Genomic DNA, 67,900 nt, shown 5'->3' with positions numbered 1-67,900 from the left:
CAAAAGGCCGTTGGCCCGGCAACATCGCATCGGGTTTAGTGCATCTCAGCCCTGTGGCGATTAATCACGTGCATAATTAGTGAGTCAAGGTAACATTCACGTGATCCACAGAGCCCTCGCTTCGACAAATTTCCTTGAACAATTCTCTCTAGAACCATCATCACCATTCAGCAGCGATTTGCACACGAAGGTTGAGGAAGACAATTTGTCGAGGTATGTGGAAACGAACCTTTCTCACTACCCTCCTTACTGCTGGTTTCTAAACCCACACATAACCCCCCCAAATCAACGTATAGAATGTCGTAACATACCAGAGCTCACAATTAACCACCCCTCCCACCACAGGCCTCCGTTAAAAATGCAGATCTTCGTAAAGACCCTTACGGGCAAGACCATCACCCTTGAGGTAGAGTCTTCCGACACCATCGACAATGTCAAGAGTAAAATTCAGGGTAAGGTCAAAACCGCAACAGCCCCACTTTATCACCTACTTTCTTCGTCAGCTTCTTCTAACACCTCTCCCCCGCAGACAAAGAAGGCATTCCCCCAGACCAGCAACGCCTGATCTTCGCTGGCAAACAGCTCGAGGACGGCCGCACCCTCTCCGACTACAACATCCAGAAGGAGTCGACCCTGCACCTCGTCCTGCGCCTCCGCGGCGGCGCCAAGAAGCGCAAGAAGAAGGTCTACACGACCCCGAAGAAGATCAAGCACAAGCGTAAGAAGACCAAGCTCGCCGTCCTCAAGTACTACAAGGTCGATGGCGATGGGAAGATCGAGCGGCTGCGCCGCGAGTGCCCTACTCCCGAGGTATGTTCTATGTTTGATGTTTTGTGTATCAGAATATACATATATGTATATATGCCCATCCTGCGTGGGCGCTACTCTGGCCGTCCCTCTCCGGTCCAGTGTCACGGAGTAATCATAAACTAATATTCGATGAATGTAGTGCGGTGCCGGTGTTTTCATGGCTGCCATGCAAAACCGCCAGTACTGCGGGAAGTGCCATCTCACCTACGTCTTTGACGAATCCAAATAAAAAAGTCGATAGGCGGAGCGGGGTGGAGGTTGGTTGGTTGGTCGGTTTGTCGGTTTGATTTTCGGTTCATCTGCTTCGGTACGAGACAAAAGGGGCAAAGTACATGTATTTTTTTTTTTTTTTTCTTAAAAAAAAAAAAAAAAAAAATATCTATATATTTTACTACCCGCGCTTGTACTTTAGAGCGTTAAATGAAATCAGATGACTTCCATATTTTAGTTCACCTTTTGTTTCTTTTTTCTTTTTTTTCTTTTTCTCCCTCGTTGGGGGGAATTTTATCCGAATTAGTTCTTGCTTCATCCCCTTCTTATACCAGCATCAAGCCGGTGTAAATCGAGCTCGATTGCCCCAGTGGCCCAGCCTGTTACGAGGCCCCGTGATAGTTGCAAATTCTGCGCCGCAGGGTGCGAGCATGCCACAGGCTCGAATCGCCGAAGGTCCAAAAAAGATCCTTACAACATAGGCACAGTCTCTTGACAGATGGGGACATATTTACGTGCTTAGTCACCCTCAGCATTGTCGGACCACCATTAATTATACCCGATCAATGGCAGGTCTGTGGGGGTGGGGGTTTGTTGGAGGGTTAGCTTGGATTGAATTCGTCGCCCTTATATTCTGTAAGTTACTAGCTAGCATGGTGCTGGTGTAATCGAGCTCCCTTTTTTTTTTTTTTTTTTTCTTTTTTTTTTTTTTTTTGCCTCAGTATATAAACTATTTTTTAACTTTCTCACTTAAGCCCAACAGATACGTAGTGCGAAGTGCAGATCGATAAATGTGAAGCATGTTGATGGTTGATGAACGTTTGTTTCATTGTCTAATATTTGTGTATGCTGCGGGTATTGTCTTCTCCCTAACTTATCATTATGGACAAAGCAAAGTGGGCAAAGAACGCGGCGTCATGACATTTCGTAAAATCGTGGTGAAAATATAGGGAGTAGAGGCAGAAAAGAAAGCTATACATACACCTGCGAAACATGGGGGCGTGCCGTGGGAAATACAAAACAAGTTCGTGGCGTATTCCTCCAGATATGCACTATAAACAGATAGATACCGCAATGGGGCCATCCTATAAGTTTCCTAGTGTTGTGTCGTACCATTGGGAAACCCGGCCCTCAGGTTGTCATACTTACTCTCCGGATAGCTCAGCGCATTCTCCGACGTCTCCAACTTTCCCCCAACCCCTTCAACAAAGGTGCCAATAAGACTGCCATTGGCTTTGTCTCCATTGCGGGGGTCTCTGTCACCACTCGACTCCCACCACATACCACCACCAAGGCCCTTTTGAATAATATATTTTGTCTTCTCCTCCACCATCGCCACATTGTCATACGAAATCATTGTGCGAGAGGATGAATCATAGCTCCATGATGCACCGCAACCACCTTTTTCAAGGCTATCTATGTACTCCACGGCTCCCACCTTGGGCAGGGATTTGTAATCCCAAATCCCTTTCTCAAAGCTGCCCTGGCCACCATCTCCATGGAAGGGAGTTCCGGGGCCGTCAGTGTCGGCGAAAGTGCGCCCATATAATGGCATGCCCAAAATAAGTTTGGAGGGTGGCACATTGCCGACGCCAAGGTAATAATCCACAGCTTCCTTGGTGGAGAAAGGAGTTGACTTTGGATTGGATTTTGAGGGCTCAATATTTGATTGATGGCCTGCTATCGTATCCCAGCTTCCGGAGTAGTCGTATGCCATTAAATTATAGAAGTCTAGATAGGGGGTCATTTCCGCGAGGCGGAGCTTCTCGAAATTTTGGCGACCTGGACCATATACGTCAGTACCTTGAAGTGAGCAATATGCAAACAGTGGGGCAATCTATGCATACCTGCCGGGCAAGCTACAGTTAGAAGGAATCTGCGATCTTTGCCACCTGCACGATCGAGCACCTGATGGAAAGGAGATCAGCTTGGCAAATTGAAGATCTGGGTTCATTGAGAGATAAAAATGTATCATACCTCTCTGGTTGTTTTAAGGAGCTCGACAAGGTTTTTTGCTTCCTCATCATCTGGTGATAATGGTATTAGCGAATGCAGCCCAATTTACACAAAACATGGAAACGTAATTACATACCTTTGGGATATTCCCAGTCAACGTCAAGTCCTGTCGGTCACAAAGAAGTCAGATAATTTAGTCACCGCACACCCGAGATCCACATGGACTTTCCTTCGCGGTCTCCTATAGGCAGTGATATCACATACCATCAAATCCCAAGTTAAGCAGCAACTGCGTGGCAGATTCAGCAAATTTAGTTCTGGCGGCTGGTGTGCTCACGGCAGCACCAAAATGGGGAGAATATGTCCATCCACCAATGGAAAGCAGGACCTTCAGGTGTCTATTCTGCTTTTTGAGCAGGAAAAGCTGCTTAACACAACCGTAGACATTGTTTCCAGTCTCACTCCACGAATCAGTTGGAAAATGCTTGTCGGTATCCGCCCAGGTATCGGTCAGAAAACTAAAATGGAACAAAGAGTGAGGCGGGATCCAATGTTAGGTAAAATGTAGCTTTTCAAGGAAACAAAATGGGAAAGGAAAACGGGCAATCATGATGAAGACAACGTACACTTCTCCACTTTCTGCGCGAACATTCGCGAACGCATACAGAACATGGGTCAGCTTTTTCACTGGCAGATCCTGTGGGTTGTAATTACGGGCGTAGATGGCCTGTACCATGGAATTAGCTAACAGCCAATAAGCCAAAGAAATGGAAATAAATATAACGCAGAACAAAACGGCCAGTCAACAAAGGGATATCAAAAGATAGCAAAGTGGGTGCTGTTGTTTTGAGGGTATAATAATTCTTGACATATAGCCTGCTAAAAACAAAACATGCTTTGAAGTTTAAAATCCCTGTCCTAAACGGTTACAGGGATTCCGCAACACAAAACCGACGTCATCTTTAATATAAGAGCAAACTAATCAACAGTTTCAAAACAATGAATCAACATACCCAATTGACGTAGTACACAATAGACTTATAGCCGTCAGGACTCGACATGTTATGTGATGGGCTGGGACTGGGGGGGCTCGGCCTGGTTGGATATACGCTGGGCAAACTGGGAATTGGCGAACTAGGGCTGGGAGGTTTGTGAGTGGGCCGAGTGGGACGAACCCGACACGAGCCTTCGTAGGGGCGCGGGGTTGTACTCTCAGATGTCTGCGAAATGACAGGATAATCGGCCGCGGGAGTGGAAGTAGCGGCAGAAAAAGAAGAAGCAGAAGCAGAAGAAGAAGCAGAAGGAAAAAGAAGAGTAATAGTTGTCGTGCTGGTTGCCCAAACCGTACTTCTCAAAACAGAAACGCAGTCGATTTTGTTATAGTCGTCAACGTCGTCCTTGAAGGGCAGCACATTTACTGACGGACGACATCCAGGGGCGGCAGATACAGAGCTTAAAGCAGTGAACCACAGCAGTGCTACAAAGCACCAGGCCAGCGAACGGCAGCAGGGGAGCTGTTTTATAAATAAACCCCGACGGTGGCTGGCGGCAGGATGGTTATGGTCATGGTCCCGGTCCCGTTTCCCTGCGCATGGTAGCTGGCACTGTATGGGTGGATGTGTCATTTTGCCATGCTCCCTGCATGCAGATTCCTGTTTTTCGTCCTGCTTGTCGGATCGGCAGGCCTCATGATGCTGCCCCATGATTGTGCAAATGCTGCAGATGGCTCCTACGGCAGATGCACGAAGTGAAAAAGTAAGCGTTGAGCGAATGTGTGGATAGTTCAATTGCCCAAGGAGCAAAGAAGATGATGAACGATCCGGATGGCAATGATTAAAGGAGCGACACAGCAAGATATGAAGATGAAGATGAGGACGAGGACGAGGATGGAGAGGGACTACATGGACACACAGCCCATACACGCCCTCTGCCATTCACCGGGTCTGAAACCCACTTCCTCCTTTGTATCGCGGACATGGTGTGGTCGTGAAGGGCAACAGCAACACATCCCCACCAGCACCCACTGGGGACGCAGTAGGTTTCCCCCTTTCCTTCTGTCCATGGCTGCTAGCTACAGGGCAAATGCTGCGAAGAGACAGCGGGAAAGGAATGGATGGATGGAGCCGTCCTCGCCACTCCAGATCGAGCGGATCCAAAATAGACTTCAGGACCTACGAACACTCGGGGGGGGGGGGGAATAACGTTCAATCACAAAAGTCGATTGAAACAGCTAAAAAACAAACAAAACGTTGAACTTCAACTCCTTCCCATCACAGTGCTGCTGGGCCCGGGGACAAACTGAGGTGTTTTTCCTGTAAATCGTCCTTTCATGTCCTCCTCCCATCCAAAATCTAACAAACTGTCCCAAGCCACGGCGATGGGTGGCTGCGGCTAAACGTCCCCCCAGCCGTACCACCAACCTTATGTGATCTAACTAGTTGAAAAAAAGAAAAAGCAAAAAGGAAAAAAAAAGAAAACAAGCCCGTCCTCTAATGATCCTCTCCTCATCCGCTGCCAGCTGACCATTTACTATCAACACAAGCAGTCATTTCGTTCCGCATTGCTGGAACTGCTGCCATGTTGGGCACTGGGCCGTTGTCCAGCATTTGATTATCCATGCGCTTCCCATTCTCCATCCAGCTTCAAGCTAAATAAACAAGCGGGTGATCCATGGTGATCAGTCTTCCGCCGCTGTGGGGCTGTGGGGGCTGACGGGGGCATCCCGGATCACGATCCACGAGTGTGCACTTTTAACCTGCAACAGGAAAGGCCGGTAAAGGGGGTGGTGTATGGCGTGGTTCAAGGAGCCTTTCGACCCTGGGCGAGAGGTTTGATACAAACCCCCTTATTCATAGAATTTCTGTTTTCCCGAGGTTCCCGTGCACACCGCGGGTGCGAAAAGTGAGTAGATAAAAACCAAAATAAAATAAAAATTGCGAGAGATAAATTTACTAACAACAACAACGATGATGATGATGATGATGATGATGATGATAATGGCAATAACAACAATACATAATATAAAACCAAGAAGAGTGACAATATAGCAATAACGTAATAAAAACAACAGTCGTGACGACAAGCTGATAATGATGATGATACGATGATGATGAGAATTAATCCTCCTCCCGAGGGGGCACGCGAACCACGGATCGCAGGCTCCAGACCCAATGCCCAAAACAACAACAACAACAACAACAAGAACAACAACAACAACTACTACTACTACTACTACTACTACTACTCAGAAAAAATGCAACACCCCCTTGGACCACCTGGACCCTCTGGAGCCACCAGCAACAACAACCAACAATAATAAACAATAGTAGCAAGCAACCAGGCAACCAACCAACCAGGCGACCAACCAACCAACCAACCAACCACTTCCGAATGTCCTTCCCCCGTCTTCTACCGAGGGCTGGGAATGGCCAAGTATGGTACTTGAGCGGATTAGCTTCGGCCAAGATGAAGCAGGAGGGGTTGTGAGGTCATTCCATCCATCCATCCAATCCATCCACCCATCCACAGACACTAATGGTGTCTGAGAAATATGTAAATGAAATCTCGCATCATCGCGTCTCCGCATCTCAAAAATCCTTGGGATAATTGATACGAACGGAGAGGGGGATGTGCATACATATTATTGTGCGATAAACACTGCGTAGTAAGCTAGGCGTAAATGTATACATACACGAAAAACTCATAAAAAGAGGTACCTTCCAGGGCTGCAAGAGAAAAATATATATAACTACCTAAAAGAGAAAAAAGAAGAAGAGAAAAATCAAATCATGCGTGCTCGTTTTCCCTGACAGCCACAGTCGCTCCGGCCTTCTCACCCGTCTCTACCTCCAAGCCCACCAGGTCCAGCGCATTCATCGCGTCCTCGCGGTCATTCAGCTTGTGGAACGTGAGCCAGAAAATGATACCGGCACTGAACGACGCGCAGCTCAGGCCCACAAACATCCACAAGATGGCGGGGTCGTACACGGCCGGGAGCAGGGCCTCGCCGAGCGCGGAGCCAAACGCGTTGGTCAGCAGGTACATCGACTGCACGAAGCTCTTCATGGAGGGCGGCGCCTTGGTGTACGCGTACTCGAGGCCGGAGACGCTGGCGAAGATCTCGGAGATGCCGATGAAGACGTATGCTGGCGTCTGGATGCCGATGTGTACGCGGTTGCCGCGCGCGACGCCGTCGACGATAGACAGATCGCAGTGCGGGTGCTCGTAGCATGGACCTGCGGAGTAGATGAGGTGCTGGACGATGGCGGCGTACATCATTGCCAATGAGCCGACGATGAAGCCGAGGGTGATGCGGCTGATGGGGCGGAATGGGATATGTAGCCGCTGCAGAATGGGGTATACGAGGCGGTCAAGGATCGGGATGAGGACGATGATGGAAATCGCGTCGAAGTTTTGCATGAGATCATTTGGAATGCCATGTCCTTCCATTTGGCCAGCTGCACAAGTTGGTTGTTAGATTTTTTTTCTTCTTCTTCTTCTTCTTCTTCATCTTCTTCTTTCTCCTCTCTATCCCGTCCGTTCTGAGTATCATTACGTACCTTGTGTAACAAAGTTGCCAGAGAATTGACCATACACAACCCAGTAGATGGGATAGAATGTGAACACCCGGCAAGCAACGAGGGCGCGCTTGAGTTCGTCGATAAAGTGGTCGTTCCAAGGGAACGTCTGACCGCCACCATGCTCCAACTGGAAGGAGTTTTTGGGCGCGTCCATGTTCCGGTTCTTAACCATGACCCACATAGCCCTGAACGCATCGGTGATGACCGATCCAGTTGGCGGGCGGACGACGTAGAATTTACGTCCGAGGATCAGGACAGAGGTTCCAACAAGGAAGACACAGAGTGTGAGAAGAAATGCGGACCAGAAGCCAACATCTCTTTCCATGTACGGAGTGGCCAGAAGGGAGAGCGAGCCGATGTTGATGCAAGCGTAGAAAATCATGTAGATCCGTTGGATGGTCAGGGCGGGATCAATGATGACACGCTGACCCTTTTTGGTGGTCTTGACGGCCATCTTCTTGCGCTTGTATTGGTCCGCGATTAAGGGGGCCACGTTCGATTTGATGCCACCAGTGCCGATGCCGATGATGATTATCGCAGTGACACAGCCGCCCAGGCCAGCACCATGTGCAAGTGAAGGCGGGAGCGATGTCAGAAGCAGGATGAGGAGACCGATGATATATACTATGCAGAACCAGAAGATGGCCATATATTTCCCCAGGTATTGATCCGCAACGATAGCACCAAAGATAGGAGTTACTAAACACACAACACACGGATCCCCTCAGCATACAAATGATCACCATCAATCACCTAAGCAGATCGTAGGGTCACTTACCGTAGCACCAGAATTGGAAAAAGGTGGTTAGACCAGTTGCACCCTGGTGACCCAGGCCTAGAGGTAAAATAAAATAAAAACGTCAATGACAACTCTTTCATCGCGTTTTTTTTTTTTTTTTCCAGACAAGACATATGTATGGAGGAGGAAAAAAGCATGTCAATCAATCATACCAAGAGCTCCTCGACCCAGACTGCCATCAAGAGGCCGCTGTATGTAATTCTGAAACAGGCCGTTCATTCCATAGTACGTGAAGCGCTCCGAGAGCTCAACTATGGCAACCAGCCATGCCGACAAGGGAAGATTCTCAGCAACATGCTGCAGGGTAGCTTTCTCGAGATCGGTCGGCTCCTCTCCATCTGGGGTCAAGATGTTCTCCGGATCAGAAGCGGAGTCACGGACAGCCAATTTGTTATTATCCTCAACACCAAAGCCTTTCTTTTCATCGAGGGTATGGGCAATGGGTTTTTGGGGAAGCCTTTATATCCAGATCTAATTAGTCCACCGGTCCGTCCACTCGTTCACTGCAAGCGCCATCCAAAACAGGAACAAACGCAGAGGGAACTCACACAACTGCGTCAATCTTTTGTTCGGCCATGATGCCTATGCCCCCTTTATTTGCAGGCAGTATTACTGTATCACTGTATCACCGTATTACAAGAAAGTAAAATAACTGTGGGGGCAGCGCACCTCTTAAAAGGAGACAAGACGCGAAGGGAAAGAATTTTCTCCACAGCGCGCAGGAGGAGGGTTATGTAAGGAGCCCTCGTCGTCAGGGTCTCGCAGTCGCAGCGCTGCTTAGCTCAAACCTTCGGCTGGTGGGGGATTCCCCACAAACGGCAACCCGAGAAACGTTCTGCGTGAGAGGGTAGCATGGTGCGCATCCCTACCTAGGTACTACTACATGCTTATTATCATCATGTAACTATATGCACCCACACACACACACACAAGGTGGGCCGTAATTAGCCGAAACCATTGGTTGAAATGGGATTGGGAGAAAAAAAAGCATAAAAAATCTATCGTGGCCGGCCCGAGTACGCCCGTTCCACGGGTGCGACCAGCGGATATGGCTAGATGCTCGAGTCCCAGATCTGGTAGGAATGCAAAACGAAGAAGCGAAGAATAGATAAAAGGAAAAAGTTAAAAAGTGAAAAGTAAAAAGGAAAAAGGACAGAAAAAGAACCTAATTTTGAGGGTCTCTTGCGGGACTACTTTCGGCTCCACTGGATGCTCTCCTTCGGCACCAATGGTATCCGTTGGAATTTTCCCTTCCCAAGAGTGAAAATATCATTCATTCATGGCACCAGCACGAGTCTGCTGCTGTCCCTCCATCGACCGCTGCAAACCCGGCTGATGGGTCCCCATCCCCCGATGCACGCACATCTCCTCTCCAACCACTGCACAGTAGGATGTACAGACTTCCATCGACGCATGTCAAGCACAATGGTCGATCAGAACAAGCAATTTTAGTGGCTTGGCCTCGATGCTTGTGTGCCTGCTCGCCCGACGCCACCGGCCCTGGGCGGGCGCTAACGTGACTCTCCACCCAACGAACTCATCCACCCAATGAACTCCAAAAAGCACTCTATAGAGCCGTTAATTTTCAACTGTAGCACAACAACGCAATAAGATATTAATATTATTTATTAAAGATTAAAACTATGTGTAGAATACATCATATAAATATATATGATTAATTCAGAGAATGATTGCTTGGCCTAATAATCCACTCAGAATGTGAAACTCGTGGTTTTGAAACAGTTGAATCGGATCGCGGTGGAGAAGATGTCAGAGAAGGAATATCATTTGATTCCACTGGGGGGGGCTGCGTGCAGCATTTATTACTGCTTTTAGAAGGTTGTATAGAGCTTCTATGGTGTTTTGAGCCCACTGTTGATCTTCTTGTAGGCCTCTTTGAGGCCTCCGCAAGCACCTGCTTTGCCAACTGTGCTTCATGATGTTTAGCAGCATGTTCTTCCTTCTCTTTTTGCAGTTGAAGCTTCTGTTCATCTTGCTGTTGCTTCTCTATAAGATGTTTAGCTGCAGCTGCAGCTTTGGCCTCTTTGTGATGTTGAGCAGTTTTTAAATGTTCCTTCTCACATTGTTTCTTTTGCTCCATGAGCTCTGCCTGCTTTTGCTCATGAAGAATTGCTCATTGAAACTTCATATCCTCCTCGTGTGCCTGGTCATTGATTTTTGCATTTTCACTAGCATCTGCTTGCTCCCTCGCGACCTGCATCTTAGTGGGAGAAAAGAATTGAGCAAGTGAGGGATTTGATGAATTAAGCAATCCCATATACTTACTCTATTTGTGTTGCTTTCTCTCATTATTTAGAGCAGTCTGAAGATTCTTATTCTCTATTAAGAGAACCTCTCTGTCCAGAGCAATATTCTCCCCAGTGTGGAGAATTTTTTTAATATCAACTGAAAGTTGGCGGTGATGTTGATTTGCCTGCTTTATCAGACCTTGCAAAGCTTGTATAGATGTAAGTGTATGCTGCTGAAGCAGTTCTGAGGGTGTAAATGAATGTGGTTGAATCTTTTTGAGAACGTGGGCAGGATCTATAGAATGTATGTCAGTGGCCATGAAAGCAGATTTGATATTTTCCATAGTTGTAGAGGTTTTCCATGCAGCATGAAATAATCATCAAAAATCTTGCTTTGTAGTCTGAATAAAGCCATAGTCAGAATGTGTATAGGAATCTAGTTGATCTGAATATGCCTTTGCAAGTGGGCCAAATATTCCAACATCTAGCAGCTGTAAATGGTGTGTAGAGTGGGGAGGAAGAATAGCAAGCAAAATTCAATTCCGATCCATGTAATCAATGAATGCCATATTTATATGAGATGAATGGCCATCTAATATAAGCAGATGGTAATGATTTCTTGCTTTTTGCTTTATATGAGGATCAAACATCTGTTTCAGCCAGGTTAACTCATATTCATCATTACTTCATCCATTTTCTGAAGCAGTGAAGTATGCCTGATTCTTTTTAGAGTCAAAATCTTCAAACCATGTATCTTGTATATTTCTTGATTCTCTGTGATAAATGAGTGCAGATGGAATTGTAGTTTCATCTGTGCAAATATCAACAAACAGAGAAATGAATTCTCTACTGTCATTCTGCACTGCTTCAATTGTATGCTTCTGTTTGAGAGCTTCTATAGAAACAATTCACTTGAGGGTACAAAGAAGGCCAAGAAGAAAGCTTTTTTCATTGAAATTGTAGATGTTCTGAGGAAGGATATTATACTGCTTGATCTTCTCCTGCAACTATTCAATAGAAGTCAGCAAAAAGCTCATGAAATTGCATATGAAAAGAAGCAAAAAAACTGCAATTACAAGGGTAAAGAATTGTTTAAAATAGTAGCTATTATCTGCCTGCTTTCTCTTTTGATTCAGAGTGTGAAGATAGACACTCTTGATCTTTGCTTTATGCTGCTCACAAAAGTGAGACACCCAATTGATTCCTACTTGTATTTTGATGATCTCAATCGGATAACTGATTAATATGAAATAGGAGGTGTTGTTCTTCAGTATTTGTGAGATTCTGACAGTAGGTTGATGTTGCCTTTGTTCTGGAGACCTGTTGACCTTTGAACCGCTGCATCAAGGTAATGCGATTGATTCCGAATTCCTTTGCAACCTCGGCATATTTAGGAATCAATTGTCGATTAATTGAGCGATCGCTTGCTCTATAATCACTTCGTTGGGTGGCATGGTGGGTGGTTGAAGTTGAAGAGTTGCAGGGATTCATGGAAAAAATAGGAGCGAGCGGGAAGCGAAGAATTTTTTTGCCTTCCACTGGCAGCAGGTTTTTCCAGCCGATGATCTCTCACCTGAAGTTGGCGCGGTGCGCTGGTGCTTACCAAGCGCTGAGGAGAGAGAAAGAGAAGAGGAAGGCCTGCTAATCCCACCTAGCGAGGTGACATTCGATCCATAGTAAGTTGCAGGGATGCTAGTTACTCCAACATTCGCCTTGGAAGTTGGAGAACCCACGTCCGGCCTGCGGGAGCTCGGTATCAGAAGCTAGGGTTCTAGCATTGCATTCCCATTATCTGCCACATGTCTGCCGACTCCGGCACGACGGGAGAGACACAGAAGTTGCAGCAGTGCTCACTGCTCGCTGCTCAGTACGGAGTACCGTCGACCACGCTCTCCAAAAAGGGAGGAAAAGGAACAAAAAGAAAAGGAAAAGGAAAAGGTTCAAAAACAAACTTGCTCTGTGGTGGCCATCCCTGTGTGCAATGTGCGTGCTGTGGCATATTCGGTGAAGCTTCTGCGCAGCACGATAATCCCTTCGATGTCACCTCGCGGATCGTCGGGCGTCGGGTGATGGTTCAGCTCGTTGGAATCTAGGTCTCACGCCTGTCCATGAAAGGAATTGCCCAGCAGCATCATGATACCGGGTTGACGGGGGTCACAGAACTCTCCTAACTTTGGGATAGAGCTTTAAATGGAGCTTTGAATGGAGCCTTTTTCTTTTTCCTTTTCCCCCCAAATCGTAGCCAGAGACAATTAGTAGCCAGACAATTCACTCACACGCAGCAAACCTGCTGGAAACAACAACTTGATGTAGGTATCCCTGTAACCCCCCTCTTGATTTCGCCCTCTCCGCTCTATCATCGCAGTGGATGCCTTGACTCATCGTGTGTCTCACGGTACGGATTAGCTTATTCAGGATCCCGACGCTCAAAATCCGTTATATCCCTTGTGTTTCCAATGGTCCGTACAGATAGCGAACGACTTTATCATTCCCTATGGACCAGAGGAAGAGACGGGAATCCTTCCCAGATCGCAGGGAATGCATGTAAGCCAGCTAAACCGATGTGTGCCAATTGATTTGCCTGGGGATTCGGGGTGCATCAGAGCTAACAGGGGCGGGGGAGGGGTGAAATTTATTTTTCAGAGGATTATGCCTGACATGGAAAAAGGTCGTACGCAGTATAGCTTGAAACAAAACCCCTGGGTTTCTCAAAAATCTCCACTGTTTGGAAACTTGACTCGAATAGCTCTTCTTATTCAGCTATTCTCTCCGAGCTGAATAGTGCTACGTACTCCGTACACGGCAGCTTGTTCACTCCGCAGAAATGCCGGCGTCATATTGTGGGTTACCTCGGAGCCCTACCTGCTGGAATGTCATCATATCCCCACACCAAGCGCTGTCGGCGTCCTTTCATGGATAGGTGTGGAGTGCCAGGTCTCATACATATATACGGAGTACGCAATCTGTACATAACCCGCAGTTGAACCGTGGAATCATTGGAAGTCACTGAAAAAGTCGATTGAACGGAGAGTATCCTTTTTTTTGTTATTTTTTTTTTTTTTTAAGATACAATGCAAAGCAGCAAGTTACCGGGAATTCATACGACAAACCTGGGCTCCATAACTCGACAAGTTACATATGCGGGTAGTTACCGGCCAACTTCCTCGGTCCCTCGTGACTGTGGAATGAATATCACAAGTAACTACCCAGCACAACCCCGGATACATCCCTGGGTTTCTGCCGTATGTTATCCTTTGGAAACCCAGTTTGAGGGAGAAGGAACAAACAAACCCCCACCATATCCCACCCCCTCCCTTGATGATAATGAGCTTAACTCAGCCATATCGTGCCGCGATATGTGCCGACCCCAACGGCGAGGCCGAGGCCGTTTGCAGAGGTGGTTGTTTTTCTTTTCTTTTCTTTTCTTTTTCTTTTTTTTTTTTTTTTTTTTTTTTTTTTTTTTTTTTTTTTTTTTTTTTGGAAACCGCCAACAATGTCGATAATGATGATTTTCATCATCGGTACTCAGCGTCTAAGGGACGGCTGGCCCTCATCCGAAACTGCTCTTTGAGCAACCTGTTGAGCAAACATGGGATTCCTCGTTGAGCCCAGCTCGTGCTCGGCCAATGAGTGGATAATCGCCAACTCCTGATCGCAAAGGAGGGAACAGGGGCTGCTCGTATTTATATGCAAACAGGGGGATTGGTCTTTTCTTTTTCGTTCCCCAAGCCAACCCGCGATTCCTGACGGGTGGGGGATTCGCTTGCCAACTGCTCTCTGCACGAGGCAGGAATGTGGAGTCATGGAAAGCAGGTGACAAACAAGGCTCCAGTCAGCCCATTGCCTCCACACACATTTTGATTTGGAATCGATTCTCTTCAAGTTCATCCGGGTCCCTGCGGAGTAGTTGTCTGTCGAGCTGGATCTCGCGGCGGCAGCCAGCATCCCGAGAGGGTGCTAGACGGCTGGAGAGCGAGGGAGTGCCGACCCAGTGAGTTACCGGCTTCTCCATCGCCTTCTTCAACAGCGGCAGCAACATTCACAAACTGTTTGTTTATTCAATTTTTCCCCTTCGTGTTCACTATCCCCAACAGGGAAGATATATAAACATAAACATTGATATAACCCTAACCAGTGCATTGCCATTTTCATTCATCATTCTCCGGGGGGAAACAAACAGGAAAAAAGGATCAAGCCCATGAAAAACTGTCAAGTTTTTTTTCTTATATCCATTCCCTTTTACGCGCTCCGAATCTCGTCCATCACTACCTTAGATGGCTCATGGCGCGTACGGATTTTTGTCAAATAGCATAGTTCCCATCCTCCTCTTCATCCCGTTTGTCAATTGTCTGATTCTACAGCCGCCGCATCGGGATATTTACTCAGAAGCACATAGACGCGAGCTCCGAATATGCCTCAGGGGCCGCTTAGCATTGAACACTTGGGCGAGAAGGATGGACATAGCCCACGAATGCTAGCGAGTGTCAGGCTGCAGAAGCATGCACTAACTTTTTTTTTTTAAGCCAGCGAGAGGGGCTGGTGGTGATTGCATGAGTGACGTTGAGAGACACAGCCGTGGCCGGGATATGCTGGTCGAGAAGAGAAGATGGGGCTCTCCCCCAGGGAGGAACATACAGGGTGTCGGGGTCGAAGTGGGCTGGGGCTCTAGAGACAGACAGACAGACATATTTCACTGGAAGAATGACACGCTATTGCCGTTTCCCCCTCTTCGAGTTTCGGTCCAGCAACGACTTTCTGCGCGCAGGGTCTTCATATAAACATAGGCTGCTGCGCCACGAAAGGGATTGTTTTGCGTTTGTTCGTGTTGATAAGTGAGTGTGAGCCGTTCGTCCTCATCGACCAGCACCTGATGGCTAACTTGTGCTAACGGTAGCAGAGCATGGCGACACTGACATATCGAACAAACGTTCTTATCAAATGTCGGATATACTTACTTATCTGCCATGATATGTAACGGCATCTATTGATCGATTTTTCATCGATAGATAGATGTAGATGCAGCAGCATGCATGACTGTGTACGCGAATTTGTTTCTCATACCAAGCGCGCTCGTTTATGGACTCTTTCTTCCCCCTTTCTTTCCTCCCTATCGCTCCAGGCATGATTTCTCTTCATGCATTTTTTCAGAATCCAGACCAGATGCTCGTGATCACGATTCGATCTGAGAAAAGGGATGGCAGTAAAAGTCCAACTAGCACACTTGGTTGATGGAAAGTAAAGAAATAGATAAATACATTGGTGGGTACCTGCATGCCATGTCACACTTCCATTCCATCGAGCCAGCAATGGAATCAAAAGAACAATTTCCGTCCCTTTCGGTGGTACGAATATTACTTTATTTGGGGCTAGGAGATTTTGATACTTAGGTAAGTATAGCTAGCTACGTTGGCAGGCCCTCCGACGTCATCAGCCAAATTTACATCTCAGTGTGAAAATGAGACAGCAACCATGCAGTCGACTAAGAGGGAAAATGGAGGAAGCTTTTTCACTCAATTGATGAATTGATTTTGGCAGATCAACCACCTGCCAAGTTGAGGCAGTGATCAGATGAGGCATAGTGTCTGTCGTTATGACGAAGCAGAAAGGGGGGGAATATCTCAAAGGAAAAACAAGAGGAGGCGAAGGGGGGAAATCAAAAAATAGCGAGGGAGGAGCGCAAGGTTTCACATACATATAACCTTACAAACGACAAGACGATGGATAGATGGGTCTCGGGTCTGTCGCTAACAATCTTTTATCTAGTTGATGGGACAGCTTAACGAGTGACCACAACAATTAATGTTTTGGGCGGCCGCCTCAATGCCAACGGGGAAGTTTGCAGCCCGCAGATGCAGCGTCGCGGGCCTAAAAAATCCTCCTCGACATGTGGCGCGGAGGTGCAAGTGTGGTGAGAGAAAAAGAAAATGGAAAAGAAGGGGAGGAGGGGTGTTCAATCTCTCAATAGCTGCGCAGGATGAATCGCTGGCTACGGTGTGGAATGAATAATTTATATAAAGAAAGGAGAGGGAAAGAAGGGCAGGTTGGACAGAGAAGTACCCAGGGTGTTGGTATGTTTCAAGAACACAGGGCCTTCGTTCACTTAACCCTCTATACGGATCGAGCTATCATCGACACTATGTCAGGGACCAAATTGCCCTCAGTTAGCCCTCAGAACTACAGCCGCTGAGCCAGCTACAGCACGCCCACCCTCCCCCGGGCACTGAATTGGCAGGACAAGGTGTATATTTGCCCTCTAATGCTAATCCTTCTGGATCAATATCGAAGCTCGTGACACCTGCAATGGATCAGTGTGGAATTAGCTTCACCGGTCCGTCTTCTTCATCTTCTTATTACAAGCAATAACCCGCATGAGAATAACATGTTCATCCGAGCCCTATCTCGAATGTGGATATGAATTGAATCCGGACCGATATGTCACCAATTGAATGAAGATTGATTAAATCGTCTTATGCTTGAGCTAGCTATGAAAAACAATTGAAACAAACCTGGACCCATCAAGGGAAAAAAAGAGCTCAAAGGATCGAATCAATCCTTTTCATGGAATGTTTTTGGAAAGAATTCCTGCACAATTTATGACCTTCAAGGATGTCTGGAATTGAGGTGTTGTAGCTGCCATTCGGTTTTGAAAACTTTGTGAAAGCGACAGCCAGGCCAATCAATCAGTTAGAAAGTTACAAAGCAGTTTCCAGCTTTTGAATGCAGTAACTAATTCTTTATCAAGCTGCTTTTATCAGTAATCCTATCAACGGACTGAAACAAATTGTCTGTGCTAGTGGGGAAGGGATAATGGTAAGCAAGGCAACCTCTCGAAGACTCATTACTGTAGAACGGCAAAGCCAATTGACCACTTGGTCAGATGTTGTGAATAATTAATGCCGGATAAAACCACGATGATTTGCCAGGCCAGACCTATTTCTGATGGGACTCTATCTAAAGGCCATTATATATATATATATCTTTATATATATATATATACAATAATAAATCCGAGGATGGATGTCCGTTTATTGGGAATAAAAACATGACAACCAATATTCCATTGATTGACCCTTCCACACAAAAGTGAAAACAAAACGCTTGTTGCTTGCGAACAAGTTCTCCGCCTGGTGCCTATCTTCCGCAGATTTATTTCAGGCGGATGTTGTCAAAAGGGGACGGAAAGCAAGCTATGGATGTAAGCAAACTGGCCCCCAGCCCAGCCGCAAGCGGGCTGCATCGTGACGTCCAATTCTTTTTTAAAAAATGCGTTGATTGATAAGGAAAACGGCCCAGCGCCGTGGCCCGATATTGTAATTCTCACCCCAATTGGCCGGCGATTGAGTCATCATTCGAATCGCTGGTGATATCAAAACCAAAAACCGAAGTCAAATTTGAAGACCGGGAGCTTGTCATGATAAGGACGGACAGACCGATGAGTCGCGGACCCTGAGACATAAAATCAATGAGGTAAATATACGGCTTAGCGTTTGAAAATGAAACGCCGAAGGGGCGAAATGTAGGAAAGGGAGAAGAGGAAAAAGCCGTTACTTCATGCCGCGACTCTTCAAAAAAAAAAGTCCTTGTACACGCTAGAAATATAAATGGAAATCTCAATACCAGAGTTCAAATACACCCAGGCCACTCCCAGCAGAAGTTATGGAGCCATGATGCCTAACTTGACAACCAAGCTTTAGGGCATCCAGTCTCTAAACCCACACCAACTGGTCAGGGGGCCTGTCAACCGGGCTTGTGTAACATGCTTTTACCATATAAATTTCTAACCTGTGCAAGGATTTGTTTTCCCACGCGGCTCCGTATAGCTAACTGCGCTGTAACTACGGAATATGTCTGAGATATTTCGTTAATCGACAAGCAATCGGGTTCTGATTTCGTCCAATTATTTTCGCGATCCACGCCACCCTTTTCTTTGCCACGACTCTCTTGCAGACAGTCTGCGCAGTATTGAGCGAACGGGACAAGGCGCTAAAGTGTTAGACGGTCAATTTTCGCTCTTCGGATAGCTAGTTAGCTAACAATAGCACAGAAGCCCCGCTATCACATGTCAAATTGTGTCGGGGAGTCGGGGAGACAAGGGGCAAGCTGTCAGATCCTTGAGAGGGCCCGCGACATCGAAGACAAGAATCGCAAAGCACGGGTGTCGCATCTATGATTATTGATGACATTATTTCAGCTGCACGAGTCGCAATTAGTCCCAGACAAGCTCGGGGGGAAGATAATGAACGGAATGCCACATCTGCCCCAGGGTGACGTTTATCTGTTGAACTTTACGGGGATTTGTGGATGGTGTGATCCGTGCTGAGTTAGATTAGTGATTAGTTATTGATCCGAAGCCAATGAGCCAGCGATTGTGCTTATCGTCGAAAAAGAAACAGCAAAGGGAAAAGAGCCCTGCTAACACGCAATGCAAGATGTATCTGACAACTACGTTTGGTCCGAAGCACAATTATTCCGGAGAGCGGCACCGAACAATGAACATGGATTCAAACAGGAATTCGAGCTTCACCAGGGCGAGCATCCTGTTTGAGCCAGGAGGGTCTAGAATGAATTGGCGCTGGGCAATCTGAGTCTCTTAGCGTTGGATAGGCCAAAACTGATCCATTGGAGTGGGGATCCGCCACTATACATGCAATGCATGTCCATGTACTCCGTAGTTGCATCTCGAACGAGCTGGGCTCATTAGATGATATCACGTCTTGCCTATTCTGTTTGCGAGAATTCGTTATGATGGAGAAACAGATATCGATGTTCATCAATGGTGCTGGATGGGAGCCGGTGGGGAGACGCACCTCTGGAGGGAAGCTGGGAATAACAGTAATTAAAAAAAAAAAAAAAAAAAAAAAAAAAAAAAAAAAAAAAAAAACAAGCAACAAGAACCACGGCGGATCAACAATCGTAATTTATTCGAACATCACCGGTGATGAAGAAGCGGCAGACATGCACCGCACCGCCTGCGCAGACACTACTGGCACAGGAGAATGCGCCCTTGACGGCGATGCAGCGGAATATTATTTTTACTGCATCAAAGCTGCGGCCTGGCCACTTTCACATGCCTGCGATCCGGGCGATCAGTGGCTGGCAGCTCCGAACTCACGGACACGAACCAGCTGGGCCCTGAGGTGGAGAGCCCAGCAGAGTTTGAGAAACGACAAGGAAGATACAGATGAAGTCAACGGTGCGCGCAATCCTTGGTTCGGGAGAGTTAGTGCTGCTTCGGAAAGCTGGGAACGCAAGAGGGTTGGTTGTTCTGGGCACGTTTCCTTCTGCCTCTGTCTGGGCCTCGATTAGCTTCAAGCCGACAACGCACTACGAGAGCCTTGATCTTGCTGGATCTCTTTCCTTGTTCTTCTGTCGATATAATAATAACAGCCAGCTTCCCGCTTCCTGTCGCCTCTGCTGTTGTTTTCTTCTTCTTCCCGTCTACAGCTTACCTAGGAAACGCCCTCGTATCGAATAGTGTCCGATCTAATACCCTATAACATACATACTCCTTCATCGCCCTGACGTATTTCATCACTATCAATAGAGTCGGTATCTCTCTTTACATGTATTGCTTCATATGCCGTTGTGTAATTGTAACTGATTTCAGCAGGCGCCATCCCTCAACATGGGTGAACCCATCGTTAATGGCGAGAAGCCATCCTCCCAATTCCTTCATGTATGTCCCCTTTCTTTCCAAGATGTCCCCCTTCAACCTCTCTCCTCTCCAACCTAAACCTAACTAACCTCTTTCCGCCCGCAGCACCTTTCTACCTTGCCTGTAGGTTCCGACTCCCTCACTTATCTCAAGAACCACCCCTACGGCCAAAAATCCCTTCAACTCGCCGATCAAGGGTACGCCAACTACGCAAAGCCCGTCCTCCGTTTGTTCTCCAAGTCTTACAACTACGTCGCCCCCTTACGTCGCCAAAGCCGACTCCCTAAGCAATGAGGGCCTCAAGCGAGTCGAAAGATCGATTCCCCATCGTGAAGAAGGACACGGAGACGATCAAGGGTGCTCTCAAGGGCTACATCCATATGCCATTCCGTGTGGTCGAAGAGGGCAAGAAACATGTCCTTCAGGTTTATTCGGCGGAGTACAAGAACTGCGGCGGCGGCGAGGGCTACGTAGCTGCCGGCAAAGCAGTTATCACCACCGGCCTGACTATCACGTCTGAATCGCTGGAGTGGCTGCGAGCGTGCATCACCCGCGCTGAGCAGAAGGGGAGGGAAGGTGTCGAGGCTGTTTCGGAGAAGAAAGCCTCGAAGAAGTGACTGAGGAGAAGGAACCCCACAGAGGCTTGTCCCTATCCGCCTGCCGCCAGCCGCCAGCCGTCACATCTTAATGAACCTGGATGGCAAGGCGGGGGAAGTAGTTAACGAAAGAGGAAAAGAAAAAAGAAAAAGAAAAAAAGAAAATTTCTGCTTCCTCCTAGATTGAGAAAAAAAATGTCTGTGTTACCGCTCGTGCTACTTGCTACTTGCCGTATTGGATAGGTCAGTTTCTTTCTGTCATATGCAGGGTTTCTGGGACGTTTTTATTTCTGTTTAGGGTGACTTCTATATATATTTATATGCCCTCGACTCTATTCTTTCACTCATGCTGATGTTCCCAATTTTGGTCAGTTAAGGCGCACTACTGTTGATTGTCAATTTGTCGATCTGTTTGAAAATTTCTCCTTTCTCATACATTGTTCACGTCTGCCTGCTTCTTTCTTAGTTGTACCATAAAAAATGTGTCCTTGTTTGTTGGAGAATGCCGTCGCATTTATCTCGGCTTAATATATTGTTGACATACTCTCTTAGTTTATTTCATGTTATCAAATCTAACTTTCTGGGTATCGAATGGTATTTTTTTTTTGTCTCTTTCATGTTGAGCCTGTTTGCTTGTAAATTCATTTTTTCTTGAGACAATGTTCATAATCGATGATATCATCGAAACAAAAGGGATTGGATTGGGTTTTGTTTCATATTTGCATGTGAAATCTAAATATACATGTGAAAAAGGGGACAGATTTTAGACCTTAGTTAGACCTGGGAAGGAAACAAAAATTTGCCACTCATCGGAAAATGAAAAAAAAAAAAAAAAAAAGAAGATCTGGAAAAAATTTAGAAGGAAAAAGGAAAAAGGGAAAAATGGGTTTATTTACCTAGGTAGGAAGTTTTACCCTACTGTCAACAGAAGTTTATCCTAATTTTTTTTTTTTTTCTTTTTGCCCCCTCTCTCCTCTCCTACAAGAGAGAGGTAATGATACTAATTATAATTATACAGTTCCAACCTCCGCTTCCCATATGTAGTTTCCCGCCCCGCCCTTTTAATTAATCAAGCATTCCCGCGGTCCTGAGCGCTAACTTTGTTAAGCGAGCGGTTAAAAGACGTACTTTTAAGCTGGCGCGTCTAGTGATTGATTTGCTCTTGGCCTTGGGCCTTGGGGGGGAGTTGGGGGGAGCTCCCAGCAATCCACCACGCCCAACCTTCTAAACGGGGGGTTTCTACGCTGTGGTTTTTCTTCTTTAACGCTTTTGTTCTCACCTTGCCTTAAGTTAGGCTGTAGAGTACATGTACTGTATGTACTGTACATGTTACCGTGCAAGCTTCTTTTTTTTAATCAGTTTCACTGGTGTGAATGGCACATGCTATTTTTTGCTTGAGACCTCCTAGTGTAGCAGGCATGCTATCTTTACTCGCTCGGTCGATATTTTGTGTTGACGATCGTGCTGTAGCAAGAGGCCAAAAAGAAGAAGAAGAAGAAGAAGAAGAAGAAGAAGAAGAAGAAGAGGAAGAAGAAGAAGAAGAAGAAGAAGAAGAAGAAGAAGAAGAAGAGAGAAAGCAAAGGAAAAAAGAAGGGAGGAGGGGAGAGAAGATCATATCAAACCGAAAAGGGGGGGACAGGGAAAAATGGGGAAATAGAAAAACGAAGAATATACTACGCGAAATCTGCTACACATTTTCGGTATTCTACAATTGTGGAATGGGAGAAAAATTGTCGCCGGGGAAGGCTCAGTGAAACCAGAAACCAGAGCAGGGTTGAAGTAGCAAGATGTAACGCCTACGGTCTGCCTTGCCATCCTCAATCGGATGGCATGGATGTTGGCGTCAGCGAGAGGAAATGTAGATATCCAGCGGGGTGTAAGTCTGCTCCTCCGCGGACCATCTGCCACAACAGAGACTGGCTGTTCGGGGGTGAAATGCGGTGAATGGGACTCAGGGGAAAGCAGATTCGCTATCCATCCACATTCATGTCTGGAAATGATGATTCAATTTCATCATTCTGAAGAGGAGAGATACTTAAAAAGTTTCTTTCTCGTGGTTAGATGCTTGGGAGAAGTCTCATTGGGAACTGGCCGGCGAGATAATAATATCACACCGTTTGTTAGGCAAGGAATGATGTTATGGGAATCAACTTGTTCCCGAACATCGCCCCGCCCGCTAACTGACTTCAGAGCACAACTCATCATTATTAATTTATTGGCCCTGGACAGGCCGCGCGAAAATGGCCACAAGGCTAGGCTAGTCGTGAACAAACCACCCTGCGAGGGTGGAGTATCAAAAGGAGAGAAATTGCACCTTACGGCTTTTGATGGTGATAGGCGGCGTCCAAGTAGTGTATAACTATGTCACGGGTACTGTTCAGCATAGCAAAGGCGTAGACGATCGTACCGGTGGCGTGGAGGACAGGACCCCTACCTGCTCTGGAATTCCGCTCGGAGGGATTGAGGTGATATTGCGTCTGGAATCGGGCCAATCCATGGCTGCGTTGGATTGCCTCCGGTGAAGTATTTTGTCAATGACATAGCATCCGGGCACTGAACCGCCAGAAGATCACTGGCTTGCTCCGCCTTCTAGAACATCCTCCGAAAATTCCAGAACGATGCATGTCCGCAGAGCCGGTCGTATGTGGACCTCAGGATGCACATGAAGCTACCGACTATGTATGAACAAAAGGCCAATTTCAGCGCAAGGCGCAACGGTTTCCGCATTAACAAGACTGCTGGGCCTGGAAAAGGCTGACCCGGGCTGTTCGAACCGTTGGAAGAGTGGCAATGCTTGTTAGTTAGCAATAGTTCAACAACACACACTGCAAAGATTCGCTTTGAATCTCTTCGTGCCTGGCCCATGTTGATGTGTAAATTATGCGATTCCCCATTCAAATAATTGTGTCAGGCCACATCTTGACATACTCCACCATTGGCTTCCGCGCGGAAGCTTTGCAATACCGATGTTTCCCTGTAGTCAAGTGAGGAGGGTTATGTATGGTTTAGCCTGACCTTAGCTCCGGCTTATCCTATCCTGGGACAAGCACCAGTTGGGGGTCAGTCAGGGATTCAATTCTATCTTTCCATGAACCGATGTGGCTTAGACCTTTGGGAGATCAATTGAAGTCTGGTGTCATTGAAAAGGGAAGCAAGTCTTTACGTCAAGATATCTAATCGGCACGACACAATGAACACTGTAAGGAGACAAGCCAACCCCAGCAGTTAGTTAAGTAGAATAAGTTACGGAGTAGTCTTCTAGGTGCTCCAAGGACAAGGATAGCCATAAAACCTGTAGTAATAAAATCAACCTAACCCCTTTGGCTTGCGTCTCCTCAATTGGACCATTCACATCAAGCTAATCTCCAGGTAAGCGGAGCTACTGGCCTTCTATTCTTCACTGACCAAGGGCCGCTGAGACACGAAATGTTTATTGGCCATCTCGATTTACCACGCGCCTTGAAGTCAGCCCAGTAAACGAGGAATCTCCAGAATCGGCCGTTGCTGTGAGGGATGATCGCATGAGACTATGGCAGGAAAAGCTGCTCTCGTATTTCCTCAGGCTGGGGGCTTGAACGGTGCTGCTGTACATACAGAGGAGGCAAAGGCTACCAGAGAAACTTTTCCAACGGCTCCTGCAGCATGTGACGGCTTTCCAGATTAAATATAGAGCATTCATTGTTGTTATTCGACAGGATCCTCCAATTTTTTCCGGACCTCTTTGATCGAATTTCTCTGCTCGTTGGATGCGCATCCCTGACATGGGGCGGTTTTCGTAGTTTGCCTAAGAGGACCCATAAGCTATAAAAAGCTATAAAAAGCTGCCGCCGTCCCTCCAGGGCTCCGCATCAACGTTTGGCCCACCATCCACATCACTGCCAACGCTAGAACCCGGTGTGCCATCAACAAGAACAATTTACATCGAGATAATTGTTATTCGAATCAATACGCCCCCACAACGATCACAATGTCCTCGCAAAACTGGGATGAATCCGTCCCACTGGCGTCAAACCACAAAGCTCCATCAACAGGCCCACTTCCCAGCGACGTCGGCTTTCGACCTTCAAACAATGGGCTTGTGACTGTGCAGCCAGCCCGCCTCGAGGACCTGCAGCCAAGTTATGCTCAGGTCCTCAAGCATCCCGATGGCGACGCTAATGTCCACGGCTGGTATGCATCCATGAGTAAGTCAATATTACCACTTAACCGTCAGGCCGCCCTGCCCTCTTGAAAACATCAAGGTTGACGCCCAACCTTTCTTTTATCTAGTTCACACCTTGGGCGAAACCATTGGATTCATAGGCGCCATCCCTTGCTGCTTATGCTGCCCCAACCCCTTCAAGCCTATTGATCAGGGTGAAGTCGGCTTGGTGACGCGGTTCGGTCGCTTCGAACGTGCTGTTGACCCGGGTCTCGTGAAAGTCAATCCTCTCAGCGAGCATTTGACTACAGTCGACGTGAAGATCCAAATCGTTGAGGTTCCCCGCCAAGTTTGCATGACGAAGGATAACGTCACCTTGAATCTGACCTCCGTTATCTACTACCACATTACCTCTCCCCACAAAGCAGCCTTTGGCATCACAAATATTCGCCAGGCGCTTGTTGAACGGACACAAACCACCCTCCGCCACGTTGTCGGCGCCCGTGTGTTGCAGGACGTCATCGAACGCCGGGAGGAAGTCGCCCAATCGATCGGAGAGATCATTGAGGAAGTTGCTTCGGGCTGGGGTGTCCGAGTGGAGTCGATGTTGATTAAGGATATCATTTTCAGCAATGAGCTCCAAGAATCTTTGTCAATGGCTGCACAATCTAAGCGTATTGGAGAGAGTAAAGTTATCGCTGCTCGCGCAGAGGTGGAATCAGCCAAGGTTCGTAAAACCCATTCTGCTCGTACCTCTGCGTTTTACTTTGATAGTTTGTTTCATTCAACTAACGACGTTACACCCTATAGCTCATGAGGACCGCCGCCAACATCCTCTCTTCCGCTCCCGCTATGCAAATCCGATATCTCGAAACTATGCAGGCAATGGCTAAGACCGCCAACAGTAAAGTCATCTTCCTGCCGGCTATCAACCAGACCGTCCAGGAACAACTCCGAACCGCTGATGCCGCTGGAGAAGGCCCAAGTCAGTACGGTCAGAATTACGAAGGGGACGCTGACGGCTTTCAACAAGCAATGAAAGCCCGCGTGGTCGAGGATATTTAGAGGTTTGCACGATAATTATTGTCAATATCGTGATCACTCCGTGCCGATGTTGGCGGATGGAATGGAACGTTCTAAGGCCTAGCTCCATCCCTCTTCTCCCCCTTCCCCCATGCCCCCTCTCCGCCCCTATTCTTCCTCCGTAAACAGCTTCATTGATTTTATGCATTCTTAATTCTCAGCAACCCCCTTCTATTTCTCTTTTTCCTCTGGAACGGTCTATTCTCCAGCTCTTTTCAGATTGCAGCGATACCCTTTCATGATTTGAGTTCTTTACTGTCTACGCTCGTTTTTGGCTGCCTCCCTCTCTTCTGCTTTTTGTTTTGGTATGTGCATATGTATGAATGACTTTTCTCCGCCCAGTGTACACTTTGTATTTAGCTGCTCAATTTGGTTTTTTTTTATTTTTTTATTTTATTTTTTGAAACTTCGCTCCTAATTTGGATTATCCTCCTCTCCGCTCACAAGATTGGAAAAATTGCGGGGGGAGGCTGCATTAAACGCGAAGCCAATATATAAAAATACAGGCAAAATTCCTGAGAGAAAAAAGAAAAAAGAAAAAAAAAGAAAAAAGAAAAATCGGTCCGTCAAGCAAATTAATGTCTCAACATTTCTCCGGATTCTCCTTCTTTAAACCCCGCATATCGTACGTACTTAGTACTCATTGCACTGTCCATGTTTGTGCGACACTATATATAATAATCGTCATAACTCAAATCCGTCCAGTCGTTCTCAGCCCAATTGCTGCTGTTATGGTTGATTTGATTTAATTCGATTAGTTATTATTCTTTGATTGTTGCTTGCGTCGCTGAGGCCTCCCTCTAGGTATATACATACATACCTAAGTAAGTACATACATTACGGTACCTACTATCTATGTTTTTGAGGGGTGCAATTTGTAGTAGTTCTTTGCTTTTGGGCTTGATTTTCCGCCTTTGATGCAGGGCTGTTAAGATGGAGAGAGAGAGAGAGAGAGAGAGAGAGAGAGAGAGGCGGGAATGACACAGACATTTTTGATCGAAACGTCGTGATATACAACCAATCAATCGAGAATTTTAAAGACGTTTCAACGGGAGCTTGTACCAACTGGTGTATATAGGGATGCGCGATGCGACGACCTACCTAGCCCTTTAGTGGTCGGCAGCATGTGTTCCCAGTTCAGAGACAAGGGGCAAAGAAAAGGATGACGATGACAACCTCCGTTTAGATTGAGAGAGAACGCTTTTGCTTTTGGGGGAAGAGGAGAGACCAGGCGCCAGCGACTGCACTGGAGGTTGCGGGTTGGGTGAGCGGTTGCTATAAAACTTCTTTTGCTGCAGTCAAAGCAAAGGTTCCCATTCGTCAGCTCCACTTGGTCAACTATTTTTTACTCGTACTCATACAATATTGAGGAAAAAGGAATCAACTAAATAATGTATCTTTATAAGGAAAAAACACCCTTTTACCCCGTCCAAAAATGGAATTTCGCCTAGCCAAAAATCAAATACTCAGACGTGATACAGGAATGAAAGAGAATAAGAATAAGGGAATCAATCAACAGCTGGTAGGAGCAAAAAAAAAAAAAAAAAAAAAAAAAGTTGATCATAAAAGCAATCAATACAGACTCCATATATAAACTCTCCCTAATAAACCGCGACCTTATTTTGCTTCTAGAGCCGTGGCTGTCTGACCGCAATGTATTTGTTCCAAGTACATGAACTGAGGACATGCCTGGCCCAACACAATAAAAGGTCGTCCGTCTGTGGCAGAGAATTCCGTTTTGTCACTTTTTCTATAAAGCCCTCCTTCCTTCCGTGTCCCTGCATGGTCCTACCGCCCCGGTTTCGCAAGCATATACCTCACCGCTTCCGCAGCAACAGGCGTATCCCAAGCACTATTCGCTCCACCCCGTCTGAACTCCGGTCCGCTCCCATCTTCCCCGCCGCCGCGTGTCGCTTCACCCATGATAACTTCCAGATCGCGCTTCTGACTGCTCGTCCAGCGCCTGATGAAGTTGGCCGGATCCTGACTCAGCGATTGGAAGAACGCATGTCTAGCCTTGGAATGGGTGAGTGCCTGGACAACGACGGCGAGTTGGTCATCGAGCGCGGAGACTTGACGGAGCATGTTGGGGTAATCTGTGGCCGTTGTGATTGAAAGCATTTTGGCGCGCAGCGGATCGTCTACGGCCACTCGGATATCGTAGACTGTGGGCGTTGGGTTTTGGTGGAATTCCGGATCGACGCGAACTGTGTAGGGAAGTTTGATGGGGTCTAATGGGGAGGTGTGTGCGCTGGCACTGTCGGGGATGGCGGGGAAGAACATTTTGTCTCGGTTGAAGAGCTGTAGATGTCTTAGTTAGTCTGTTGATATTAAGGGGGAATAGAAGGTCCACAGAATCTGGAGTTATATGGAAAACAGTATAGATGCTTTTGACGTACAGCCTTCAAACGGTCATCGCATCGCACTGCCCTTTTATCTTCATTTTCTTGAAGATCCATTGCTTTTATATACTCCCATATGCCCACGACAATGCCGCCGCGTGCTTCTTCGTCCGTATCCAGGATGGATGCTAGCTGCTTGCTCAGTCTGAAGCGCTCTGGGTTTTCGTCTCTTACGAGGCTAATTGTGGCATTGAGGTTGACTTCCGCAGCCCGGGAAAACTCAAGAGAGTCAAAGTCGGCGCTGGGTGGTAATGACACAGCACCGGCCGGTATGAGAGGTTTGGTCCAATTGATAGTCGCTAGATCTGCGACGCCAGAGGACACATTTGTATCAAGTTCAACCGTGATTGACTTGAAAAAATGGGAAAGGCGCTTTCGTTGGGGTAGAGAGTGTTTCTTGGTCTGGTTTTTCTGTTTTTGCGCCGAGTCCTCCTCCATCACATCCGGATCATTCTGGCCATTCGTCTTGGTTTGTTCGTCGTCGCTATCACTTTCTGAATCAAAGGTATCGGATTGGTCATCAAGCAACTTCCCTTCGATCTTCACCTTGTAACGCCCGCTCCCAGATCCACAATTGCCATTCTGGCCCATTTCTCTCTGCCATGGCTGGTTTTCCACCGTATTCGAGATCCATATACGCAACGTTCGGAATCTTTTCACAGATCTATTGACGGAATCTTGAATATCCAATCTTTTCCTCACCATAGCTGCATCCAGGCGTTTTTCGACCTCCCGCAAACTTTTATATTGCGCGACACCATCACCTATGATTGACTCCTCCACGCCATCCGGAAGATTCTTGTCTGTTGGTTTCCGACTCCGTCGCAAGGCGGCATCAATAGGATTGGGGACATTGCGCTGGGTGAGTTGAGGGTTTGGAACTGGAGCTGCGTGTTGTTGGATGGGGACCGGCATCATGGCGCCTAGGATTGGGAGGCAAATTAATATATACAGGCTTGTAAGAAAAAAAAAAAAAAAATAACAAAAATAAAAGCAAGTGTCGCGTGTAAAATGGGATATTAGATTGAAATAAGCAAGAAACAACGAATCAAACGGATCAAGAAGCGAAACTCACCAGGGATGGGAACAGCTCTACGCGGAGTGGCAGGTGGACGATGCTGGGTGGCCTGGGGATAGCCACGGTAGTTGGGCTGCATCGCAGCGTTCATGACTCTTGGTCTAGTCGGTTGCTTGGGTTGAACTAAAGGCACCGAAAGAAGCGAGCGGACCAGCAAATAGGAGGGGCTAATTAAACGGAAATGTGGATGTTTTGCTTATCGACTATTATCCTTCAGGCGAGCCTTGACTTTGAGCTTGTTCAGGAGAAAAAAAGTGTTTGCTGTGTTTGACAGCCTCAGCACGTGAATGGCTTATTCATCAATCGGACCACCTGCCCAGGGCCACAGCAGATGAGGAGAATCAGGTCAACGACCTTGGGCACATTCATTCTTACTGTTATGTGCTTGCTCCTCTTCAAAGTAGAATAAAATACTCTGGGCCATGTACTAGTAGTTATCGCCTACCAACATACAGCGTACTCCGTACTCTTGGAGAGGTTAGCTAGCTAATTGCTTGGTCTTGCGCTGTTTATCCACTGCTTGGGAAAGATGTTGAGCAGGCTAGTTCTCCACATCGCATCGCTGCCTCCACTGATTGATGCACTGCCTCATTCTTGTCTATAAATGTCCTGTTTGTATGATGGATGGCAAACCCTTCAGCATCTTTCGACATACAAAAGCACTGCAATATATCCTTTTTGGCCCTCATATTCATGTTAAAGAAGGGATGCAATACCCAACCAATAAGTCAACTCAAGGCTCTCATATTCTTACCGATGCACCACGATGGACCTAGATCATAAAGGGCCGCCACCTGCCTTCTATGATAGCAGCTCACCACACCAGGCGGAGTCGTCTCCTCCAGATTATGAAACTCTTGTTTCCCGTACTCCTTTTCCCCTGAGCCAAACACCCAGCACCCTTGGTCCGGCAGCACCCACAATCCTCACCATCGATGGCAAGTACATTTTCTCGTCCAAGTGTCCTGACCGCCCACTCTATAGTCTCTCTCATGAGCTGGACGGTCATGAACTAGGGACTGGCATACTGGTAACGCGACTAGGAAAGAAGAAGCGGGACCTTGATAGTATATCTCAGAGATATCAAATCCCTGGGAGTGATGTCTCCAGGCAGGATGTATTTGCTCTCCTGAAAACAGCACAACTTTTTTCCTCCAATGGGGGGTTGCTCATAGATGGACGGAAATGCCCTTCCGACAAACTTGGAAAAATGAGCAAGTGCATGACAAGATACGGTTTCGGATGGACAGCTCGTGGAGACGGCTTGCCTTTCTTGGAAGCTCGGCCAACTCTCTTTGCGGAGAAAAAGCAACAAAGTGACCCGGATGCTAGTGGAGAGGCCAATGGGCGATATTATGAATGGAGACTAAAAGACAAGGTAATAAGGCTGAAAGACAAAGCAGAGGACAGAGAGGAGACGCTCCTTGCGATCGAGACCAGAAGACGCTGGGACACTGAGAATAAAGTGGAAATTACTAAACCAACACTGGAGCTAAAAACAGATGTTGATGCTCTGGAGTTGCAGGTCCTCGATTTTTTCGTTGCTGCGTGGTGCATGCACAATTGGCGGGAAGCAAGAGACATCACAAAGGAGTCTTTGACATGGAACGAGTGTAAGTATCGCGTTGGATTACTCATGCATCCAGTTTCTATTCTCCATTCCGTTTGTCCCATACAGTTTGAACTGACCTGGCTGTCGTGGACCAGTTATTGTGGCGGACGTAAAGCTTGCGAAAACAGAATTTTCTGCCACCCCCTGAAAAATAGTAGCAAAACACCGCAGAAATAACCAAAATATCCACGTATCTCTAAAATCATTCAAATATCATCCAATCCATTCAAATACGCACCTTTATCATCAAATCTGCCAATATGCCCCCCCAGCTCAGCGAATTTACCACCAATGAGATCGTACGCCTTCTAAATGATGGTTATATGCCTGCTCAGATTGCGCGGACCATTGAGTGCAGTCTGGCCACTGTATATCGAATCCAACGAAATATTCGCTGCTTTGGAACTGCTAGAAGTCCTCGTTCAACATGGGGTGTAAAGCCAAAGATCACACCGGATATCTTGTCAGGTTTGGAGGACTTTTTTGAGGCATATCCAACTGCATATCGCGATGAGGCTGTCTGCTTTGTGAAGGATGAATTTGATGTTGATATCCACCCTCGATCGATATCTAGATTGTTGAAGAAACTGAATTTGACATGGAAGAAGGTGATTAATTATTGCAATTGTCACTTATAGAACCTGCTAATCTGTCAGTTCTATTTGATATAGGTTGAACCTGTGGCCAGTCAACGCAACGAAGAACTTCGAGCTGAATGGCGTATTCAAGTTACTCAGTATCAACCTGATCAACTTATCTTTTTAGATGAGAGTGCTGCGAATGAACGTACTGCAGATCGACGATATGGATGGTCAAGCAGAGGATTCCCTTGTCGCATTAGAAGGCCCTGTAAACGATCTCGCAGATGGTCAATCTTACCTGCAATAAGTGTCGATGGATATCTTGATTATGATATATATCAGGGGTCCTATAATACAGAGAGGTTCAATGAGTTTGTACGTGTCCGGATACTGCCCAAATGCCAATGAGGTTATCACTACTTAGTGATGGATAATTGCTCTTCTCATCGTTCACAAGCACTGCGAGATCTCTGCAGAGAAGCTGGCATTGGACTTTTATTCTTACCTCCATATTCTCCTGATTATAATCCTATAGAGGAGTCATTTCACGCGTTGAAAGAATGGATTAGAAGATACAGATGTCAGTTAGAGAATCAGTTTGATGGAGATTTTGAAGCCTTCTTGCATCATGCAGTTGAGAATTTCATGGGAGAAGAAGATGCAAGAGGATATTTCAGATCGGCTCATATAGGATAGTATTGTAAAATTTAAAAAGATTCAGATTACAATTCAATTATGATGATATATAATATCTAAGTTTCAAATTCAGAAGCAGAAGCAGTATGAAGTCTGCTGTCATCATTACAAACAGCAGATAAAGACAATTTAATCTCCTTCAACTGTGACTGCCAGATAGAACTCTTTAACCCATTTCTTATTATCGAGAATATACCCATTCCAATATTCAACTGAACCACCTGCTCATTTGTCATTGTCCGTATATGATCCAGTTCAAATCCTTCATTCTGAATAATGCTCTTTGCAGTTAAAAGAGCTTCTGCTCTTCGAGGTCTCTCTGTCATCAACCAGTTGAAGAACTCATCAATAAACAGATCCGCGTGTTCACCAAACTGAGGGATTGGACTACTTCGAATAGGAGGCAGGTTCGGATTCGATGGCAGGTTCGGATTCAATGGCAGGTTCGGATTCGATGGCAGGTTCGGATTCGATGGCAGGTTCGGATTCGATGGCAAGTTTGAATTTGATGGCAAGTTTGAATTCGATGACAAGTTTGAATTCAGTCCTCCCATGCCTCCCATTCCTTCCATCATATATTTCATCACCATCACATTGATTATCTCACTTGGAGACACAATATTAGATGAAGAAGGAGTTGAGGGAGATATTGGATACGATAGAAGCTGACAGTCATATCATTTGTTGTGACATTCCGTAACTTGATCTTTATAGGCTCCTTTATCCCATTGATAATCACCCGTTCATACAGCTGAATGAGATCTCAGGCTCAGGGGTAGGTGTTCGCAGAAATCGAGGATCTTCTGACTGTGTCTCCTCCTCCTCCTCCTCCTCCTCCTCCTCCTCCTCCTTATCCTCCTTCTCATCATCAGTTGGATTCTCGTCATTATCCGGAACATCCGGAACAGGCGGTTTGGACAGACGAAGGCGCAGGGTAGTTGGAGTCCTTTTACGAGCTTGCGAGGCAGTAGAACGGTGGGTGTTGCGGGGCATATTGGCAGATTTGATGATAAAGGTGCAGATTTGATGATAAAGGTGCGTATTTGAATGAATTGGATGATATTTGAATGATTCTAGAGATACGTGGATATTTTGGTTATTTCTGCGGTGTTTTGCTACTATTTTTCAGGGGGTGGCAGAAAATTCTGTTTTCGCAAGCTTTACGTCCGCCACAATAAGGAGCAGGCTAAAGTGACGAGGAGGAAAAATGCGCGAATAAAAGGCACTGAGGAAGCAACTGTGATTCGACCTGTTTCGACAAGGGGGATTTATTACTCCAAGGGCCTTGGCCTTCAACTCATGGCACTCGCCATAATCACCTACAATGGACCGTCGGGTATCGTTACATGACATGGTTATTGTATCTATCAAGAAACTCGATTTTACGTTGAACTCTGTTAACCCAAGGTTTTTCATGTTAGCATCCGTTTCTCACTGTTTAAATAGGCCATATTGAATTTCCTAGTTTTCTACTTTTTCCATTTTATTTTCAAACGCCCTCACCTCTGTATGCACATTTTTGCAAATAATTGGCTGCACATCTTTATTGGTCTTGACAGTGCACTTATGTCTTGCTTTTATTTCTTTCTGGTCTTCCATTCTATGTGCTATTTGATGTAATGTTTGGGCCATGCAATTCCTGAGAGTGCAGTGAAACAGATATCTCCGACCGCGATGACGTTCAGGATAGTCAAATCCTACCACCCAGTGGAGCCTGCTAAAGGTTCCCCTAACATCTACCTATGTCTACCATTGGTCCTCCTAGGATTGTTTCGAAACAATGGAAGTCCTTAACAATTTTTGTCCGTTGTTTTTGGTTTCAGAATATTTTCTCATCCTTCCCTCCTCGGAATTTTTCACCAAGGAAGATTATATGATCATTTATTTAATCATCAACCATATTAAGCTTGTAGCTATCTAGGAGGGGTATACCGCGGGATGGGAAAAAAAAAAAAAAAAAAAAAAAAAAAACTCGGAGGAATTTTCCACCTCCCTTTCATACACAAAGGTAGCATGCAATGAGCAAAAACAATCTAAGTCAAAATTTAATTCACCTCCTTTTCCGTTCAATCAACCTCCATAGCTTCCACCACGACCCCTTTACCACCTCTTTTTGCCCGCACATACCCAACAAACTCATCAATAGCACCCGGCCACGCGCCATCCTCGCTCCACCAGTCGAACGTTTCATCCTCCTTTGTCTTTCTCATAAACACCTCGACCTGTTCCCATAAGTCTTTATTGACAGGTCTCTTCCAGCTTTCCTCAACGAACTCAATCCACCAGTCGAGCCAGGGCGTGCTGCGCGTGTTCCAGTTGATACCACCATTGGTAGTTGTAAAAAAGAGTCGCCACTGCTCCGTGGCTATATCGAGAGTGAGGTTGCGCTGACCCGCTAGACGGCAGATGATGAAGGTGTAGCGATATACGCGGCGGAAAAGGTCGGGTTCGTTTGGGATACGGGCGCGAAGCATGGATGCGTAGGAGGCTTGTTTCGAAATCGTGTCGCAGCTTTGTTTGGGTTAATAGCTAGATACATGGAATGGGGGATTTGAAAGAAAGAGCACAATGGACGAGAGAAACGAAGGAGACGATGATAACGAACAAAAACAAGAAAGGCAGAATGGGATATGACGCATTTTAGAGGACTAGGGCAACACACTTAATGTTTTTCCAACCGTCAACAAAATTTTCTCTTGTGAATTCGCCCATGGATGGAGACCGTAGGTGTTCTGCGATGGCGAGACAAACAACCTCGTCTAATTGTACTTGAATGTCCCCTAAGTACCTAACAGCACCTTCAATCCCAATGACATCTGGATTTCCTACAGGATCATCTATATAAAATTCTCAGAAGGCCATCATTTTGTTGTATGTGGAGACATCGGTTAAAGGAACAGACATACCGCGATAGCTATCAAATAGCTTGTTGAGTTCCGCAACCGCATTATTAGAACCGCTGTCTGCTGATTTCTGATAATACCTGTGGAAGGAAATTTCAGTAAGCAGTGGCAACATGATTTCAGGTCAAGGAACAAGAAACAATAAACGGAAGAACGAATAATTGACAAATAAGCAAAATATTGGAGTGAATGGAAATGAAAGAGATTCCGGATATCGACCAGACAGGAACAAAAATGGAAATGGGCATAAACCGAACGAGGCCAATATCCCATCCCAAGTCACCCAGGCGTGTAAACGATGTATGTAGATAGCGGGTAACGCCTAGAAGCCAGCGAAGTGAAGAATTACACTGTCAGCTCCATTCCCGCATTTTGCCCGGGGAATAAATATGGATTCAATAGGACTAGGAAATGGTGAAGGTGAAGATTCGTATAGCACGAATGGATTTTGGTTATTCATTTTCTCTCCGCTGCGTACTCTGAGGGTTATGGTAAAATGATTGGGAAGAACGTGTCGTAGCCAGGCGCGGTTCTTATAAGGCAACGCCCCAATCCATCGGCTCTGGTGGATGTACAATCCATCAAATATGGCTCAATGAAACGAAGAACCCCAGATGGTACGAGAGGAAGAAAGGGAACTGGCTGCTGACGAGGAGCTGATATATCAAAGGGTGAGACAATTTGTATGCAAGCACATGAAGTATTGATAAAGGATTGCAAAAGCGGCGAAACGACATGTACGGGAAATGTCATCTGTGATATGAATTGAAATAGCGATTTGCCGTGAAGCATGAGGTACATTCACTTGAACCAAGTTGGTGATGGAAGCCTAAAGCCTAGCACCGATATCTCCAAGAAATAACTTGAAGAACGACTTAGTAGAAGGACAATGCAACGCCTTCCAGCAGCTGACTCGCTAATCGTACTTTCGTTTTCGATTTGCCCCTACAAAGGGCTTTTGAGTGTTGTGTATTTAGAGAAACTTGCCTGCAGGAGGAATGCTTTATTCTATGGCATGCAACAGGATTGTTCTGACGAAAATGGAAAGGAGGAAAGGAAACCCAGAGAATGTCCGTCCAAAACAAACGAGAATATGGAGTAGGAGAAAAACCATGGATATCACCTACGCGTCTACAGCACGTTCAACATTCCATCCGTTTGATTTGAGAAACTGGAAATGAGTCAGTATGCCGACAAGGGAGCAATAGTAACATAATACATATTGACTGATAAATAACAAGGCTCATTATCGACACATCAAGGAGAAAAGTCAAAGATCCAAAAAGGAAATAAAAGAAAAGAAAGGAAAAGAAAAGAGAAGAAAAGAAAAGAAGATGAAAATGAAAAAAGGCAAGCCATATGACGTACCTTGCCAGCAACATCTCGGGCGCCAGTGATACCAATAAACTGTGATATCATTTGTTTCTGGCTTGGTGAATATAGCGATGGCATCTTGGGAGACTTCAAACCCGTATCTTCTTTAATCGATGTTAATCAACTAAGGGCAATCTCTGTCTGACCGAAAGAATCTCGAAAGGCGGGGGTGGGGTTGTAGGAACGCTCTAGATGTGTGAGGGAAATGGATGTTTACGAGGTGTCCGATATAAAAGCCGTCAAGCAGATACACAAGAATGGTGGTCAGTATATAAATAGTTCGAGTTGTTGACCAGCGGTTTCAGCCTTGTAGATCGCCTCTGTTGTTGTCTTTCTCTTTCCTGCGCCGCATCTCCGCGAACATTTGGACGGGATTACCCGAACGAAGCGCGCGGCTAATTCCCAGCTTAATTCGACCTCACGTGGACATAAGCCCTGAACAGGCAGAATGAAACCAAATATTCCGAATATATTTATTAGGCCCAATGCATCTAGAATATTTTCACTATCGATGATTACTCTAGGCTACCATTTAGATTTGGTGGTAGGCACCAGAAACCAATGTCTCTCTAGCAGTGAATCTGGGAACTTTCCGATTCTAGGCACGACATGAGCGTAGTGGGTTAATCAACACACATACGTAATTAAAATGAACTTGAAGCTATAGATTTGAGTAAAAGTGGACACAGAACAAAGACGGAAGCCTGGAAAGTAACAAATGCGACAATCAGAAGTAGACACAAGTAAACGCCAGGATTTTTCCACCGGACCAGGAAACGAATAAAAACAGAGAATAAATCTAAGAATTGTTACGTGGTAAAAAGTGTATCCTCCTGTTTATGATGTTAGAAAAATTCTCTCGCCCAATATAGTTGGCCAGGTGACCATAGATATGTCCCGAAATGTATTTATGCTTCTTACCTCTCTGAGATACTCTCCTATATCTGCCTGCCTAAATGTTGCAATGCTTGTGGAGTCAAGCCTTCGTGCTTCCGCTGTTGATCGAGCGGTGACTCCGAATCCCTATTGTACACGAAAGCGTAATGAGCAATCACCCAGCCAATAAACAAAAGACATGGTATATGTCCAAGACGATCATGGTTATAACGTACTAAAGGCGTGTCATCCATCGAATACACTACCACACCTGAGTGTTCCGGACAGTCTTCACTCCACCGCCCAACATGCGCTTTCACAATATTCCCTCCGTATAGGAATGGCATCTCCCCGTTCGGCTTGATCCAGACCTTGTATCTCGCATGCGGTGCAATCACGTCCAACGCAGTAATATGTAGTCTGAATTTGCCCGTCTTGGTGAATTTCCCGATGCAAGTACCTAGCGAAAGAAGATTTTCGCGAGGCACTGCCGTGGCCAGGTTGGCTATCGATAGGCGCACATAATATACTCGGGAGCCATGGAGGCGGAAGACATGGCGGTCATCTGCTGAAGACTGGTCGCCTTCTGTGGCAGAAGAGGCGGGAGGTGCGATTAAGTTATTCAGGGAACGGCCAGTGTAGTTTGCGAGCTTGGAGAAAAGGGTTTTGGTTTCTGTCTCCGTGAGGGCGCGCATGGCAGCGGGATAATCTCTCGGAAGTACACGCTCCAGAGATAAGGGACCCAAGGAATAACAAGCTCTGGTGTTGAAGGAGATCCTAGAGCTGTGGGAATCTTTTTCTGCAAATAAAATTTCCCCGCTAGCGTGAAGTCTTGGCATTTTCAGTCCTACGAAATTATTTTTTTCCTACCACAGCAATACTAGAAAAGATGATAAATGCTTGCGACGAACACAACTACCCATGGCAACCGGACATGCATTTAAACGAAAAAGGCTCAGTTTGTCTAAGGATGGTGATTCACATACACCATTTACGAATGGCTCCTCTATGAAGGATTTCTACAGCCGAGCTGCAGAGTGGAATCTCGAACAGGATTACGAGCGCCGGCCGCGTAAAACGAGCAAACGAGATAAAGAGAAAAACCGTCTTCCGATTAAAACTGCGGAAGGGACGATAGAACATGTTTCAGAACCTATTGTGGAAGATGACTCGGAAGATTTATTCGATTCGGACGAAGATGATGTGGAGGAACAGCCAGAGGCCGAAGTTGTTGAGCAGTCAAAACCACATGTGCCTGCTAAAGTCCAAATTCTAGAGGCAAAAGAAGAACTGGCAAGGATCGCAGAGCTTATCAATGAGGATCCAGAGGAGCATACCGGTTTATTTAAAAGGTTGGCAGATATGGTATCAGAGACCTCGCTTCCCGCAGTGAAAAAGCTAGCATTGGCGACCCAAGTGGCTATATATAGAGACGTGATTCCTGGCTATCGGATAAGGCCGTTAGGCGAGGACGACATGACGACCAATGTTTCGAAGGACGTACGGAAACTTCGTAATTTTGAGCAATCGCTTCTCGCTGGGTATCAGAACACTGTCAAGATGTTAGCTTCGTTCGCGAAACCACAGACAAAGGAAAGTGTTGATACAGAAGGCTTGAAAGCTGTTTCAATCAATTGCGCATGCAGTTTGCTTATTGCTGTATCCCATTTCAATTTTCGGGGTGAGCTGCTAAAGATTCTGGTTTCGCAACTTGGTCGGCGGAAGGTCGATGACAACTTCGTGAAGTGTCGCGAGACAATAGAGAAGCTCTTTGCCAATGACGAGGATGGGATCGTGTCCATGGAAGCGGTCAGCTTGTTGTCTAAAATGATGAAAGCTAGAGACTACCGTGTTCACGACAGCGTGTTGGATACCTTTTTACACCTGCGTCTACTTTCCGAATTCTCTTTAAAGGGCTCAAAGGATACCATTGATAGCCACAAGAGCGACCAAACAATTAAAGGGAAAAAGCCAAAGATGAAGCGTGAGTTTAGAACTAAAAAGGAGCGAAAGCTGTTGAAGGAGCGAAATGCAGTTGCAAAAGATATGAAAGAAGCAGACGCCCTCGTCAGCCATGAACAACGGGATAAGATGCAAGCAGAAACCCTAAAGCTGGTATTCGGCACGTATTTCCGCATTCTCAAACTCCGCAGCCCAAATTTAATGGGTGCTGTGCTCGAAGGCCTTGCGAAATACGCCCACTTAATCAACCAGGACTTCTTCGGAGACCTCCTTGAAGCCTTGAAAGAACTCCTAGCGCAAGCTGCCACCTCCGATTCTTCTGAAACCGCAGATCCCTCGGATACCATTAATGGACCTGATTCCCTCGAAGAAGTTGCTACAAGAAGTATAACCCGCGAAGCGCTCCTCTGTTGCATAACTGCCTTCGCTCTTCTAGAGGGTCAAGATGGCAGCAAAGCTGCCTCCACACTGCACCTCGACCTCAGCTACTTCATGACCCATCTCTATCAATCTCTTTATCCCCTTTCTTTACATCCAGAAATCGAATACAACCCCAACAAATCCCTACATCTCCCTGACCCATCCTCCTCGCTTCCCGAACATGCTCAAACTAAGACCAACAACAGAGTGAACTTCCAAACTCCTACAGTTCTTCTCCTGCGCTGCCTCCAATCAACCCTCCTTGCCAAAGGTACTAACGCGGCCCCTCCAGTCCGCGTAGCAGGCTTCACGAAACGGCTCATGACCGCCTCGCTACAGTTGCCGGAGAAGTCATCGCTGGCTTTGCTCTCGTTATTAACTCGTGTAGCGAAGCAGCATGGGCGGAAGATCGCGCCGTTGTGGAATACTGAGGAGCGTCGGGGGGATGGCGTCTTTAATCCGCTGGCTGAGACGGTCGAGGAGAGCAATGTGCTTGCAGGGAATGTGTGGGAGGGCGAGTTGTTGAGGTTGCATTATTGTCCGAAGGTTCGGGAGGCTGCGAAGGAGGTTGAGAATGTTGTTGCGTCGGTGAAGTAGCGGAGGCGTATTGGCGGGGTAAATAAGAGTTAAGTCTTAATATTGTGATTAGAATCATGGGTTATAGATTTCCCTCCATATTTACTACCAATCGAGTGGTGTTGCTTATCGTGTGCGTTATTTGAATAACTGGTCGTTGCTAACTTACCTTGCCGAGAGCCTAAAATGAAGTCGAGGGGGAGAAAACGATGGAGATAAAGAAGCCTGGAGAAGCTACAGTCGAAATATCGAATTCCATGCGAGTGCCAAATTAATCTTATTCAATTGAATTTCGAACAATTAATTCCAACACCATATCCACATAGGACCATTCCACGACCAGAGATAAACTCACAAGTTGAAAAAAGACAGAAAACCGGAAATAAACTACTGAAAGGGCTGAAGAAGCGAGTGCACATTCCGTGTTATTCACGACATGTTCGAAACAAAAAAGAGAAAGATTGAATATACGACCAGAGATGAAAAAGAAAAGCTGGAAACTTCACAAGCCGAATCCAGACTATCTTATCACACTGTCATGATCATTGTGTGCTTTAGTTTGGTGGGCCTTGCATATCGTTATTTCCCTGAGGATTCACCTGGTGGTACCAATTCGAAACGCCTGCCCATGGCCTATGCGCGTTGAACTCAGTGTTGGCAGCAGGCCATTGCCCGACCTCAGGACTGCTGCCGACGTTTTGGGTCCCATGAAAACGATGAAAGCCTACTTGGGAGTATCCCTGCCCCGGGTGTCCTGGAGGCGATCCGTAATTGGGGCTAAAATCGCGATGTGGCATGTAACTCCGGTTTGAAGGCACTGCCCCGTCACGCGTGGAGGTCTGGTTGTGCCTCATGCTAAATTGACGGTGAGGGTATCCTCTGTATTGCCCAGAAGCGTGCGCATGAACACCATGTGTTCCTGGATTGCGGGAGGAAGGTTGAATTTGGGATTGTGCTTCATAGCCGCCATGTGTATACACCTGCGAAGCAGCTGACACTGGCTGTTGCTGTCCGGTAGAGTTTGGGGTCGCAACTGTGTGGCAAAAAGTTAGCAACTTTTTGCGGAGTGCAAAACGAATGCCTTGGAGCTTCTCACATTTCCTGCTGCCACTCCCGCTCGCGCTGCCACGTCGACTCATTCCACCGTTGTGACGTTTCCAGAAACCCCTTTTCTGGCTCGTTGGTGGGCCGTGCCAATTACTAAATTGTTGTTGACCTTGGTCCTGCGCCGTATCCCCTCTCACCGAAGGGCTTGTCTGGGAACGTCTTCTTCCCATTGGTCCTCCAACATTCTCTTTGCCAACATCGTTTTCCCCCATTCTTTCTGTACCTTGTACAGTTGATGGTCTACCCTGATCAACAGGGGTTATGTATGTGGTAATCGGAATACCAGCAGGAGTATCGTGAAACCCTTGTTCCACAGCATCAGACCACTTTAGATCATCGCTTTCTCTGGATGCTGGATTTGCGGAGATGGTGTTTGCCGTATTGTCACTGATTTTCGCCAAGGTTATGGCAACCGATTCCACTGCTTCATTAAATTCTCCAGCTACCTGGGTGACGTGATTGGTGATACCTTCTTCGTACGATGCAAGGCTCCTAATGCCTGCCTCACTTTCCAGTTGCTGCGGCTTTCCCGAGAAAGCTTTTAGATAATTATTGGTGTCTTCGAGCTGCTTTTTGATTCTTATCTGTTCGATTTTAATAGCAGCAACGTCCCCGGCGAGGGCCTTGAGGTGCGAAAGGATTTCATTCTGAGCAGTTCCTTCGACTGGTAAGTCCTGTGGAACCTTTTTAGAAGAATCAGCTCTGGGCGCCGACTGTTCCACCACGTTGGAGTCTTCTCCAGGAGAAGTTTCTAGCTCCATGTAGTGGTCGTGATGCGAGTGAATGGAAGGCTGGACAAAAAAAGGCGGCCCCTGACCACGTGATTTATTACTTCTTGCTGAGCTTCTGCTGGAGATTTTCACAGCGCTGGATATGCTTGCGCTTCTGCCATCGGGGACGAAAGAACTATAGGAGCTAACGTCTCGAGAATGTGGGCGTTGTCTAAATCCCACTGGCGTCGGTGGGCGGAGGGGTAGCTGGGGCAAGGAGGCGTGCACGTTTTGGCCCGGCAACAAGACCTCAGTGTTGTTCTCGCTTGAAGTTCGCCTTGGAGTCACAGTGCTGCTACTCCCGCACACAAACTCAACATCCGCCATTTCGACTGAGCCCTGAGCACTTGGAATTCTCCTCTCTGGTATGACCAGTTTGCTGCTGCCTCTCGTGCCGCATGTCCCTTTGTTGGTTAGGCTTAAATCAGGGGATCCAAGAATAATTCCCTCCAACTTAGGTAAAGCCTGGCAGTAATCTTCTTGAGGTGTCTCTGCTGACCCTACGCTTGACTCAGGAGTGAAATTCGGCTGAGCGGCACTCCGATTTCCACCATACTCCTCGCCTTGAAGCCTAGGCGTGGAGCTTACCTTCCTCACTGCTCGAGAAGGTTCGCCTAGCACCTCAGAGAAGGAGTCCCATCTTGGCAGAAGCGGCGCTGAATCCGGTTCTCTGTCGGTGCCCTTCTTCTCCTTGGGGTAATATATTTTGGGCTCTTCGGACCCTTCAAAGATGTTGCTAGTTGTTGTAACAGTTGCTGGGTTAGTTGCTGGGGGTGGTGCGGGCTCGTAGTTTCCACGGCTTCTGGGAGGCGGCGAGTAAGTCAGGGGCTGGAGCAACTCAGCCATTGCTTCGCGTTCTTGGGCAGCAAGATCTTCTCCTTGTGCCGCCTTCTGTCCCTGTTCAAACCTTAACATGCAAACGTTCTTAGGTTTCGGGCCCGTCGTTGGCCAGCTGGTGTTTTCCCGCTTTATCTTGGATGATAATTCATGGTTAGCGCCGTTGTACACTACTGGTGGTTTTCCCTCGTCATTCAAACATATAACAGAAAAAGAAACATAGACTTGCAAACTTCCCTATCCACACAGCAATAATATGGAGATATAGGGTAAAATGCAGGTAAGTAGAATCTAACAGATGACAATATTACTTCCACCGATGAAGAGAGAAACTGATGATTGTATTGACAGGGGGTTGAAGGGGGTGTTGGAAGAGATAAGCCAATTAGATATAGGAAACGCTAATAGCGAGTCAAGACAAAGGGATCAGAGCCCTGGCAGTTCATGGAAACGTTGCCTCCAGTTTCCAATCAGGGAACTTGGGCATTGCCAAAGCCGATGTCTCCTTTTCATATTTGACGGTTGGTTGATTCGTGGGGGCATGTATAGACTTGGGCAAAAATTGTAAAGCAGAAACAGGGTCAGGAGGAGGCAGATCTCAGGAGAAAGCAAAAGTCAGTAACTTACTTGCTAGAGGAAATGTCTTGACTATTAACAGACTCTGATAGTCCTCATATTCAAGATGCTGTTCTCAACTCATGCTAATGATTTTAGATACTACCAGACAGAATTCTCATAACAAAGATGATAATATTGCATGGTACAAAGATGTTTGTGCGAAAGGAAGTTCAGGGGCAAAACGGATGAGAAAGCAGGCTGTTGAATAATAACACTCCTAGCGTTATTTAAGCGAGGTGTTTTTGTTCATTCAGTGGACTGGGGTATACATTCAGGGCTTCTTTACTCTACTTCTATATCCTTTCGGGATGTGCTCTTTGTTTGGCTTTGCTTCTTGTATAGGGGCTCTTTGTTTTGTTTGTGGCTCGCGAGCGTGCACATGTGCATGAGGAGTAGAAGTGATAATGATATTGATTGCGCCTTAGAGATGGTGATGTCTCTTTTGCCTCTACTTCTATATCCTTCCCTTCCCTTCCATCAGGGAATCATATAATCCACTGCCCTTTGTTCGAAAAGGCCGTATACTCTCTTAGGACATGATGGGTTTGGCGGTCCTAGCTATAGCTAGTCTTTTTAATGGGCATTTTTATCATTCCCTCTCTCCCTTTCTCAAAATCCATGCCCCTGTTGTGGACCTTCACAAGCTGCAGAGAGGCCAAAGGGATAGAAATATAGGAACGACCAAAACGACGACGCAATCTGATTAACCGATAAGAGTCAAGCCATCCTTTTTCGTAGCTTAGCAAGGGGCAGCAATAAACAATCGCAAACGCCAATAGCTAACTTTTAATTGCGAAAGTGGCCGTTTATCCGCACCGCAAAGAAGACTGCTGTTGGGGTATAGTGCGGTCTATGAGAGCAAAGAGATGTGGTATAATTATATACTGGAAGAGCGAGCGTGAATAAATAGAACAATTAAAATAAGACACAAACGTATACCCGGTGGATATACCTCCCTTTTAGCGATGAAATGTTTGATAATATACAAAATTGAGTGTAACAAGGGAATTAAGCTAGAAAGAAGATAGGATATTCCCGTTTTGGCATGCATATATCATGACATTGATTGCCGGTTTCCAAAATATAGGGAATTGGGATGAACAGGCAGTTTTAGTGTAGGTCGGCGGTGTATCACAATAATGTATTTTTATCCCGTTCACTCTCTTTCTGAAATTTGCTAGCCTTCTCCGATGCAAACTTAATATATTCTCATCGAGAATGTATAGAACATGGAGGAGCCAGAGTTGGTTGTTAACGGCCTCCTGAGAGCACGAGGATAGATGTGGTTATTTGGTAACGGAGGCAAGTTTGCTGATATTCTCCATCAACGAACGATACACCTTTTTTGCATGGATCCAAATAAGACAAACATCGCATTCATCACGCCCTCTACTTCGAAAACGGTGTAGCAGGGCTAACGAAATGATAGTAGCCAATTCAAGCTCCTAATCGCTAAAAAGAAGCTAAATCAATGGAAGTGGCAAAAGAAAACGTGTAATACGTGGAGAACAAGATAATATTGCGGAGGTCGGCAACTCAACGTTCACTCAAATTGTTTTCGCCGCTAAAACCAAATAGAATCATATCCGCATACGCAGTAAAGTAACATAAAAATGCGGGGAGAGAATTCAAACTAGATGAGTGAAAATGATGAAACGCTAGAAATGTACTCGGCGATGTAGGGTGTGAATGTACGCCAGTAGAACGCTAAGGGGAGAGCGATAAGAGTAGTAACAATCGTAACAGTGACCAAGAGGGTCCTGAAGTTGGTCAGCATGACCCAGGGATGGATTTGAACGAGAAAAGGGGGAATGGATATCAAATTGAATCACGGTACAGTAGATAAATGGAATAATAGATACATACATAAGAAAAAGGAAATTCAAGATACAGGAAGAGTGATTTTACGCAAAAACTGGAGAGGAGGGAGAGGGAAAAAAGAATCAAAGGGGTGGGTGAAGCGGTGAATATGGGTGGTAAAGGCGGGATGATGGCCAGGGTGTATCCTACCAAATGAGAACAACGGGGGGGAAAGGTACGCAAAAGCAGAAAATTTCCTAAAAAATATGTCGCTTACTGGCGTGTAGTATCGCGTCGGCCACGGCGGAAAACCGAAAAGACGCCTCCCAAGAAGCTCGTGAAAATGGCGTGCCAGAGTGCTTTGAAAAAGTTCTTTCTCTTGTGAATTGTGATGGATGTGACGGACCGATCCCCAGCTGTCGTGGGGCGCGGTTCTTCGGCTTCCCCCGATGCTGCGCCTGACTTCGTTGCATCAGGTGCTGGCGATGGTTCCGAGTCTGCTGCAGCAGGTTCACTTGGCTTGTTGGTTGGTTCGGGTTCGCCGGAGATTGAAGGAATTGGCTCAGTTTGGCTGGTGGCGGTGGGTGGAAGCGTATAGACTTCCGCTTGCTTCGCGGAAAGCACCGCACCGGATTGTTTGGTTAGCTCAGGGGGGTCTGTTGCACTAGCTAATGATTCTTCTTGCGAATTGGCAGGAGCAAGAACTCTCTCAGTTGCACCCCCGTCCGACTCTTGAACCGGAGAAGAATTGTTTCCGTTGACCACTGCTTTTTCTTCCTTGGCCTTGTCGCTTGATCTACTAATGCCATTGGCAGTTACTTCTGGAGCGCTCGACAATGATGTTTCCACAGCAGAAACAAACACTTCTGCCGGAGCTGTCGAAGGAACATCTTTATCAGCGACAGGGTCTTCATTATTTGAAACCAGTTGAGTGATACCAGCACCAACAAGCGCAGTTGTAAGGGTCGCTGCGGCGACCTTCACTGCCGGCTCCACAAGAGGCGCCTGCGGTACCTCTTCCACTGGTGATTTGGATGTGGTGCCGTTAGTTCCAACGAATGGTTCTTCAGGTGGGACCGCTACCACTTCGACCTCGGGTTTAGGTTGCGTCCTGGGAGGCACCTCTGTAGCGGCATTCGCGTTGTCATGAGGCACGACCGGTTCGCTTAGAGAATTTTCTATTGGTGACTCAATGAAAGGATAGTTAGCCGTTTTCAATGAAGTGGGCTGCTTAATTTCGACAGCAAATTCCTTTCGAGTATCAGGCTCGTCCGATTCTGATGCCTTTGTTTCTCTGGGATCAGACGCAGGGGGCTGCTCCTTTGATTTGGAAGTACTTTCGAGCTCATCAGCCACTATCTCAGCATTAGACGATTCGAGGGTAGCAGCTGCCGTAGGAGGCTCACGACCATCACTTTTCTCAGCAGGCTCAGCGTGCTTAGTTTGTTCTGAAACTTCAAGATCAGTCTCTGCAGCTACAGCAACGGAAACAGCAGGCTCAAAGGTATTTCCGGACTTATTTTTCGTGGCCGGTTCGTTAGCGGGTAGAACTTCGGAAACAAAGTTGGTGGAAGGGGTAAGTTCTGGTTCAGCGTTTGGTTCTTCTGTTGCTAAATTTGGAATATCTTGATCAATTTCAGGCGGTGGATTTGGCTCCTGAGGAGGTCTGAGGGCAGAAGCTGAATCTACGGCGGGTTGTTCAATTTCAGTGAGCTCTGGCTTCGAACCTTCAAGTCCCACAGGGGTTTTCGTCACTTGACTAGGCTCGTTCGTCTCTGACTCGATCTCTGCGGTATGTTCGACCTCTGGTTCCTCAGCAGGAGTGGCATGCTCTGGCTCCTCTACTGCGATTGGCTGTGGGTCAGAGATTTGTTGTTTCTGCTTAGAAACTCCTGGTTCGTTGTTGAAAGAAGGTTCAGGGACATCTTCAATAACCACTGGAAGCTCTGTAGCGAGAGGCTCTTGCTGCTCCTCTTCCTTATCCGTTGAATCTGTACGATCGCCATTTGTGACCACCTCATCTTTCTTGTGGTCAGGGGTGATGTTATCGGCCAAAGGTTCGTCCTCCGGAGCAGGCTCCGAGGATTTTGGTTCTTCCATCGCTACGGGAATTTCAGGAGTCTCCACTTCTTGTTCCAGACCTGGAGCAGAAACCGCTTGAGGCTCCGTTCTATCAGTAGTAGAAATTTCTTGAGCGACATAGGTTTCTGTATCCTCGGGAGTTTTTTGCGTCTCTGATTCTTCTACGACAGCAGATGCGCCGACGGTTTCCCCAGTGGCAGGTATTGTTGTTTCCGGCTCGTTAGACTCAAGATCCCTGTTGGTATCAACGTTAACTTCGAGCTCTCTTTCTGCAGTAAAGGTAGTCGGGGCCACGGTTGCATCGGGAGCATCCTCCCGTGTGATTTCGGGGGCTACTTCGGGTGTAGGCTCGACCACAGCATTGTCGACAACTGGCAAATCCTCGGCCTTTGTTGGTTCTGGTGGGATTTCATATGTTTCTGATGCCGTAAGCACAGAAACTGGTTCCGATTTGGTAACAGCATCGCCGATGGCTTCTGAGGCATCCGGCTCTACTGCTTCTGTTGGGTCTTCAGCAACTTCAGAGATTGGAGCCTCCGGAGCAGACTTGGGCTCCCGTTCATCAAGCTGAGTTACGGCATTGTCAGCATCGATCGAAGTTTCGGGCTGTGATGGCTCCGTTGAAGCTTGGGTAATGTCTGACGTCGTGGCCACTGGAACAGGCTCTTGTTCTGGCTGGGGAATAACAGCGTCCTTGTCAGGATCCAGGTCTTCAGGCTCCTTCAAATCCTCCGGAACTTCGGGCGCTTGGACTGGTGGAGGCTCCGTTGCAGGTTCCGGTTCAGGCTCAGGCTCAATAGGTTTAGCAAGTTCCTCAGGCTCTATGGGCTCAGGGTGATCACCGGAAGGATGTAAGGTTTCAGAATCTGTTACTTCCACAGAAGCGTCAGCAATTTGAGATGCTGTATTCTCCGAAACAGGAGCCGTGTCAGCAACGACATCATCAGCAGGTTTCGTGGTATCAGGCACTCTCAGTTCCTCTGGAGCCTCGGGAGTTTCAACAGTTGCAACCTCAGTTGACGGTGCAGGCACAGCAGGTAAAACAACTTCAGCAGGTTCAGCAAGGTCAGAGACGACACCGCCATTGAGTTGCGATGTCTCGGGCTCTGTTTTTTCCACTGGGGCATCGAGGACATCAGTACTGATCGTCTGTACTACAGGCTCAAGTTCGGCAACCACGCCATCGATAGGTTTTGAGGTTTCGGGTTCCGTTTGCTCCACTTCTCCTTCAGGTATATCGGTGGTTGCAGGATTAGCTACAAGATCACCTGGAATTTGCGGGGCTGCTGGTTCCTCAGCCGTGGAAATCTCAACAACGTCAGGCGCTGAATCTGGAGCCGGATCCGCAATGTCGACAGATTTGGAAGTTTCGGGTTCCACTACTTTCTCAGTGGTCTGCTCGTCAGCTACTTCGGTTTCGGGAGTAGAGGATTGTACTAATTCTAAATCAGCAGCTGGCTCAGATGCTTCTGGTTCTTCTCTAGAGTTAGCATTTGTCTCGGGCACTATATCCGCCGCGGATTCTGGAGCCTCTGGTTCTTCAGGAGTCGCTGACGTGTCAGGCTCTGGTTCCAGAGCGGCATCATCTTCAGGTTTCGATGCCACTACCTCGTCAGAGGAATCAGGGACGACTGGTTCTTCAGTTTCCACCAAAGACTCAGGCTCTGTAGAGCCGGGGATGACATCTTGTTGTGTAACCGGCTCGACGTCCGGGATGGTAGCCTCTTCCGATGTGGGTGCTTCTGGCTCCTCTGTCGCAGAGACCACGGGAATTTCAGGGGTAATTTCTGGTTTTGGTGCAGCTTCATGGGACTCTGAGGGAGCAGGAGCTGCAGGGTCAGGTCCAGCTCCTGCAGGTTCCTCATTTTCGGGGACACCAGTAGTATCATCGTTGACAACAGCTTTGGCTGTTATATCCTCAGCCGGAGCAACCTCATGCGTGGGTTCGGAGACGAGTTCGGCATTTTGTTGTTGTGGTTCCATGCTAGCGTCGGGTGTGACGTCATCAGGCGCTTCCTGGGCGATTGGGTTTGCGACTTCCCCAGATGGCTCGTCCTCCTTGTCAATATTGACGTCCTGCGACTCAACAGCCTTGATAACATTTCCAGCTTGAGAGTCGTCATCTTTAATAACCAATTGTTCCGATTCCGGCGCGGTTACCTCCATAATAGGGGCTTGCACATCGGGCCCCTCTGGCTTTTCTTCAGGAACAGGATCAGGTTTTGTATCCAACTCCGCGATTCCTCCATCTGGTGTTGACTCTAGAGATTCCTCACCCGAGGTCCAAATCTCTGCTGGCTTGTCGCCCTCATCCTTTTTCTGGGCGTCTCCATTCACCAGGGTTATTATGTTCTCATCTACGGCCTGGGATTGGGCTGGTTCGGAGTCAGCAGGGGCGTCAATGGCTGTGGTTGCCTCGGCAAGCTCGGCAGGCTCGATAGGCTCGGTAGGCTCGGTATGAATGGGAGTAATTGGATCTTCGGGTTCTTCGATAGAAGCTGGAGCTAAGTTAGAGGGCGCATCTGGCGGGCTTGGCTGTTCGACCACCTTCGGTTCTGTCTCCGGAGACTCATTATCAACAGTGGTCTCCTCAGATTTGAATTTTTCGCCGGCAGCGTCAATTGAGGTTTCAGCGTTAGCTGGATTCTCCTCATTTTCTTCACAAACCGGGGTTTCTATCACCACATCCTGCTGCGAAGGCTCAGGCGTGTTGGCAGGCTCTGATGCTGGTGGCTTGTCATCAATGGTGGCATCTGGATCGGTCGCCACCTCGGTTTCCACAGGTTCTGCCTCGTCCACATCCGGAGCTGCAAGGTCGTTCTTCTCTGCCGGTCCAGTATTTTGTCCTTCGTCATTCTTCATTTGCAGTTGCCCCTCGTGCTCTTTCTCAACTATTTGCAGCTCATTTACTACAGGTTCAGGTGCAGAATCAGCTCGAGCCTCATGTGAATCTTCGACAGGGTTTTCGAGAAGCTCAGGAACGTCCTTTGACGTTGTGTCAGCTTCCGACGCTTCGACGTTCTCAGCTGCTAAAGGATCTTCGGCGACCTTTGTATCTTGAGCTTCAAGTATCGCTTCTGTTGACGTTACATCTTCGGCTATAGCAGTTTCAGAGGCGTCATCCTTTGATACTTCGTGTTCCACTTTCACCTCATCGACTTTTTCTACGCCCGAAACAGATCCGTTAGAAATGTTCTCTACGTCCTCCTTCTCAGGAGAATCGGCAGATTTCATGGTAGCCCTGACAGGTTCCACTACCAGAACGTTACTTTCGTTCCCGTTGTCCACAGCTACAAGCGTTATTCATGATCAGCACGTGTCATAGTAATCTTCACTAAATGACTAGAATTGGTTCTGTACCGCTATCGACCTCCTTGTCATGGAACCAGGAGCCCTCCAATCCTTCTCGAAATTTATACTGATGCTTTCCCAATGCCACCTCGAATGACTTCGAGAATTCGTATTGGGCGCCCGGGATATGGCCATTAGTCTGCACAACCGTATCCTGACTGGCAAGTGGAGGGATCGGCTTCACATCGAGCTCGACCGGCTCCCATGCGGGTTCAGTGAAGGAGGCAGCTAGGAAAATGGCGGGAGACTTGCTCGACCGGCGAATGGCAACAGTGACAGTACTCCGGGTATCATCTGCCATAGTGGATGGCTCGTGAAGTCGTTAAATCGTCGTGAGGGTCCCAATAAAAAGATAGAGAATACGGGACAAAAAGAAAACAAGTGGCAGTATTGAGGTATCACAGTTGCCTTTCCTTCGTTCTCGTCGAGTACAGGCTAGTAGTATGAAGGAGTTCCACGAGATGACGGGTAACGGTGTTTCTGTTGCACAGTAGCAGATCGATCTTAATGTTGTTACAAGGAAAACAAACAGCAATGCCACCAAAAAATCTCTACAAACAGTGGGATAACCAAGAGGGGAGAAAAACCACACAAAAGATAAACAGGTCAGCTATTAGGAAAACACAAGAAGAAGCCACAGAGAGGGGGAGGAGGAGCGGGGGAATTGTATTTTGATATTCCAGGTGAAGCACCAACGATTGGTGTGATTCTTCGTTCTCGCGGATGGGGGGCGGGGATGATGGAGGGGAAACGAACAGCGACGGAGGAACAGGAAGCAAAAATAGATGGGAAGAGCGACGAGGAAGAAAGAAAACCGCTAGCTTTGATCAACAAGAGTAATTTTTCTTTTTTGCTTTTTTTTCTTTTTACTCAAGCTTATGCGGAGATGTGGCAGCAAACAAAACAGCGCGAAGGATGAGCAAACGCGGGCGAAGGAACAAGCAAAAAAAAATAGCCCCCAAGAGCCTGTGGAGACTCGAGCCCTCGACTGGCCTGAGTGTGGTCAGAGGAGAACTTTTAGCATGAAGTGGCTACGCTTCCTGGCTGCTGATGGGCTAACTTGCAATGCGCTGCGTTGACAGTGGAGCCACAGTACGGACTAGGAATTGGAGCCGTTGCTTGGTCCCTGCTGTTGCTGCGCTGAGGCACGGAATTCCCATTAATGTTGATTGGGCATTATCTCATTGAATCTGTGAGAATTTACTTCTGTGAATACTAAAAATGAAAAAATTCCTCTGCTGCTATGCGTCCAATTGATTGCACTTCGAAACACTCTATCTTCCTCATCTACAGCCATGTTGAAGAGATTCATTCATACATAGATCGCTGCCTCCAGGAAGAGGAAAGACACAACTCCCGTCCTGAGTCCTCGACTCCGTAGTTCATTTCTTTGCTCGTGGAGCCCCTGGAATTGCTCGAGTTGGGTTTGGCGGGAATGAAATCCGTTGACGGCAAATCCAAGCTTCCCAAGACGAAGGAGGCTAATGCCAATATCACTGTGACGATGACAGGGTTTGCAACTTGCCCATGATGATGATTTGATATGGACTCTCCAGCTCAACAAATTGGAGTGGAGGGGAGAGGTACCCTGCTTTTTCTCCCTTTTCATTCCCATATTGAAACTGGTTTTATGTTGCTTTTCCTTTTCGTTCATTTCTTCCTTCTATTTTTAGCTGTGGAACATCGAAAGATCAAATGGGACAGGAAACAGGAAAAACCCTGATGATGAAATGAAAGTAAAAATCAATCGTTCGTCCCATAAAAAAAAAAAAAAAAAAGCAAAAAAGGCGGTACTCTAATATTTTCGGGCGCTCGATGTCAATTGCGGTCTAGCCAATCGTTGAGCTGCAAAATTGGCCTTTGGTGGAGGATATCCAGCCCGTGTCTTCGTCCCGCGTTGAAAATCGATTAGAGAAGAGCTTGAGGGTGATTGGGGATGGGGATAACGCGATCAACTTTCGACATACGAATCCGTGATATATATGGGAGATACATGGGAGATATGCTTGTGTCTTATCAAAAGAAGGGTTGAAAGTCAATGATGTTGCCATCGATGTCGTGATCATCATTTCCCTGGTCATTGAAGTTGAACAAGAGCGGTGAACGGGCGGAAGACAACTAGCGAACCTGAGAGCTCTTAGCTTCGGAGTAGCTTGCTTAGTTGAGTTTGGCATTCCATTCTGCCCTTCCACGCTCGATTGTCGGTTCTGTTTTCTCAACTCCAGCTTCACGCGATGGCTCCGGGGAAACAGAAGCGAACGTGAAGTGGAGGACGAATGGTGTGTGAGTGGTGGAAGCAAGTGCCTCGGTCGGCTGCCGTTAGCGAGCTGCAGGGCCGAAAGCCCAACTGCCAGCCTCCTGGATTAGCATGCCCCATCCCCAGTTCGTCAGCACCTGATCGCGCAGGAACGCGAAGGTTGTGTTCAAATCTTTGATTTGGATTGCGTTTGAGAAGAAATCTGGGTTGTACAGTGCATCGTCAACATTGGACTATTCTTGTTAGAATTGCAACAACATCTTCGCGCCCGATATGCATGTCACATAGAAGGTTTGGTTTCGAACTCCTATCCAGCTTCTGCTTCGCATGACAATGAATGGTCTAGTATTTACGCGACGATCGTGGTTAATCGGCAAATCGTTTGTCCTCCCTTCTATGACTTGATAATATACAACCCCACCACCATTGTTAGCTTCAATGCATGACGAACAGGAAGGTCAGGAGAGCAGGTGGAAAGGCACCATCGCGTCATTGATTGACAGCTGGCAGTCACCGTGCATGTTTGGGCGTTGCGTTGGGTAGAGTTCTTGCAGGTTGGGGCAACGAATCATGGTCATGGCTAAGTCAAACCGTAGATATTCTTCAGGGTTCTTTCTGCCTGAAGGAAATGGGGCGAGATTTTTATCCTTCTGCCCGCGTTTCAGATCAATGTTGGTTTTTGGCCCCTTGATGCGCTCCGTCTGAAGCCCGAAAGATGAACTACGGAGAGCAGCAAAATCTCAGCCATAGGCGATATATATAGTGCGTGAAAACCGAGGCATCAAAAGAAATCAAAGATCCATAATGGCCTACTGACAGGTGCTCCGCCTGGTTTATAACATCCCGCAAATTGTTTCATCACGAGATTCAATGGGCTGGAGAGTTTCTAAGTAGTTCAGTCACATATCTGTACATATCGATCTGTGGGCTGAAAAAGACTGAAGACAATTGCTTCCGACAATAAAACCATCTGCCTGTTCGGCTGGCTTCATGATATTATTGACCGGCAGGAACGAAGCAACTGCGGACATTGTGGATTCAGCAAATTATTCTAACTCCCAATCCGTCTTCTCTTGCATGAATTTCACGAAGTCACTGAGCATAGTCTCTGAATACCAGTGACCCAGCCCTTCATACTCATTCCACGAAACATGCATTCCAAGTGCCTCAACACAGGCAACTGCTTCTCTTCCCAAACGGATAGGAACCGTCATATCTTCAACCCCATGGCCAAGAAAGAGTGGCGTCTGCTGAAAAAGAAAACCTTGAGAGGATGAGGGGAGCTGCGGAGGGCGGGGAATCTTAAACTCGCCCCTGAAGAAGTCAATAGCATTACCAACCACATCACTGCCATTTTTAGATTTGATTTCACTTTCACCATCTGTGCTAGAAAGTTGATTGAGCCTCTCTCCCTCGATCGTTTGATCATCCTCCCCTCTGCCGCCTGTTAGAATCCTCCGAATCCGTCTTTCAAATGGCAGTCTGCCGCAGAACCCAACAAGCGCGCCTAACACCTCGCTTTTCTCTCCCCCTTCCCCAATGCCATCCCAGAGTAAACATGCCACAATACTGGTAGCGCATCCCTGGCTCAGCCCCCCCAAAAGGACATTCTTCGCGCCACCTTCGACCAACGAAATCTCCCGCTGCAGTAAATCATGTAAGAATTGCGTCGAGTCCTGCAGCCCACTACTCTGCAACGAGTCCCGCGCAAGGGGGAATGGCCGGTCACTGTTGTCATCTGTAGGAGATGAAGACGACGGCAGCCACCAGAGATCAAACCACTGGCTGATGAGATCGCTGTCGTGCTGCTGGGGACGTCGCAGGGGTGCTGCTGGGAAAACAAATTTTGCGTGAGGGAAGGCATCTTGTAGGGTACCGAATTTGGGACTACAAGACTGTGAGGCGGATGGCAGAGGAAATGATGTCGAGAGGATATCACGTCCGAAACTAGGACCATCGTCACCCCTCCCGTGGAGCAAGATTATTGTTTGCTTGTGAGATTTGAGATGCTGGATAATAAAGGGTGGAGGATAGTCGGGAAAGTCCATCTCGCTTGGATGCTCAGATTTATGTTTTCAGTGTTCGCTTTCTCGTTTATTTCCAAAATCTATGCTTTTCTCATAAAGGAGCAAGTAGCATACGGATTGGCAAAAAGACCAGGGGGGTTATACAGTTCACGTGGGCGCTGGAGCTTGCCCAGTCTGTCTTTGTTGCATACTCGTACGCATGCACTCACTAGCTCCTGAACACAGACAAAGAAAGATGTGTCCTGATACTCTGTACTGTTTCGATGAGAGGGAGTTAGCTCAACCTTGCGTTATACGGACATACATCCGACAAATATCAAACCACACAAATATCTTGCTCGTGTCATTTATTATGGTGATCATTGCAATATGTGCTAGCAGTTATCAGATTGATAAGATTGGAGCCCCCACAAGATCGGCCATTGCTCATTTCAAAAAAAAAAAAAAAAATAAATAAATAAAAAACGAGAGAGAAAACAATCTCAATTATCCTCCGCAACATCGGATGAAAAAGAAACAGCAACTCCGTACGAACCGACCCAAGTATTTCAGCGGCCACTAATCTGCTGAAATGGAAAGAACGGACACAATAAGAGATTGTATTTTGTCGAGGAGGGGCTGGGCGTCCCAGGCCAATTGTGTGGTTGTTGTACAGCAGCCCACAACTCCTGTCAGATATGGTGATACAATGTTTCTGGGCCGCTGAAGTTGAGGGAAACTTGAGAAGAAAAGTCGAATTAGGCTCAGCACCAGCCGTATCCAGTTTGTCGAATTCATATAAATGTGGTATTTGGGGGTAGAGATGTCTCAGGTTATCCAATTGCTTCTAAACAACCTACTACCAGTGCGATGGATGTGACAATGACAAATGTCAACTCTATTTAGCTTCATCCACATGTTGGTGCCGTAGTGTATCTACTTGCCATACCTACTACCGATGAGACATGGCGATCTATTCTTCGACAAAGACATCAGGCCAATGCCTCGAGAAACCTTGGATACCATTCCTCTCCGCGTTTCGAAGCGGTGAGGACATCGCCCCCACATCCTGGTCGCTCACTTTCATGTCAAAAACCAATTGTTATGCCATTCGGGGAAACCACTGGTAACATGGGCGGCAAGACAAATCTCTCCCAAAATGGGCTCTGCTACTTCTGTGTGAAGACAGATGACTCTCACCGGTGTCATTCTGTTGGCGGAAAACCCGCTCATGTAGAGTGTCCTAGCAGGATAAGATGATGGCAATACACCCTAGCATCTCGGTCTCTGTGGGGTGGGTGCGTCATGTTCCTCCGTTGGAGGTCGTCTAAGCATCTTCGTCCCTTTCTCACTGCGCCATTTGCTAGGAGGATTTTATCTATATTAAGCGTGTAACATTTGTCTTTTTTCACATTATCTGCTGACTCGAAATCCAATACCAGCTGTTCTAAGTGAACATCTAAAGTTTTAGATTAAGTTTTTTAGATCAATGTCAGTCAGGGGCAGAAGGTTGCATGGGGTTGTCAAGAATGAACCATAGCAATACCGCATGGTCGACTGTCTGGGATGTTCCTCCTACTCTCTGAGCGGGCGTCACCCACATGTGCACAGTTTGTATATACGGTAGGACAGATCTCAGCCCAGCCAGCAGCATCGAAGTTTGAATACCTGCGATGCTTAGGGAGACTCTCAGCAAGAAAGCAGTTTCACTTCTAATGTCACTCGGGGGCTTCCTGAATCCAACATAGGTCGTCACGTATGCGTGGTTAAGTTGCCCGACCTGACATGATCGGGCATCACTTTCTGAGGTGTATTCCCAGATGCCTGCCAAAGACACACATACATGTTCGTATGTTCGCGTACAAGCCTCACCCTTGCATGTGTCAGAATTGATAACGATACACGGTTTATTTCGATACTGTCGCTCAATAGGCGATGGAAGCTTGTGCGTCCTGGCTTCTGGGAGGGAACAATTCCTCAGGGTTAAATGTCGCTTTGTTTATTTAACAATTGGTCTCAAGAATACTATACGTGCAGTAGCAAGTGTGCAGGTTGAGACATAACTAATGGAAAACCATATTTTTTATCAATGAGCAGTTTTTCTTTTTCCCCTAAAAAAAAAAAAGGACAAGCTCTCCACGACAGCACTTGGAATGACAGTTTATTTATGTATTCCATTTTCCACCAATGAGGTGGTCAGGAGCGAGGTGCATTCTGATGTTGTCTTCAACAAAATATTATGGCCGACTGGAAAATAATTGATTGACCCTCTAGGAACGTGGAAAAACGGATACCTACTAAGTGTGACCTATCCTTAAGCGCATACGTATATATCACTGGATCACAACTGGCTAGACAGGGAAAGACAATAAAATGAGACTGAATGCTAACAGGAAGAAAGATTGACCCGAAAGTTCGTGATATAAAATCTTTCGCAGCTACACAGAAATCTGTGTGGAGAGGCTCTTTACATGAATATTTTCAGAAGAGCGGATTTGGCTAATGGTAGTATATTGTCGTATATGGACCGGTCTTCTCAGTGTAAGCGAAAGACACCCAAGCTTGAAAGTCGGTACTGGTCTCGATCTCAGATCCAGGCCTATGAACAGGTTAGTAACAATCTGACAGGGGTTGGGCTCTAGATTCTTCTGAGCAGATAGAACGTACATATACATTGGAATGAGTGACGATATCTGTTGGCTATAGGATTTCGCCAGCTCCGCGTATCCATGCTTCCCAAAAAATTTGGTGAGGCCATCGGCTATTACCTTATCACTAATACCTAGAGTTGGAAGGTAAATCTTTGGCTGCGGCCATTTTTTTCCCGGCAAAATTTCATAATTAGCGCACACCGGGACTCGGTCTGGGGGGTCTCCCTCTCTGTTCACTCGGTCAGGCATCTTCCGCGTTCCCGCAGGAATATTCATAGCCTCCCACAACTCCTTCAGCAAGGACAACCCATTGAGGGTCTCTGGGTCGTTAAGCTGTCCGCCGAGCGTCCAAATCCGTGTAAGACTCTCAAAATCAACTTGAAGGTCGAAAACATATATCTTGAACCTGCTCTTCTTGGGATCGATGAGGTCGCAAGACAGAAGCTCGACATCCATGCTTGGCGGCAGTGTTTTGAAAAACTTCTCTATCATTTCCAGGGAATGGTCACAAGTGCCCCCAACTACCTGTCGCACTGCATCCAGTATTATACCTTCCTTGGGTTTGTTTGTAACCATAGACTTCAGGCGTGGGTACAGATACAACTTCGCCATTATGTTGCCGTCTTTGAAGTCCAATGACATGTTATGCTGAGTTTTGCATGGATAGTTTCGAAGGCCCATCTCTTTCGCCGCTAGTTTCTCCTCTTCGTCGGTCACCAGGAACGCATTGCGCAATACGTGGTAAAGATCTGAATTCATCCCAATCCCCAGCAGCTTGAATTTAGCCACGGCTTCATCCAAAGCTGTCCTGTTGGTTTGGTCGCGGCCACTGTTGGCAGCTTGGTTCGTAGCTTCAAAATTCATTCGAACTATGCATCGCTCCCTGGTGAAATTCTGACTGAGTTCAAGCGGTCCGATGCGTGATCCTATAGTTGACTCGTAACCTCCCGGAGTTCGTGAGGGCTTAAAGGGGCCAAGTAAGGGGATGACATTCAGGGCATAAAAGCACATGTATTGAAATTGGTATTGAACATCATATTTCGCGTCCGAAAGCAGTTTCCCCAAAACTGGGCCCGTTCGATTCCACCAGTCTTCTTGATCGAGGTTAGGGAAAACAAAGCATTTGTTCAACAGGTAGTAAGACTGTGAATCCGCTACACATGATGGCTGGGAAGGCGTTTCTTGTAGCAGAGCCACACCAGTCAAGGTCGTTTTCTTTTCCATGATGTGTTCCAGTAGCTGTTAAAAATAAGAACTTAATCGTGAGGCCTTTTTTGGATTATGGTGAGGGGGAAAGCTGGCGAGGACTCCAAGTTAAAATGTTGGAGATAAATGAAGTCAAAAAAGGACGAGTTTGCAAGAGGGGATAGTTCACCATAGAGGTGATAAAGGTTCCATTTATCTACCACTGAAGTTATGTTGTTTGCCATTTCAAAAACTTGATTAGGATAATAGGTGATAAATGTCTCAGATCAGATCAACAACTGCATTCCAATGTCAGTGCTACCCACCATTTTTCCGAACGTTCTCATGTTTTTGTTGGGCACTGGTTGTCCACGCGGCCGCTCCACCGCATGCGATGACCCCTATATAGTTAGCTAGTTCCTGCCATAACAATAACAAGATCAACCATCCCACAGGTTATGGCCTGGATAGTAGATTTTTAAAGCAAAATGAGATATTTTAATTAAAATGGCTAGCATGAGAGATCCATAGAAACACATCACACATGATGTGATGACCCCTATATAGTTAGCTAGCTCCGACCACAAGATTAACCATCCCACAGTCTTCCCATATGGCCGATCAGCTTGAGCGATGATTTGTATGTAGCCGTCTTTCAATTGCGCTGATAACACCCGCATTGTAGAACATGCTTCACTAGATCTGCACTAATACACTCGCTTTCAATTTGTAAATACGGATGTCTTTCCCCAATAGTAGGTAGAATGAGCAGTAGCACCTCTCACAAGTCCCGTTCATGGCATTAGGAATCAAGGAATATCTGTTCTAAATCAATTGTCCTCATTGTCGGGATCCCCGGCGTATACAAACGTCAAACTTGGCCGCCCACTGCTCCGTGCCACCAGAGACTAAGTGCAACAGCTGGTTTGGAATGGTAGACTGCAGCGTAAGAGTGAGGAGGCTTCTTTCGTTGGGATTGGAGTGCAGAGCCAAATTTCGTAGAGCCGAGCCAGCTACTGTTTCGGGTAGGTCAATTAGTGGCTATCCCATCGACCATTGCAAATATGTCATTTGGACGAGAAGCAAACGCAATCATTGTAAAGGCATATTGCAACATTTCCCCTTTTAGGTAGAACGTATTGATTCGGAATCTGGAAACCGATGGAGACAAGAAACAGGGACACGAAATTGTAGCTGAACAAGGCAGCACAACCCGCTTCCTAGATATCAATATGGTTCAGTGTTTGTCGCATGCAATTTTCTGCTTCTGAACGAAGGAAACTCTGATATCTTGCTTATATATAGTGCTTCTTGGAGAGATTCTTTTCGATTCATTATATAGTCAGAGTTTGTATAGTAGTAAAACCTACAAGAGTATATATACCCGTAAGTAATAAGACTCCAAACAATTAAATGAATTTCTATCAATCGCAACTGACACAAACATTTCTGGGTTATATTTGTGCTTGCTGTTGATGATAGCCCAGGTCATACAATGTCCGAATGCACAGGAAATATGGAAGGCCGTTGCATATTTCCAAAACTAGAAGCTTCCTGCCGAGGAAACCCCCAATTCGGGTCAATCGATATGAAGCCAGATGCTCTTGATGATATCGCAAAAAGGACGACTAAAGAGAGTACCTCGTCCCTGTTCGATCTGGTTCAGTGTGCGTGGTCCATTCTTCTCAGCAAGTACACTGATTCCGACACCATCACTTTTGGGGTCATAGCGAATCCGAAGATGGATGTAATGGACCAGTTGTTAGCAGTGATAGACGAATTCTCTCCGATTTCCCACTCCGTCCGTCTTCAAAAAGTTCGGAAATTCCCAACGATGGAGTGTGATCACCAAGAGCATTTCAATACCTGTCTTCTCTTTGAAGATGTCATAACTTCAGGATGGATATCAAACGCTGGCGATGGTCTTTCCACCGTAAGAGATCCTGTGATATGGATTTTCAAACGCATTGACTCACTATCCGTTAACAAGCTCTGTAATTCTAGATTGGCGATATTTCAGTGATTGTGAAATCGTCCGCGCTCACCCCACAAATCTCTATGCACTATTCCACTTCAATCCTGGGCCATTCCATGGCTTCCAACATGATTGCCACTCTCAGTGAAATCCTCAACTGCCTTTTATGGAAACCGTCGCGGACACTTTCAACATCGCAACTGTTGTGCGGCTCTCACCGGCAGCAAATATCTGCATGGAATGCCCGGTCACACACCTATCCACTTGATTGTTGCATTCACGCACTCTTCCATTTGAAATGTATGCTTCATCCTGATTCCCAAGCAGTGTGTGCTTGGGATGGAGGTCTGACGTACCAGGAGTTGGACGACCTGTCCTGGAGGGTCAAGGCACGATTAACAACACACAATGTTGGGCCGGGATCCATAGTTCCGATGCTTTTCGAAAAGTCTAAATGGGCAGTTGTTGCGATGTTAGGGGTCCTCAAGGCTGGTGCTGCCTTTGTCGCGTTGGACCCTGCATACCCCGAAAAGCGTTTGCGGGACATCTGTGAGGATGTGGAAGCAAATGTCATCATTTGTTCTGATTGGCTTGTGCAGCATAACTTAAATTACACGACGATAGCAGTTGGCGATGGCACTGTTGCTTGGGGAACGGATCCTGCGCGAAATCAGTCACGAGTACAGTCCCACGACCCTGCATATGTTGTTTACACGTCGGGATCGACAGGGACACCGAAAGGAGTTGTGATTGAACATGCTTCGTTCTGTTCTAACGCAGTTGCCAGTAGTAAAGCACAAAATCTTGACAGCTCATCCCGGGTGCTCCAGTTTGCCTCTTATGCCTTCGATATCAGCATTCATGAATGTCTGACTACGTTGATAATCGGAGGCTGCGTTTGTATCCCTTCTGAGTTTCAGCGATTGAATGACTTGAAAAGTGCAGTCCAAAACTTGCAAGCCAACTGGGCAGAACTTACACCGACCGCTGCCAAGCTGTTACGACCAGAAGATGTGCCAACCGTGAAGACTCTAATTTTGGGTGGGGAATCCATGACATCAACGGACATAGCAATATGGAACGAAAACGTGCACTTGGTATGCGCTTATGGGCCTGCGGAATGCACGGTTGTTTCCAATGTACAACCCCATGTGACCGAGCCTGGTAATATAGGATTCTGCTTTGGTGGGTCATGCTGGATTGTAGATAAGGAAAACCACAATAACCTCGCAGCTATTGGGGCCATAGGAGAGCTCGTAATCGGAGGGGCCATCGTTTCCAGAGGATATCTCAAGAGACCCGAGCAGACAGCAGCTGCATTCGTTACTGGGCCCCAATGGGTATCAGATTTCGACATAGGTGTAGAGCAACGGTTTTATAAAACAGGGGATCTGGCCAGGTACAGATCTGACGGCTCAATTGTATACATCGGGCGAAAGGACACTCAAGTCAAGATACGTGGACAAAGGGTGGAGCTCGGAGAAATTGAATACGTCTCACAACAATGCCTCAAAGAAACAATGGTTGTCGCCGAAGTTATTGCCCACGAAACACGAAGACCTTCATTGGTTTTATTCATGGCGACAAAACAGTTATTTACAGCGGAGCTGGTCTCCGGCATCACCATATGCGAGCCGGATGGAAAATTTCGTGAAGTTGTAGCGCGCTTAAAAGTGCATCTGCAAAATGCGCTCCCAGCATATATGGTACCTGCAGCATACATCCAATTGGCCGCTATGCCTGTGTCACGGACAGGAAAGGTAGATCGACGGGTTTTGCAAAAGGCTGTCAGCGATTTATCAGAGAACCAGCTAAAGGAGTATCGCATGGTGACCAGTGTGGACAGAGGATTCAGCTCGGCAAATACTCCTGTCGAGGAGCTGGTCCAACAGTTACTGGCAACTACCCTTGGTCTGCCATTGACTGCCGTCGGAATGAATGATAACTTTTTAAAACTGGGTGGAGACTCTGTCTCTGCAGTCAGCTTGGTAGAAACTGCTCGCCAAAAAGGGCTCAAACTGACAGTGGCATCCCTGTTCACTGATCAATCAATATCCAAGCTGGCATGTAATATAGCAGAATACCAAATATCCCACGATCAACCACCGCCACCGCCGTTTTTCCTGTTGAACCCCCTGGAAAAGGACTCAATTATCTCAAGCGCAGCGGTCAAATGTTGCATCCACCCTGAAAATATTCAAGATATATATCCCTGCACGCCCCTGCAAGAGGCTCTCATCGCATACACGGCACGGACACCCGGCTCACTTCAGTGTAGTTTTCGTTTCCAATTGCCAAGGGACCTTGACGTGGTTATGTTTAAAAAGGCATGGGCAGAAGTGTGCAACGCAAATCCTATTTTACGCACGAGAATTATCATGGCAGATTCACTCCAAGCATTTCAAGTTGTTAGTTTCGAAGTAGAGCCACAGTGTCAATCAAGTGAAAATGAATCGGAATTTCCAAAAACACTCATGTCGTTCGGGACCCCGCTAGTTTCAAGCTCGATCGTCGATAAGGGGAGTGAGATCGAGCCATTGACCTTCATCCTCACAATTCATCATGCCCTATTTGACGGATGGTCATACCAGAGGATCTTGGAAGCTACCGAAAATGCGTATAAGGGAACACACATGCCGTCGCAGCAGCCTTTCGCGTCATTCATCGAATACGTCAACAATTTAGATCTAGAACTCGCGCGTGATTTCTGGACAGAAGAATTTCAAGGATTGAGAACAGTTGGGTTTCCATCCCCATTCCTCTCGCCAGGCTATACTCCAAAATCCACCAGAACCGCCACCCGGTCCATCATGGTTTCCAAATGGCCTAACGGCAGATATACATCATCCATAGTGGTCAGGTTGGCGTTCACTGTTCTTCTTTCATGGTACATGGAAACCAACGATGTTCTTTTCGGGATCACTGTGGCTGGTCGCGGTGCTCCGGTCCCTGGGATCTATCAAATGACGGGACCCACAATAGCGACGTTTCCGCTCCGTACTATTCTCCACCCTCATCTAAGCATCGAGGAGACACTGAGTGAAATGCAAGCGCATGCGGCGAAACTGATTCAGTTCGAGCAGACAGGCTTACGACGGATCAGAAGTTATGGAGGGGACGCATCTTCAGCGTGCGACTTCCAAAACTTGCTCGTTATACAGCCACAAAAGAGTACAATTTCTTCCGAGCTATTCATTGAATCTCCAAACAATTCTGCTGAACAGCTGAAATTGAGCACCCATCCACTAACAATGGTGTGCGAACTTTCTGGAGAACGGGCGTTGTTTGTCACTGCAATTTTTGATGGTTGTATTTTGGACCACGACGCTGCGCAGATAATGTTGGAACGCTTTGAGCACGTCCTTCACGATATTACAGATAATCCGGGACAAAAAATTGGCTGCGTAATTCCTGATATGCCACCAAACCCCGACGCCCCGATGAATGAATCGGGTCTCTTGCGTGACGTTGAATACCAAGCGCAAAAATATCTAGGCGAACCGTACCAAGTAGTCGTTGACATGGTTTGTCCAAAAGATCTGTGTACAGGGAGGCTTGCTGTATTTGTTTGTGAAAATCTGGGGCACCAAAGCATAGAGACAGAGCTGTTTGCCGTCCCGGAAAATACCTTCAAGCTCAAACTCCGTGGGTTGATAGAATATATGAGCAAAGCTATTCCTGGGAGTATGTTGCCAATTTTATGTCTTCCAATCAATTATTTACCGTGGACCGCTGCCTCCCAGCTCGACAGAGATCTCCTGCAACTCGCAGTTTCCAAAAAAGGCCTAACTTCTCTCCAACAACTCACGGCGTTGTTCCCCAATCAATTTCAGGGCGCAACATCAGACCGTGAGGAGAGAGTTCGAAAAATTATTGCACGAGTCATCGGCATAGACACAGATGCGGTTGGGATCAACGATGACTTCTTCAACCTAGGCGGTGACTCCATCTCGGCAATACAGGTGGTCACTCTGTGCAGAGAAGATAGTTTATTGCTGACCGCCTTGGATGTCTTCGACGCTAAAACTGTCAAACTCATAGCCTCGAAAGCAAAGCCTTCTACGATTCCAACACCACCATCAACACCCAGTGAAGGTGGACAGTCGATGGTCCGGTTCCCCTTGTTATCCTTGGCACCTCCTGAGGAAGAGGAACTCGAATTAAGGCTCAAAGAGAACTTGGGTATTTCTTACGACGAAGTAGAGGATGCGTACCCTTGCCACCCTGTACATGAGGGGCTTCTCATCACTCAGTCGTTGAATACATATAAGTACCGGTCATATACCATATGGGAAGTGACTTCAAAAGTTCCCCAGTGTTCCATATGGCCAATGCGCTTGGTAAAAGCTTGGACAGACATTGTAAGGCGCCACCCAGCCCTGAGAACCATTTTGGTTAATCGCGGAACCAACGGCCAAGGGAAAACACATATCGTGCGGAAGGTGATAAATACTGACCTCCACGTTCTGTCATGTACTGATAACGAAATTATGGACATATTGCGCAAGTCTTCCCTGAGTAATGAGGTGAGCAGTGCTCCTCCATATCAATTCACCCTGTGCCAAACCGATACTGGTAGGCTTTATTGTAAGCTCGAGGGTAGCGATGCCTTTCTAGACGCAGCTTCCCTCCTAATAATTTTACGGGAGTTGTCACAATCATACGAAGGACGGCTCTCTTTCTCTGCAGGTCCATTGTACAGTCAGGCCACTGCGTACTTCTGCGATGCCGTGAGGTTCAGAGGCCTGATAGACTACTGGAAAACCCAAATGCTCGATATGCAACCGTGCATATTTCCCCGACGCCAAAGTGACGAATTTCAGAGAGAACTTCGCACCATGAAAAGAGCAGCTACTGACAAAGCTTTGCTAGGTCGCTTTTGCCTTGAAAATGGGGTCACTATGAGCAATGTTTTTCAGACTGCCTGGGCTATGGTACTGCGGAAATACACAGGGTTGGACGACGTATGTTTTGGGACAGTTGTTTCGGGGCGGGATGTTCCTATTCCCGAAATCCACAATGTCGTTGGCTCTTTTTTCAATGTAATTGTTTGCCGATTACGTTTCACAGCGCAAGGCAGCTGCCGCGACGTTTTGGTAAGAAATCAGGCGGAGCACGGAACCAGGCTTCGAAATGGGAATTGCTCCCTGATAGATGTTTTGCAACTTTCCAAGTATTTCGGCAAACCGCTATTCAATACCTGCATATCGGTAGAACAGCCCTTGTCAAATGAAGACGAGAGCGAAATTTGCTTCAAAGAGGTAGAAACATATGAAGCGACAGAGGTAGGTCATGAACGTCATGTCAGACACAAGAAGCCAGGTTACTGACGCTGGAGATAGTATGACATTATTATCAATATATGCGTTGGGAAAAACACGGTCGAAGCAACATTCACGTATTGGGCTTCGGCATTGGAAGATTCCGAGATCATTACCGTTGCGGACGAATTTAGAGAATCTGTAGCACAAATTCTCCTTTTGGGAGAAGCAACCGAATAGTGTATTGCTTTGATAGCAAGGGAAATTCCAGATGTAGGGTGTGGAGTACGTAATAAACGTTTGATATTGAGCTCTGCCTGCGCGCGGGTTTAGCAGTCACTTCGGGACGAGCATGCAAATGGAAACGGCAGTAAAAATGACTTCAATGAGGTGCTTGGATCAACTTATTTACCGTGAGAAAAGCGCAAATAAGTCAGTAGAATTACTTACCTCAAACGTGTCAAGGCGACCTTGGATTAACGTCTGTAAGCTATCCGTAACAACTGCAAGCACATATTATTTATAGAGGTGCTTGAAATTTGAGAAAAGTTGATTAACCACAAAATGCTCTCTGTACGACCGGCGGCTGTCAGCACGATCAAGAAAGGTTGGTGAAATTCTTTAAGAAACTGAAAATCTTAAATCAATGAACATTTTTGCTTGGAGGATACGAAAACGTCTGACAGCCCAGCATTCTGCTAACCATGCTCCGCTGAAATGGCTAAACCAACGTCACAAGCTGCCGCAGGGAGCAGCAGAGGGATGGGGTTTCGGGGACCAAGTCCTTTTCACCAGAACGAATATAATTCTCTGGACGAGTTGACAATTTTCTCACAACGCGAAGTGTTGGATTTTGGAAGCTGCCATAAAAATCACTACAAATTCAAGCTGAAGCATGGTACATTCATTGGTGAGACTAAAGATCATGCCATATCATGCCAGGAGGCTTGTATGCTCTTCCTCCTAGTGATCGACATGCGTCGGAAGGTGGATCGGAAAAGGGCACCAGCGATCCATAGTCCTCACGGTCCAAGTAAAACAACATGTCCTCCTGAACAACGACACTGGTACAGGATATGTCAAGCAAGTATATTTTGGGTCCAATGGATTCGGCAAGCAACTGTAGAATATCGGTACCTTGAGCTGGAAAGGCTGGTCACTAATTTTCAGCGAAATGGCATTCAACCGCTTCGTTTAGGATCTCGATCCTCAGGGAAACGGGGGCTAAAAGTAAATTCCACTCACACCTGACCTGAGAGCCGCCAAAACCAGTGACAAGATGAAACACAAAGAAAGTTGATGGTCACCCTACTAGTAGTCAAAAATCCCACTGCACAAGTTCCAACGGTGATGTTATTTCTAGTTATGTTATTTCTAGTTGGCATGATGTTCGATTGAAGGCTTCAAATAAACGAGGACCAGTTGTGGGGCCAATCTCAGC

The 67,900-nt window shown here is 46.8% G+C and overlaps 19 protein-coding genes across 19 annotated transcripts; 8 read left to right on the top strand and 11 right to left on the bottom strand.

The window, feature by feature from the left end:
* Window positions 1-358: 358 nt before the first annotated feature.
* On the top strand, window positions 359-1,039 carry HCAG_06566 (ubiquitin-40S ribosomal protein S31 fusion protein; the record flags this gene model as incomplete). Its single annotated transcript, XM_001538911.1, has 3 exons — window positions 359-452; window positions 530-810; window positions 950-1,039. 3 exons carry the CDS (start codon window positions 359-361, stop codon window positions 1,037-1,039), a joined length of 465 nt encoding a protein of 154 aa, XP_001538961.1.
* A 1,077-nt stretch (window positions 1,040-2,116) lies between these two features.
* Window positions 2,117-4,601, bottom strand: HCAG_06565 (endochitinase 1 precursor; the record flags this gene model as incomplete). The annotated part of the gene is made up of 7 exons (XM_001538910.1): window positions 2,117-2,802; window positions 2,868-2,928; window positions 2,998-3,047; window positions 3,113-3,142; window positions 3,241-3,494; window positions 3,603-3,703; window positions 3,990-4,601. 7 exons carry the CDS (start codon window positions 4,599-4,601, stop codon window positions 2,117-2,119), a joined length of 1,794 nt encoding a protein of 597 aa, XP_001538960.1.
* Window positions 4,602-6,762: 2,161 nt separating this feature from the next.
* Window positions 6,763-8,932, bottom strand: HCAG_06564 (hypothetical protein; the record flags this gene model as incomplete). The annotated part of the gene is made up of 5 exons (XM_001538909.1): window positions 6,763-7,433; window positions 7,536-8,255; window positions 8,335-8,391; window positions 8,508-8,812; window positions 8,904-8,932. The coding sequence occupies 5 exons, from the start codon at window positions 8,930-8,932 to the stop codon at window positions 6,763-6,765; spliced, it is 1,782 nt and encodes a 593-aa protein (XP_001538959.1).
* A 10,627-nt stretch (window positions 8,933-19,559) lies between these two features.
* On the top strand, window positions 19,560-19,910 carry HCAG_06563 (predicted protein; the record flags this gene model as incomplete). Its single annotated transcript, XM_001538908.1, has 1 exon — window positions 19,560-19,910. The coding sequence occupies one exon, from the start codon at window positions 19,560-19,562 to the stop codon at window positions 19,908-19,910; it is 351 nt and encodes a 116-aa protein (XP_001538958.1).
* A 319-nt stretch (window positions 19,911-20,229) lies between these two features.
* HCAG_06562 (predicted protein) lies at window positions 20,230-20,876 on the top strand (the record flags this gene model as incomplete). Its single annotated transcript, XM_001538907.1, has 3 exons — window positions 20,230-20,280; window positions 20,365-20,456; window positions 20,564-20,876. 3 exons carry the CDS (start codon window positions 20,230-20,232, stop codon window positions 20,874-20,876), a joined length of 456 nt encoding a protein of 151 aa, XP_001538957.1.
* A 481-nt stretch (window positions 20,877-21,357) lies between these two features.
* Window positions 21,358-23,613, top strand: HCAG_06561 (predicted protein; the record flags this gene model as incomplete). Its single annotated transcript, XM_001538906.1, has 5 exons — window positions 21,358-21,449; window positions 21,874-21,895; window positions 22,326-22,731; window positions 23,193-23,320; window positions 23,449-23,613. 5 exons carry the CDS (start codon window positions 21,358-21,360, stop codon window positions 23,611-23,613), a joined length of 813 nt encoding a protein of 270 aa, XP_001538956.1.
* A 1,209-nt stretch (window positions 23,614-24,822) lies between these two features.
* On the top strand, window positions 24,823-26,061 carry HCAG_06560 (conserved hypothetical protein; the record flags this gene model as incomplete). Its single annotated transcript, XM_001538905.1, has 3 exons — window positions 24,823-25,039; window positions 25,125-25,723; window positions 25,807-26,061. 3 exons carry the CDS (start codon window positions 24,823-24,825, stop codon window positions 26,059-26,061), a joined length of 1,071 nt encoding a protein of 356 aa, XP_001538955.1.
* A 1,806-nt stretch (window positions 26,062-27,867) lies between these two features.
* HCAG_06559 (conserved hypothetical protein) lies at window positions 27,868-29,650 on the bottom strand (the record flags this gene model as incomplete). The annotated part of the gene is made up of 3 exons (XM_001538904.1): window positions 27,868-28,380; window positions 28,479-29,404; window positions 29,557-29,650. The coding sequence occupies 3 exons, from the start codon at window positions 29,648-29,650 to the stop codon at window positions 27,868-27,870; spliced, it is 1,533 nt and encodes a 510-aa protein (XP_001538954.1).
* A 675-nt stretch (window positions 29,651-30,325) lies between these two features.
* On the top strand, window positions 30,326-31,319 carry HCAG_06558 (predicted protein; the record flags this gene model as incomplete). The annotated part of the gene is made up of 2 exons (XM_001538903.1): window positions 30,326-31,172; window positions 31,267-31,319. The coding sequence occupies 2 exons, from the start codon at window positions 30,326-30,328 to the stop codon at window positions 31,317-31,319; spliced, it is 900 nt and encodes a 299-aa protein (XP_001538953.1).
* A 1,516-nt stretch (window positions 31,320-32,835) lies between these two features.
* Window positions 32,836-33,441, bottom strand: HCAG_06557 (predicted protein; the record flags this gene model as incomplete). The annotated part of the gene is made up of 2 exons (XM_001538902.1): window positions 32,836-33,050; window positions 33,198-33,441. The coding sequence occupies 2 exons, from the start codon at window positions 33,439-33,441 to the stop codon at window positions 32,836-32,838; spliced, it is 459 nt and encodes a 152-aa protein (XP_001538952.1).
* Window positions 33,442-34,444: 1,003 nt separating this feature from the next.
* Window positions 34,445-35,466, bottom strand: HCAG_06556 (predicted protein; the record flags this gene model as incomplete). The annotated part of the gene is made up of 4 exons (XM_001538901.1): window positions 34,445-34,481; window positions 34,576-34,959; window positions 35,237-35,285; window positions 35,355-35,466. The coding sequence occupies 4 exons, from the start codon at window positions 35,464-35,466 to the stop codon at window positions 34,445-34,447; spliced, it is 582 nt and encodes a 193-aa protein (XP_001538951.1).
* A 2,068-nt stretch (window positions 35,467-37,534) lies between these two features.
* On the bottom strand, window positions 37,535-38,296 carry HCAG_06555 (ribosome biogenesis protein NIP7; the record flags this gene model as incomplete). Its single annotated transcript, XM_001538900.1, has 3 exons — window positions 37,535-37,558; window positions 37,647-37,748; window positions 37,838-38,296. The coding sequence occupies 3 exons, from the start codon at window positions 38,294-38,296 to the stop codon at window positions 37,535-37,537; spliced, it is 585 nt and encodes a 194-aa protein (XP_001538950.1).
* Window positions 38,297-38,609: 313 nt separating this feature from the next.
* Window positions 38,610-40,580, top strand: HCAG_06554 (conserved hypothetical protein; the record flags this gene model as incomplete). Its single annotated transcript, XM_001538899.1, has 2 exons — window positions 38,610-40,254; window positions 40,285-40,580. The coding sequence occupies 2 exons, from the start codon at window positions 38,610-38,612 to the stop codon at window positions 40,578-40,580; spliced, it is 1,941 nt and encodes a 646-aa protein (XP_001538949.1).
* Window positions 40,581-41,113: 533 nt separating this feature from the next.
* HCAG_06553 (predicted protein) lies at window positions 41,114-43,282 on the bottom strand (the record flags this gene model as incomplete). Its single annotated transcript, XM_001538898.1, has 2 exons — window positions 41,114-42,457; window positions 43,025-43,282. 2 exons carry the CDS (start codon window positions 43,280-43,282, stop codon window positions 41,114-41,116), a joined length of 1,602 nt encoding a protein of 533 aa, XP_001538948.1.
* A 2,054-nt stretch (window positions 43,283-45,336) lies between these two features.
* HCAG_06552 (predicted protein) lies at window positions 45,337-51,425 on the bottom strand (the record flags this gene model as incomplete). The annotated part of the gene is made up of 4 exons (XM_001538897.1): window positions 45,337-45,343; window positions 45,562-45,651; window positions 45,969-51,063; window positions 51,134-51,425. 4 exons carry the CDS (start codon window positions 51,423-51,425, stop codon window positions 45,337-45,339), a joined length of 5,484 nt encoding a protein of 1,827 aa, XP_001538947.1.
* Window positions 51,426-52,436: 1,011 nt separating this feature from the next.
* HCAG_06551 (predicted protein) lies at window positions 52,437-52,778 on the bottom strand (the record flags this gene model as incomplete). Its single annotated transcript, XM_001538896.1, has 1 exon — window positions 52,437-52,778. One exon carries the CDS (start codon window positions 52,776-52,778, stop codon window positions 52,437-52,439), a length of 342 nt encoding a protein of 113 aa, XP_001538946.1.
* Window positions 52,779-53,443: 665 nt separating this feature from the next.
* Window positions 53,444-55,771, bottom strand: HCAG_06550 (predicted protein; the record flags this gene model as incomplete). Its single annotated transcript, XM_001538895.1, has 6 exons — window positions 53,444-53,482; window positions 53,519-53,583; window positions 53,896-54,101; window positions 54,519-55,268; window positions 55,523-55,663; window positions 55,713-55,771. The coding sequence occupies 6 exons, from the start codon at window positions 55,769-55,771 to the stop codon at window positions 53,444-53,446; spliced, it is 1,260 nt and encodes a 419-aa protein (XP_001538945.1).
* A 2,115-nt stretch (window positions 55,772-57,886) lies between these two features.
* On the bottom strand, window positions 57,887-59,262 carry HCAG_06549 (predicted protein; the record flags this gene model as incomplete). Its single annotated transcript, XM_001538894.1, has 2 exons — window positions 57,887-57,986; window positions 58,055-59,262. 2 exons carry the CDS (start codon window positions 59,260-59,262, stop codon window positions 57,887-57,889), a joined length of 1,308 nt encoding a protein of 435 aa, XP_001538944.1.
* Window positions 59,263-60,718: 1,456 nt separating this feature from the next.
* Window positions 60,719-66,699, top strand: HCAG_06548 (predicted protein; the record flags this gene model as incomplete). The annotated part of the gene is made up of 4 exons (XM_001538893.1): window positions 60,719-61,156; window positions 61,228-64,882; window positions 65,045-66,483; window positions 66,541-66,699. 4 exons carry the CDS (start codon window positions 60,719-60,721, stop codon window positions 66,697-66,699), a joined length of 5,691 nt encoding a protein of 1,896 aa, XP_001538943.1.
* Window positions 66,700-67,900: the final 1,201 nt, after the last annotated feature.

The sequence above is a fragment of the Histoplasma capsulatum genome, genomic scaffold (assembly GCF_000149585.1).
Source record: "Histoplasma capsulatum NAm1 scaffold_6 genomic scaffold, whole genome shotgun sequence".
NCBI classification, from domain to species: Eukaryota; Fungi; Ascomycota; class Eurotiomycetes; order Onygenales; family Ajellomycetaceae; genus Histoplasma; species Histoplasma mississippiense.
This window is presented reverse-complemented; position numbering and strand designations above follow the sequence as displayed.